The 72,089-nt window shown below is 35.1% G+C and overlaps 2 protein-coding genes across 2 annotated transcripts in view; one reads left to right on the top strand and one right to left on the bottom strand.

Annotated features, from left to right (window-relative positions):
- LOC144430684 (sushi, von Willebrand factor type A, EGF and pentraxin domain-containing protein 1-like) overlaps window positions 1–6,201 on the top strand; it is a 16,002-nt gene extending 9,801 nt beyond the window's left edge. The window contains exons 12-16 of the mRNA XM_078118710.1: window positions 1–171; window positions 565–740; window positions 1,480–1,650; window positions 4,805–5,013; window positions 5,235–6,201. The exon at window positions 1–171 is cut by the window's left edge and continues 3 nt beyond it. Of these exons, the coding sequence (XP_077974836.1) occupies window positions 1–171; window positions 565–740; window positions 1,480–1,494 (362 nt within the window). The 3' untranslated portion in view covers window positions 1,495–1,650; window positions 4,805–5,013; window positions 5,235–6,201. The remainder of the gene's footprint in view (window positions 172–564; window positions 741–1,479; window positions 1,651–4,804; window positions 5,014–5,234) is intronic.
- A 21,748-nt stretch (window positions 6,202–27,949) lies between these two features.
- Window positions 27,950–32,866, bottom strand: LOC120330071 (uncharacterized). The gene is made up of 4 exons (XM_039396890.2): window positions 32,646–32,866; window positions 32,303–32,408; window positions 31,360–31,565; window positions 27,950–29,794 (listed from the first exon to the last, which is right to left on the bottom strand). The coding sequence occupies exons 1-4, from the start codon at window positions 32,805–32,807 to the stop codon at window positions 29,552–29,554; spliced, it is 717 nt and encodes a 238-aa protein (XP_039252824.2). The 5' UTR covers window positions 32,808–32,866; the 3' UTR covers window positions 27,950–29,551.
- Between the last annotated feature and the right edge of the window lie 39,223 nt (window positions 32,867–72,089).

Below are 72,089 nucleotides of genomic sequence, written 5' to 3'. Positions count from 1 at the left end.
TACATTGTGTGAAGCGAAATCTTGATAAGGGAACAATTTCTCCTGAGCAGGAATTGTACAATCGAGATCAGGAGGTCAGTTACTCTTGCAACAACGGTTACACTTTGGAAGGGGAACAGACGGGAAGATGCAAAGCTGACGGTTCATGGTCCACAACATCAGTGTGCACTCGTGAGTTTTTTTCTATAGCAATCAAGCCAATTCAACCATTCCCCATTTCTATCCTGATGCCCATATAGTAGCTCAATAGCAATGTATAGGGGAGGCCATTCAAATAGCGATTGGGACCATATATCCATCTCTATTCCAACCTGCTGTCTGTATGGCAGCCCAATAGCCCTTTAAAGAAGAGGCCATTCATATGGTGATTGGGGTCATTATATACAACAGGTGAGATACAAACGCAGCTGTGTATAATGCTTTTAACGCAAGAACATCGTGACCACCAAATTTTGCATGTTTCTTCATAACAAGGCTTTTAGAGCGCATAGGAGTTGTTAAGCTTAGTGTACCAACTACTCCTCAAGTTAAGTTGAACTTTTTTTATCATTTGTTTTTTTGGAGCTATACAATGTGTGAAGCGGAATCTTGAGAGGGGGACAATTTCTCCTGAGCAGGAATTGTACAGTCAGGATGAGGAGGTCAGTTATACTCTTGCCACAATGGTTACTCTTTGGACGGGGACCAGACGGGAAGATGCAAAGCTGACGGTTCATGGTCCACAACACCAGCGTGCACTCGTGAGCGTTTTTTATAGCAATCAAGACCATTCAACCATCCCCATTTCTAACCTGATGTCCATATGGCAGCCCAAATATCCCTGTGTGGAGGAGGCCATTTAAATGACGATTGGGACCATATATATCCATTCCTATTCTTAATCTTCAATCTGTATGGCAGCGCAATAGCCCTGTATGGAGGAGGCCATTTAAATAGCGACTGGCACTATATATATCCATCCCTATTCTTAACTTTTTATCTGTATGGCAGCGCCTGTACGGCGGAGGCCATTTTAATGACGATTGTGACCATATATCCATCCCTATTCTTAACCTTCTATCTGTATGGCAGCGCAATAGCCCTGTATGGAGGAGGCCATTTAAATAGCGACTGGCACCATATATATCCATCCCTATTCTTAACCTTTTATCTGTATGGCAGCGCCTATACGGCGGAGGCCATTTTAATGAAGATTGTGACCATATATCCATCCCTATTCTTAACCTTCTATCTGTATGGCAGCGCAATAGCCCTGTATGGAGGAGGCCATTTAAATGACGTTTGGGACCATATATCCATAAAAGTGAGATGCCAACACAGCTGTGTTTAACGCTTTAACCGCAAGGCGATCGCGGCCACCAAATTATGCATGTTTTCCTCTGAACACGGCTTTGAGATTGCACAGCAGCCGTTAGGCTTAGTGTACCAAATACTCCTCAAGTTAAAATAAACTTTTTTTTATCATCTGTTTTCTTGTAGCTATACAATGTGTGAAGCAAAATCTTGAGAAGGGAACAATTTCTCCTGAGCAGGAATTGTACAGTCAGGAGCAGGAGGTCAGTTACTCTTGCAGCAGTGGTTACACCTTGGAAGGGGGGCAGACGGGAACATGCAAATCTGATGGTTCATGGTCCACAACACCAGTGTGCAGTAAGTATTTTTTTCTAAAGCGCCGATTCAACCATCCCCATTTCTAATCTTATGTCCATATGGCAGTCCGATAGCTTTGTATAGAGAAAAGGATCATTTAAATGGCGATTGGGGTCATATATATATACATCAATTTTCCTAACACGCTGTATATATGGCAGCCCAATAGTTCTCCATGAAGGTGGCCATTAAAATAGCGATTGGGACCATATATACATCCCTATTCCTAACCTGCTGTCTATATAGAAGCCCAATAGCTCTATATAGAGGAGGCCATTAAAATGATAATTGGGGTCATATATCAATCGCTATTCCTTACCTGCTTTGTATATGGCAGACCAATAGCTCTCTATGACGGAAGCCATTTAAATGGGGATTGGGAATAGGGTTGCACGACCAAAATAAATTCCGTATTACGACGAAATCGCTTACAAAATGACTTCGTAATTGTTATAGTTTCACTCGAATTGAATTTAACCGATTTTTTCAGTCATAAAAGTATGGAATCACGACGATATGTGTTGCAAGCATCGCGGTACATTTTAAGGCACTTCCATAGTACGTAAACCAAGATGGCGGACACCGGAACGTAGTATGCGTACCAGGTTCGGGTTGAGCAATAATTTCAGGTACAAATACTACGGGAGTCACTTTGCTAGTTCTCGAACTCGTAATATAACTAAAATAAGGAAAATTGGAATAATATTATGGCCTAACCCGAACCTGGTACACATACTACGAATCAATAATTCCTGTATAACGGCTTCAAAAAATGGACTGCAGTTACGCCATTCGGTAATACAGCCTTTCAAACGCAATTTTTTCAGCAGATAATGTTTTCCTGTTGTGTAAATTATTCAATTCATGGACGATGCCAGCATTTAAAATGTCTTGACATATTCATTTAATTGTGTTCACCGGACTTTGCAATTTCGTCGACTTACTGTAAATATAATCACTACTGTGATTAAATGACTACGACAATCTGCTGACATAAACTACCCAATTATTAATAGATTAGATTTGGATTTTTGCGACCTAGGGATTTGTCTCAGGGTCTCCATTTAATCCACATACGTGAATATTTAAAATATCTTGCTTTATTAATTCAATTGTGTTCGATGTACCTGCTCTTTCGTTGACCGAAAATATAAAAGGATTTCTACTCCAAAATGCGCGGCCATAAAAATGTGTGGCAATGTGTCCGATTATATTATCTTGTTTAATTCGTATTTCCCGATAAACGCTTTAGCGTTTTTAACATAATGTGAGCATTGATCTGTCGCGAGCCTCCTAAAACGAAACCTATGGCATTTCCCTTCGTTTCATTTTCAATTTTTCACAATGCCGCTTTTCAATAAAAATATTTAGGTGGTGGATTTACTTGGGGGTGGGGGTCGCGACTTTTTTGATACAAGACGGCGCAATCGCGAGTTACGTTGAAGCAATTACCGGTAAATCGATATAGTAAGATTTTTTAAATGCTCGAAACCATCATGAATGAATATTATGAGCAACAATTGTCTCGGCAATTGGCTCTTAACGAGTGGCCCAATGAAATGACTGTTCCAGAAGCCCCTAATTGCAAGCTCGCGATTCTGACGATTTGAAGTGATGAATTACACATAAACCCAATTAGAAATTCGAAAAAAAAAAATAATACCGAGCAGAGTCGCACATTTCACATTAGTGAGTCGTAGAAATAGGATCAAAAATGAAACAGCATATGACCAAGACATAAGATTACATGCTATTTGCGGTACATTGCATAGTACAACAGAAATTCGGTGTTACATGGTAACGCAGAAAATTTTCTTTGAAATTTTTCATTTGGAATACAACGTTTGTTTGCGAGGTTTCGAAATGAATAGTCGGGCAGCACGAAATTCACTCGAGTAAACGCTTTGCGAGACTCTTTTCTACCACTAAGTGCGTTTACTCAATAATTACGACTTTAGGTAATTCAAAATTTGTCGACGTAAGCGAAAGTAAATTCCATAATTTCGTAAATCCGTAAATTACGTCCAAGCCTAGGATTGGAATCATATATCCATCCCAAACGCACTGTCTATGTGCCCTGTATAGAGGAGGCCATTTAAATGGCGATTAGGGTCATGTATCCATCTCTATTTAAAACCTGCTGTCCATTTGACATCCCACTAGCCCTGTATGGGAGAGCCCGTGATGATTGGGAACATATGTACTTCCCTATCGCGACCGTATTTATTCTTTCTGCTAGCGCGCAGATTCGATGCCGAACTCTTTCCAACTCACTCGCCATCACTCAGGGAATTCCTGTTGCCTCCGTTTCCAAAGCTTAAAAATTAAATGCTCTCCCGAACACGGGCCGTATGTGTCTCGCGAGCCATTACCGCTAGCCTGCTGGCATTGCACTCACTCAGAAATGAAGGGAACCTTCCGGATTCCGTGCTTTCACTCTGAACAACATTCTACACAAACAACTATTGCGACGTGAGGAGCTAGACGTTGAAACACATTTATACATTCTGAATGTGTCTTGTACAAGCAATCACTGACATGTAAGCAGATGCTGTTATTACCGGTAGTTTTCAACATTCTCTTAGAACAAGGCTCTACAGAAGCAAACAAACATAGGTGGATAGCTTACTGGCCTCAATTATCCTTTTACTCAGAACTAGGTCATGTACAAATGGCCGCAGATAGGAACGAGCTCTTGTTTTCAAAATGCCCGGGGGATTTTTAAACGTTGAATGAGAATAAGAAATTGAACATACAACCACTGATACTGTTGAATAACCGGGGCATCCACTGGCAGTCGTTTTTAGGCAGTAGCTTTTCCTGATCATAATTAAGTCCCACCGTTTTTCATTATCAAGTGCATGTCTAACTGTTATATTTCTACAGCTTTAAATAGCTCAGTGATTGCCCGTAATTTGCTCAGAGAAACGTTTACTTTATTTCTGAGTGAATTTGCGTGACCTTTCTTGAATCAAATAGGATGACATGTGGTCAAAACTACTAAAGGGCTCACAATCATAATATTGTAAAAAACTTAAATAAAACATCCTGAATACAATTATTAAGAGTTATTAATTAAAATGTAGAAATAAATATTCTTTTTAATAATTGTCTCGTATATATCTGACTCTTTCGACTATTATTTTTAATTCAGAATGTGACGTTGTCTATAATTCGAAATGTTTTCGAGCGATCATTTATGGGAGGAACAGCGTCTCATTAATCGTCGCTGAAACTCTTTGCGGAAACAAACTGGCTAACATTTATGACGTCACACACTACAACCGGGTTCGAGATTATTTACGATCTTTGCTTCCTGATGGATGGCCATGGATTGGTGCTCGTACGGGAATGACTTACAGGGTGGGTCGAGTCTGAATAATGCTGCTTATGTGGTCAAACATGATATCATTACCATGTCCTATTACATTTTATTTCGAGGTTAAATCCAATACAACTGTAGCATAGGAGTAAAGTTCAAATCGAATCCTACCGGATATGGCATATGGCAAAGATAACTGGTTCAACTATATTCTCATACTGCAATTCGTTATATTTCTTATAATATATTTTTATTTCAACAGAACGGTCAGCTGTATTCAACGACAGGCCAAGCTATATCTCTGCCTAATACTTGGTCTCCTAATGATCCGTATCCTGATGCATCGTACACAACTGTTGTTGTGTCTGTCAGGCGAGACAAAGAAGTCAAGGATCAAGGGATTCATAATGATGCTCCTTCCACTTTATATCATGCAGCCATCTGTGAAACTGAATTATAACTCTATCCATTAACTAAAAGATTTTTGCTAGAAATCTTTTAAAATTATAATTTGATTTACCCAAACTTTGGGTTCGAGTTTTCAATTTGTTGATGTGTTGATATAAATTTTACATATTTTTCAATTTTCATTAAATCAAAGTTTTATTGTGAACTGAAGGAAATATAAGGAATTCAACTTTATCAGAAAGTTATCAAAACTGAGATCAATTACAGCATTGTCTTCGCTTTACAATGAGCAAGTTTTATTACTCACACCTCTGTTTGCAATTTATTTTCCTTGTGTGTGAATTATAAAGATTGATGATTATTTTAAATTATATTTGCTATTTTATATGTTTGAATTGGTATGAGATATTTTCCTGGTTAATCAAAAATAAAAAAAATCTAAAAAATAAATTGAAATTTCAGTGTGACTTCAGTGTTGAAATATGAGGAAATGTTATAAATTTAACAAAATTAAAACAAATTACACCATCGTCTTCTCTTTAAAATATTCAAGTTTATCTTTCGTATGCCCCTCCCTCTCGGGCTCTCAAAACATGGCAAAACTTTCATTTTGTTCGCTTTTCAATTTTCTTGTGTGTGAATTAGTGTGATATACAGATGTGTGAATAAGTTTATACAGATATTTTATTTGTTAGATAGGTTTTTGAATCTTATCATTTTTTGGCAAAAGTCATTGTCAGTAGAAATTCAAATTAATTTTCACGAACTGAACTTAACAAATGAAATTCATGAAAAATAATTTGAAAAAAATTATTTGCTACTTTGTGTGAATAAAATTGTCTTGCAAAACGTTATCGAAGTATTTTGAAAACGATGGAGACTAAAGTTAATATTGAGAAAAGTAAGAAATTGACTTAATCGGAGAATCGGATCTTGAAACCAGTTCTATCCAAATTGTCGAAATGGGACAAAATTTACCAGTAGTAATCCCAGAACACTGGAAACCAGTTCTATCCAAAATTAAATTTAGATTTTAAAACCTCTGACCGCAACAACCCCCTACCCATTTCATGGGTATTTTTAAAAATAATTTTTTTGTTAACCATTAAGCCCTAAAGCTTCACTCATGGCTTTTCAAAAAAGGGTCTGCTAGAGTTCTATTCAGCAATATATCTTTAAAACACACTCCTGTAATAATTTTTTTTTTTTTTAAATTCGAAAATTTCTAATAAAAAAGCTTATCCTTGAGATATGCTGTGTACAGTAGAGGGTTGATAACTAATTCCTAATTAATATATTTTTATTGCAACGTTTTCCTAGAGTTTTTCCCAACAGAACAATACCAAAACGACTATTATAGCAGGAATGGTTACTCTGAAATTCACAATTGTATTTACAGAATTTTCATATTCAAGGCTTCAATTGACAATTTTAACTCGAACTCATGAAATATCACATTTTAACTCAAACTCACAAAAAATCTGATTTTAATTTGAACTCCCAGATAATCAAATTTTAATTCGAACTCCCAGAAATCAAATTTCAACTCGAACTCCGGGAAAATCAAATTTTAATTCAAACTCCCAGAAATCAAATGTTAACTAGATTTCGGGAAATCAAATTTTAACTCGAACTAACAGGAAATCAGATTTTAACTCGAACTAACAGGAAATCAGATTTTAACTCGAACTAACAGGAAATCAGATTTTAACTCGTACTAATAGAAAATCAAATTCTAACTCGAACTCCGGAAAAATCCAATTATAATTCGAACTCCCAGAAAATCAAAGTTTAACTCGGAACTACCAGAAAATCGAATTTTAATCCAAATTCCCCAGAATATCAGATTTTAACTCAAACTTATCCTTTTAGTAATGAAAGTAGTTATGTATTCTTCGAAGATTCGTGTAACCCAATTACGATTATATAATGTTACTGTCGTCAGCTACTTTTTCGTGCTATAATATATGTTTTGGCTCGAAAGCACAAATCGTTAGCAACGATTGTTTACTCATAAAGGGTTTTATTTTATTAAACGCTAGTTTGAGTGGTGGGAGAGTCAATCATCATTCATCATAATATCTCTAGACTGCAGCAAACGGGTAACATGCACCACAGCAGAGTTAGCATTAGATTTGGCGTTTCAAAAGTTATATATTAGATTTATGTAAAGCGTGTCGGGGTAATGTAGAATATATTGTGGCACGAATCAGAAAATTTACGTTGACTTTTACTTGCTTTTATCATGTAATCATCTTATGTTCTTATATTGTAATAGAACGGGGATGGTTAACCTTTTATAAATAGAGGAAACGAACTTTCTCGCGGACCGACAAAAAGCCGGACCTGCTTTTGGGAACCACTGACATATTATACGGGGATAAAACTAATTATTGAATTAGAAAATCGAAATTAAATATAACTTATTTTTTTATGTTATATATTTGTCATTACTACATTATTAGATTCAGAAATTAACAAAACTGCTTTTCTGGTAACCTAGGACGCCTTGGCTTTTTAAACTTTTTATTGAATTTTAACGTTGTCTGGCACTAGAGCTCGCTCGCCAGTGCGTTTCTGACACAGATTCAAAAACATTTAGAATTTTTTGTATTCAATTTGTGAATTTATGATTTTGGAAAAACTTGAGGTAATAAATTTGAGGATTTGATATTTTTTGAAAGTTTAAAAATATCTAAAATCTCATATTACAAAATGTTGATTGTCAACTAGGCGGTGTAGCGTTAATCGTCAAGATCAAGCGCGAGGATGCATCTTTGATTATCTGGTACTCTCGTATTATGTGAACCAAAAAGGCGGACATTGGAACGTATCATGTGTACCAGGTTAGGGTCAGGCCAGCGCCGGATTAACCATTAAACAATATAAGCACCAAGCAAAGAGGGGCACCACAGAAATTTTCGAGCAGAATTTGATATAGTTTATCGGTGTTTATTAAAATATTACGAGTTCACCAGACGACTCAAACTTCAAAATGTTCGCTTATTTTTCTTCTTCAAGTATCGTATTAACCTTCTTTATTAAAAATAAACACTGAAACTTATTTATTCGACATAAAATGGGCCTATATATAAGACGTTTTCTTTAATTGTTGTTGTTTTTTCGTTGGACCCATGTACTATTTACACTATGTGGCGGTTCCACGGTCGCATTTCAACGATCTAGTGGTCAGCGAAGTCGGGAGTTTTTTGATAAGGTAGACCAGGGTGGTCTAAACCCTGCCATGCTGATACATTCCGTGCGACCCACGGACCAATTTTAGCGTATATTTGTATCTAATAGCAGAACGTTTTTGCCTTTTTTTTTAGCTATTTCAACTGGGGTTGGGATCCCGAGATTTAAACCCCTTTTTCTAACGCTCCATGCCTTTATTTTGGCGTGGGCCACGTGACAGCAGTGACGGAATGCAGAGCCGACTTAACGCCGCGCAATCCAATTTTCGTTGGCTAGGTCCCCAAATATCAACTTAGACGGACTTGGTTGTTATTTGACGATGGCACTAAGCTTGCTCAAGCGGCAAGTTTTTAAATTACTCAAATATAACAATTCGTAATAAAATGAGTATCGCAAGAAATGTGACATAAGGAAAACACGGCGGAAACGTATTTTCTTGTCCATCACACAGTGTCTGGTTTGATTTCAGATAATATCTGTCACAAAAGAATATAATTTGATGCGACATTAAACGCGAGATGCGGAAAATACAACGATAATTCTCGGGAATTAATTTTGAAATAACTGAAGGCTTTATATATCTTCTTTAAAAGAACGCCACCCATGCAACATAACAATAGTCTGATTAGAACGGTAAACTCGTTTTTTATTACATTTAAAGAAAGTAAACTCGCAACATTTCGATCACTTTTGGGATTTCTCCGACTTGCGGCCCGCGAGACCTCCTCAAAAGTTTTTGCGGTCCTTCAACCTTGAACCACCCTGAGGTAGAGTACTAGGTACCCGTAATATTCCAATCTACAGTTGTGACTTGTATCCGTTGGTATTTCGATTCACGTGGAGACTGAAGGCATGAATCTTCATTGTCACACTCTCTCAGGATTGGAGCTCAACCGAAATATCGACCCGATATTGCGTGTTTGCCGATATATCATATCGACAATAAACGGCCGATATATATATCGGCTATATATAACAGTTGAAACACCTATAATGTTCGTGAAATTTGTTTTATTTACTGTTGGTTGTGATTATTTATGGATAATACACTTATGTGGTTTATTGTTTTTATAATTAAATTACACATAAAGGGGGCACTAAAGTCTTCAGTGCTTGGGGCATCAAAGTGGCCTAATCCGCCCCTGGGTCAGGCCATAATTTCGGATACAAATACTACGGGAGTCAGTTGGCTAGTCCCCGAACTCGTAATAGAACTAAAATGAGGAAAATTAGAATGAAATTATGGCCCAACCCTAACCTGGCATACAGACTATGTTCAGGCGTCGACCAGCTTTGTTCTTTGTTCACATACTACGCGAGCGCCGATTATCCTGCGTAGGTTCGAATGTCGTGGAGAATATTCAATGTGCGAGATTCCAAGCAGAAATCATTCGCAAAGTTTTCATTGTGACTATACATCGAGCTTTCAATAATGTGTGCTGATATATATAGTGCGACTATCATTGAGGTTCCGATAAAATTATATCTGAACAGACTACAAACAGTTTTTCTATTTTATGGAATCTTTTTTTGCGGAAGTTCAGATATCTAGGTGTGGTGAACTATAGTAGATTTCTCAATATTTTGAAGTCTGGCTAATGTAAAGACTTCATATTTTACAGCTGCTTCAGAGAACCCTTGTCGAATCTCAGAAACCGCCCACCCATCGAACCCCATGGGCCTATGTCTACGAAATCGAAATCGGTATTCCAATACTGTGAATTGTTCAATTCAGAGATGAGGAGCTCGGACAAAACATATATCCAACTCTAATTTAAAAAAAAAGTTGGTCTTGGCTGCAAATCTTAAAAAAAAAAAATTTTGCTAACGAAAATTTGGCGTATGAAAGCCTTCTTTAAAGACGGTTGTTCTTTTATAAAGAAACATACCAGGTTGACGCTATGGAAGCATACTTTGTTATCGCTATATCAACTTATTGAATCAACCTCGGGTCGTAGGTCACACGGCCCTTCTCTAAAGTTCACACACAGTAGGTATACTAGAGAGATATATTAAAGATGGCTCTTTCTTAACATACTAGGTCGACGCTTGGGTAACATTATATAATATAGATATAACATCTTCAATCATACAATACATTATATGTACATAAAATATGTAGACAAGGCAGTCTGTCACTGTTTATTTCTGGTTTTTATTTCATTAAATTTATAAATATATTGGCCATTAGTCCAATTTAAATCAACATCAAAATCCAATGTTTACATGAGATATATTGGAGATGGTTGTGTCTCATTAACGAAATATACTTGCCGCTCGAGAAGCATAATATGTTATCGCTATATCAACATATTGAATCAAACCCGGGTCGCAGGTTACACACCCCTGCTCTAAATTCTTTACACAGTAGATATAGAGATCAGAGAAGTTTATTAAAGAATGTTCTTCCTTTATAAAGAAACATACTATGTCGACGTTGGGGGAGCATACTATGGTATCGCTCTATCAACTTATTAAATCAAACAAAATATCCTCTTTAGGGAACATCAAACATGATTCAAAGTAGGATAAGAAGAAGGAAGCCTGTCACTTTTCATTTGTGATTTATAATTTATTGAATTTATAGCTATATTGGCCATTAGTCCAGTTTGAATAAACATCAAAATCTGATATTTACATTAGATATAATATATTAAAGACGGTTGTCCTTAACAAAACATACTAGGTCGACTCTTGGGAAGTATAATATCGCTATATCAACTTATCAAATCAACGCCAACTATGTCGACTATGGCGCTAGCCTACTATGTTGTCGCTATGTCAACTAAATAAATCAAACAATACATCAGCTATAGGGACACATCAAATCAAATCATCAAAAAGGTTTATAATGTTGACCATTAGTTCTAAAAGGTTATCAACTGAAACAGCCAGAATTAATTTTCTAGTATTATATAAGTTGTGTAGATAACTTTTAGGACCAAAAATATTTACAGAAATATGCGTTGGTCAATCCTCAAAATTGTAAGGCCTTTTTTATGTAGTTATGAGTAGTAGTTGAGTCAAATAGTAAAAGAATAGATTAAAGATATCAGATGATTGTGAGAACGGTCGAAATATCTAACCAAAATTGAATATTTTTTTTTACATGTAACATTTTGACGAAGAATTCAGCGCAGTGGTTCTCAAACTTTTTAGGCCGAGCCCTCTTTTAAAAATTTGTCAAGTCTCGTGCCCAAATAGCTAGCTTACAATAGTATAGAAATAGCAGATAGTTAGGCGAAAGTATGCTTTATTCACAAAAATACGTTGGAAACACGTGGATGTGGGGGAAAAAAATTGTCTTGCAAAACGTTATCGAAGTATTTTGAAAACGATGGAGACTAAAGTTAATATTGAGAAAAGTAAGAAATTGACTTAATCGGAGAATCGGATCTTGAAACCAGTTCTATCCAAATTGTCGAAATGGGACAAAATTTACCAGTAGTAATCCCAGAACACTGGAAACCAGTTCTATCCAAAATTAAATTTAGATTTTAAAACCTCTGACCGCAACAACCCCCTACCCATTTCATGGGTATTTTTAAAAATAATTTTTTTGTTAACCATTAAGCCCTAAAGCTTCACTCATGGCTTTTCAAAAAAGGGTCTGCTAGAGTTCTATTCAGCAATATATCTTTAAAACACACTCCTGTAATAATTTTTTTTTTTTTTAAATTCGAAAATTTCTAATAAAAAAGCTTATCCTTGAGATATGCTGTGTACAGTAGAGGGTTGATAACTAATTCCTAATTAATATATTTTTATTGCAACGTTTTCCTAGAGTTTTTCCCAACAGAACAATACCAAAACGACTATTATAGCAGGAATGGTTACTCTGAAATTCACAATTGTATTTACAGAATTTTCATATTCAAGGCTTCAATTGACAATTTTAACTCGAACTCATGAAATATCACATTTTAACTCAAACTCACAAAAAATCTGATTTTAATTTGAACTCCCAGATAATCAAATTTTAATTCGAACTCCCAGAAATCAAATTTCAACTCGAACTCCGGGAAAATCAAATTTTAATTCAAACTCCCAGAAATCAAATGTTAACTAGATTTCGGGAAATCAAATTTTAACTCGAACTAACAGGAAATCAGATTTTAACTCGAACTAACAGGAAATCAGATTTTAACTCGAACTAACAGGAAATCAGATTTTAACTCGTACTAATAGAAAATCAAATTCTAACTCGAACTCCGGAAAAATCCAATTATAATTCGAACTCCCAGAAAATCAAAGTTTAACTCGGAACTACCAGAAAATCGAATTTTAATCCAAATTCCCCAGAATATCAGATTTTAACTCAAACTTATCCTTTTAGTAATGAAAGTAGTTATGTATTCTTCGAAGATTCGTGTAACCCAATTACGATTATATAATGTTACTGTCGTCAGCTACTTTTTCGTGCTATAATATATGTTTTGGCTCGAAAGCACAAATCGTTAGCAACGATTGTTTACTCATAAAGGGTTTTATTTTATTAAACGCTAGTTTGAGTGGTGGGAGAGTCAATCATCATTCATCATAATATCTCTAGACTGCAGCAAACGGGTAACATGCACCACAGCAGAGTTAGCATTAGATTTGGCGTTTCAAAAGTTATATATTAGATTTATGTAAAGCGTGTCGGGGTAATGTAGAATATATTGTGGCACGAATCAGAAAATTTACGTTGACTTTTACTTGCTTTTATCATGTAATCATCTTATGTTCTTATATTGTAATAGAACGGGGATGGTTAACCTTTTATAAATAGAGGAAACGAACTTTCTCGCGGACCGACAAAAAGCCGGACCTGCTTTTGGGAACCACTGACATATTATACGGGGATAAAACTAATTATTGAATTAGAAAATCGAAATTAAATATAACTTATTTTTTTATGTTATATATTTGTCATTACTACATTATTAGATTCAGAAATTAACAAAACTGCTTTTCTGGTAACCTAGGACGCCTTGGCTTTTTAAACTTTTTATTGAATTTTAACGTTGTCTGGCACTAGAGCTCGCTCGCCAGTGCGTTTCTGACACAGATTCAAAAACATTTAGAATTTTTTCTATTCAATTTGTGAATTTATGATTTTGGAAAAACTTGAGGTAATAAATTTGAGGATTTGATATTTTTTGAAAGTTTAAAAATATCTAAAATCTCATATTACAAAATGTTGATTGTCAACTAGGCGGTGTAGCGTTAATCGTCAAGATCAAGCGCGAGGATGCATCTTTGATTATCTGGTACTCTCGTATTATGTGAACCAAAAAGGCGGACATTGGAACGTATCATGTGTACCAGGTTAGGGTCAGGCCAGCGCCGGATTAACCATTAAACAATATAAGCACCAAGCAAAGAGGGGCACCACAGAAATTTTCGAGCAGAATTTGATATAGTTTATCGGTGTTTATTAAAATATTACGAGTTCACCAGACGACTCAAACTTCAAAATGTTCGCTTATTTTTCTTCTTCAAGTATCGTATTAACCTTCTTTATTAAAAATAAACACTGAAACTTATTTATTCGACATAAAATGGGCCTATATATAAGACGTTTTCTTTAATTGTTGTTGTTTTTTCGTTGGACCCATGTACTATTTACACTATGTGGCGGTTCCACGGTCGCATTTCAACGATCTAGTGGTCAGCGAAGTCGGGAGTTTTTTGATAAGGTAGACCAGGGTGGTCTAAACCCTGCCATGCTGATACATTCCGTGCGACCCACGGACCAATTTTAGCGTATATTTGTATCTAATAGCAGAACGTTTTTGCCTTTTTTTTTTAGCTATTTCAACTGGGGTTGGGATCCCGAGATTTAAACCCCTTTTTCTAACGCTCCATGCCTTTATTTTGGCGTGGGCCACGTGACAGCAGTGACGGAATGCAGAGCCGACTTAACGCCGCGCAATCCAATTTTCGTTGGCTAGGTCCCCAAATATCAACTTAGACGGACTTGGTTGTTATTTGACGATGGCACTAAGCTTGCTCAAGCGGCAAGTTTTTAAATTACTCAAATATAACAATTCGTAATAAAATGAGTATCACAAGAAATGTGACATAAGGAAAACACGGCGGAAACGTATTTTCTTGTCCATCACACAGTGTCTGGTTTGATTTCAGATAATATCTGTCACAAAAGAATATAATTTGATGCGACATTAAACGCGAGATGCGGAAAATACAACGATAATTCTCGGGAATTAATTTTGAAATAACTGAAGGCTTTATATATCTTCTTTAAAAGAACGCCACCCATGCAACATAACAATAGTCTGATTAGAACGGTAAACTCGTTTTTTATTACATTTAAAGAAAGTAAACTCGCAACATTTCGATCACTTTTGGGATTTCTCCGACTTGCGGCCCGCGAGACCTCCTCAAAAGTTTTTGCGGTCCTTCAACCTTGAACCACCCTGAGGTAGAGTACTAGGTACCCGTAATATTCCAATCTACAGTTGTGACTTGTATCCGTTGGTATTTCGATTCACGTGGAGACTGAAGGCATGAATCTTCATTGTCACACTCTCTCAGGATTGGAGCTCAACCGAAATATCGACCCGATATTGCGTGTTTGCCGATATATCATATCGACAATAAACGGCCGATATATATATCGGCTATATATAACAGTTGAAACACCTATAATGTTCGTGAAATTTGTTTTATTTACTGTTGGTTGTGATTATTTATGGATAATACACTTATGTGGTTTATTGTTTTTATAATTAAATTACACATAAAGGGGGCACTAAAGTCTTCAGTGCTTGGGGCATCAAAGTGGCCTAATCCGCCCCTGGGTCAGGCCATAATTTCGGATACAAATACTACGGGAGTCAGTTGGCTAGTCCCCGAACTCGTAATAGAACTAAAATGAGGAAAATTAGAATGAAATTATGGCCCAACCCTAACCTGGCATACAGACTATGTTCAGGCGTCGACCAGCTTTGTTCTTTGTTCACATACTACGCGAGCGCCGATTATCCTGCGTAGGTTCGAATGTCGTGGAGAATATTCAATGTGCGAGATTCCAAGCAGAAATCATTCGCAAAGTTTTCATTGTGACTATACATCGAGCTTTCAATAATGTGTGCTGATATATATAGTGCGACCATCATTGAGGATCCAATAAACTTATATATGAACAAACTGCAAACAGTTTTTCTATTTTATGGAATCTTTATTCGCGGAAGTTCAGACCTCTAGGTGTGGTGAACTATAGTAGATTTCTTAATATTTTGAAGCCTGGCTAATGTAAAGACTTCATATTTTACAGCTGCTTCAGAGAACTCTTGTCAAACCCCAGAAACCGCCCACCCATGGGTCTACGTCTACGGAGTCGAAATCGGTATTCCAATACTGTGAATTGTTCAATTCAGAGAGGAGGAGCTCGGATAAAACATATATCCAACTCTAATTTAAAAAAAAGTTGGTCTTGGCTGCAAATCTAAAAAACATAAATTTTGCTAACGAAAATTTGGCGTATGAAATCCTTCTTTAAAGACGGTTGTTCCTTTATAGAGAAACATAATAGGTCGACGCTATGGAAGCATACTTTTTTATCGCTTTATCAACTTATTGAATCAACCTCGGGTCGTAGGTCACACAGCCCTCTAAAGTCCTCACACATTAGGTATACTAGAGAGATTATATTAAAGATGGCTCTTCCTTAACATACTAGGTCGACGCCTGGGTAGCATTATATATTATAGATTTATCAACTTCAATCATACAATACATCATATGTACATAAAATATCGTCACGCTAATAACCGAATTGCGTAAGTCATTTTTGGCGATTTTGAGTTTTTTATATAATAGGTATTTATGTAATGCTGCGCACCTGTCTGTTAACTCAGATTTTATTTTAAGAATTCCGAAACCCATAAAAATGGAGATTTAGTATGACATGCACATTTGTGCAATTGTTTCGTCATAATGAATTAACATTGGTACCGCAGGACTATTGTGACGTCACAAAGGCAAAATAACATCGGCTAAGGATTTTCGAGTTTTTGCATCTCAGATTCTAGCTTAGCGCGTATTAATTTGAATTTATACTACAGTATAGGAAGACGTGCACTTGTGATATTCACTGTCCGAGTTCAATTCACTTTGGTTGGCTTTTATATTGGGTGCATTGCTGTTTTATTCTTTATATTTAATCTTAGTCTTATTTCGGTGGGTGTGCAGAACGTGTTATATTGATGAAATATATATTTTTAAACATAAAAAATAATGTAATTGAAACTGATTAGCTATTTTGGGGATTAGACATTGTAGATACTAAGAATTACATTCGTTTTTGAAATGTTTAGTTTTCAGGACTGGTGCATATAGTATAGTTGCAAAATTGCGTATGTCCCCAAGTCATAGACACATTTCTGCGTAAGTCACAGTGCGCCATTATGACGTCATTTAACTGCGTCATACAAATTAACTTAAATCCGGCTACGATCAAAAAATTGAACCATGGCAAATTATTGACTCTCAATGGCATAACAATATCATTAGGAAGTTTTTTACGTTTTTCTCAAAACTGCTAAAAATGACTTACGCAATTCGGTTATTGGCGTGACGATATGTAGACAATATGTTTATTTCTAGTTTTTAATTCATTAAATTTATATATGTATTGGCCCTTAGTCCCTTTTAAATCAACATCAAAATCCAATGTTTACATGAGATATATTTGAGATGGTTGTGTCTCATTAACGAAATATACTAGGTTGCCGCTTGAGAAGCATAAAATGTTATCGCTATATCAACTTATTGAATCAAGCCCGGGTCGCAGGTTACACACCCCTGCTCTAAATTCTTCACACAGTAGATATAGAGATTAGAGAAGTTTATTAAAGAATGTTCTTCCTTCATAAAGAAACATACTATGTCGACGTTGGGGGAGCATACTATGGTATCGCTATATCAATTTATTAAATCAAACAAAATATCCTCTTTAGGGAACATCAAACATGATTCAAAGTAGGATAAGAAGAAGGGAGCCTGTCAATTTTCATTTGTGATTTATAATTTTGGCCATTAGTCCAGTTTAAACAAACATCAAACTCTAATATTCACATTAGATATAATATATTAAAGACGGTTGTCCTTAACAAAACATACTAGGTCGACTCTTGGGAAGTATAATATCGCTATATCAACTTATCAAATCAACGCCAACTATGTCGACTATGGCGATAGCCTACTATGTTGTCGCTATGTCAACTTAATAAATCAAACAATACATCAGCTATAGGGACACATCAAATCAAATCATCAAAAGGGTTTATAATATTGACCATTAGTTCTAAAAGATTATCAACTGAACAAGCCAGAATTAATTTTCTAGTATTATATAAGTTGTGTAGATAACTTTTAGAACCAAAAATATTTACAGAAATATGCGTTGGTCAGTCCTCAAAATTGTAAGGCCTTTTTTATGTAGTTATGAGTAGTAGTTGAGTCAAATAGTAAAATAATAGATTAAAGATATCAGATGATTGTGAGAACGGTCGAAATATCTAACCAGAATTGAATATTTTTTTTTACATGTAACATTTTGACGAAGAATTCAGCGCAGTGGTTCTCAAACTTTTTAGGCCGAGCCCTCTTTTCAAAATTTGTCAAGTTTCGTGCCCAAATAGCTAGCTAACAATAGTATAGAAATAGCAGATAGTTAGGCGAAAGTATGCTTTATTCACAAAAACACGTTGAAAACACGTGGATGGAACGTAAATATCCAAAATAAAGAAATGTAAATATCCAAAATGAGGAGGGCAGATCACTTCTAACAAATATATATATATATATAACGTGGTCATTTTGACAACCGGGGCAAGCTACTGCGGGACCAAGTCACCCCCATCTACGGGGACAGGATGAGCGCTGTAAGTTCTCCCATCATTTTATGAGTATAAAAACCATTCCATCGGTATCAAGCAATCGGCAAAAGCGACAATTTTTAACGATAAGAAAGTGTCTTTAAAACCGGTCCAAGTCAAGGGATTAATAAATATAGACATAGTTTATTTTGAAACCTCTTTCAAAAGGAAAGGAAATATTTACCCAGATAAATACAATGACATATTAACAGAAACTTCGGGAAAGCAGACAAAACCTAAAATAAGGTTTAAAACGTTACTATGTAGAAAGGAAAGTTAATGCAAAGATAAGGACATGCGTCGCTCACTCATAGATATATATGCTGCTAGACTTCTACTGCTTGAACATATATGCAACACGCCGCGGTTTCTTGGAAGCAAAATGCTCAATAACGCGCTGATTAAAGTCATGCATCCCAGAAATAACGTCTCTGTGAATGGATAAAACAGCCAAGGAATTTAATCTATCTTGCTTCATTGTGTTTCTGAGATACGTTTTAATACACTTCAGCGTGCTGAATGTTTGCTCTGCGTCGGCGGAAGAAATAGGCGTCGTCAAAATGATGTACAGAAATTTTGCAGACGCCGCAAAGGTAGTTACTAGAGTGTTATCTATGAGGAACTCATAGAGCGCGCAAGTTGATGTGATGTTCAAAAAAGTTTGATTGGTGTATATACATCGCAATTCATTTTCCAATTTACCCACGTTTATCATAGGGTAAAATTTGGAGACAGTAGCCAACAAATGGATGGGAAATTGACGTGCAAATTTTGAAAATTTTTTAGGGTTCATCAAAGAGAACGCGGCAAGGTGTTCAGTGCGCAGACGATCGCCTATTTGATTCACCAGAATGTCACAGAATTCCTTTGCAGACAAAATCAAACGCTGCGTTGTTAGCCCGCGGCGTAAAGAAGCACTCCATGTGTCGTCGTATTTTATTGTTTCCCGGATACGAGATACAGCATCGCAGAAGTCTGAAATACACGACTGCACAGACGCTCCATCTATTAGCCTTGACTGCAATGCGCCGTATAATACATCCACGTGATAGAATATTGTGGAGAAAAAAGCGAGAAAAAATGAAAACTCACCATCTTCTAGCAGACGCTTTAGACCTGCCGCCTCCCTCACAGAGCGTTCGTCTCAAACCGGAGAGCTTTGAATGCCATCGAAACACTCAATGAGCTCAGACCTAATTTCGGACACGCCCTGCACCACGCGTGATTGGAAGTTCCAACGTGTTGGTGCACAAGCTGGGAGACGGCGGCTACATATCTGGCGAAGGAAGTCAGAGAGCTTCGGCAAAACGGGAAAAAATGAAGAAAACCCCGAAACATTTGCAAAAAATATACGGACGAGAGGGGTATCAAGACACATATTTTTAATAACGAGGTTAAATTGGTGTGCACAACAATGTAAAAAATGAGCATGAGGAAAATCTTCTTTTATATAAACTTGAACACCATGTTTCGACCCACAAATGACTGCCGCGTCGTCATAAGTTTGAGCTATCAATTTTGACTTCGCGTCGTAAGGCTGTAACACTTCTTTCAGTACAGCCGATATCCCGCAAGCCGTGCGATCAACGATTGGTACAAAGCTGTGAAATCTCTCGGTAGGTTTACCATCTTTCACAAACCGAAAAATCACAGCCAGTTGGGAAACGCACGTGATGTCAGTTGTCTCGTCAGACTGAATCGAAAGGAACTGGCAATTCTCAATTTCCAGAGCCAAATGTTGTAAATAAATTTTATACATTGAGTCGAGCAAATCATTTTGGATATCCTTAGATGTCCCTTTCGAAACAGTTGCGGCATCAAGATGATCTCTCAATACTGTATCTAGGGATGCGGTGTATTCCACCATATCCAAAAATACCCCTCTATTAGAAGAGCCAGCCCGTTCATCGTGCCCACGGAGGGACAGCTCGTGACAACCAATGAACTTCAAAACATCTATCAATCGACCGAGAACATGGCGGTTTTTCTCGACGTTTTGGTTGTGCCGACGAATAGAAACCGCGCGTCCTTCATCCAACTGTGCTGCAATATTAACATTTCCGAATGTTCGGTATTTTACTGCATTGTCCAGATGCTCCATAGAAGATCGATGATCCCTGGCACGCTCGGAAAAATGTTTAAGATCTCTAAAACCAAATTTACACCAACGTGAGTCACGGGCGGTAGCAAAAAGTAGGCAATAAAAACAAAAAAGTGCATTTTTGTCCTCGCTGTAACACAACCATTCGTGTTTTTTATACCAAGTTTTTGCGCAGAATGTACGCCGACGCTTTCCTCCGTCATGGGATTGTTCCAGTGAACAATTTTTTGGTTGATAAGGCTCAAGACGTTGTACCTCTAATTTTTGTTCCAGCGGGAGCTGCGAAAACGGAGTGCGAAGTAGTGCATCAACCTTATTCATTATGAGGTCTAAGGCTAAGAAATGCGAAGCCGGAAAGAAGTGAGGAGCTCAAAAGGAATGTGGAAAATCGAAAGCAAATGGACTAAAGGTCTTTAACTGATTCAAATAGCGAAACAAGCGACAAAAACGAAGGCGAGGAAACTATCAACTCTTCAAGGAACGAGAAGGAATGCGTGAATATGTCAACACGTTGTTGTAAGAAACGTCGGCATTTTGTCGTCATAATTTCGGGGCTAGCCCCCGATCGACCCCGATGATTTAGTAAAAGAAACAGTAAACAAACGAGACAAACGCGGCGAGTGGAAGATAAAAGAGAGAATACGATATACAATGAGCAACCGGGGCAAAATCGGCGTCGCCCCGTCGACGTTCGGCAAAGGCTTTGCGAGCGAAAAATGAACCATGTCGGGAGAATATGGCTAGTGTAGACAGTCTGTGCAACCGATATTGAGGTATTTTTCGAATATTTTTTATTATACCGAAAAAACAACCCGGGGCATTGCCCCGGTTGGCCCTATTGACGCGCCGCCACTGCTAAATACTGACTAATACATTTAACACATAATGCATTTATCTGATGTACTCAATGAGCGTGTATTTGCTCATTGGATGTACTACAGTCATGCAGTGTTTGCATACCGGTACTAGACTATGTCTACATTGAATTTCGATATATCACAGTCTGAAATGCCCTATCCTATAGTATGGACTATAGACTATATTTTAATACATCAACTGTCTGTCTACAACTTGATTTCTCACCTCTTAATCGCTTCCTATGCTACTTTTTTTCCTACTCCGGCAAAACTTATCATTGCTTCCCAGGTTCTTGTCGACTCTATGAATTTAGATTTAGACCAACCGACATTAGTAAAATTCATTATTTCCTCTCTCCCGCACAACCGTGCATTACAGAAACAGCCAATATTTTCTATTTTCAAATATGACGTGGCCTATATAGTAGTATAAGTCTGCTGAATAGTTAAGAATAGTCATTAATAATAAACCTTTCATGCAAGCCAGAAAATATCGTTGTTTGTGACATATTATTCTAGGTCTAGCCTTCCTTGGAGGTACCGCACCGTACCTATTTATCAACGTCTTATGAGCTAGTGCTCAACTAAAATTTCTATTTATGGTAAGGATATACAAGTGTTTAATATCTTACTTATACTTTTTTAACACTTTCTTAGAATAACTGAACTACTAATAACTGAAAAAGACTATGGAAAGGCTACTCAACGCAAAAGCGAGCAGTAGTACATCTGATATTCATCCGACCACGGGGGATCCTCCTACAGCTGACAAATTTGTTGTTACGTCATGCAGAAGTCTGCGTCCATTGTCCCATGATATCAGAAAAGCAGGGAAAATAGGACAGATGGTAATACATATTTATTGTAGCAAAAGCGTCTTTTCCGTAAAACGTGCAACTTTTGGAAGTGGGAACAAGGCAATATTTGTTGCTAAATTTCTAGTGAACATTTTAAAATCATTTTCAGGTAGTTACCTTATGTGCGCTACGAAACTGAAAGATAAACGGCCTCGTCTTGCGGCCTATCATACATATCGACTAATAATTTTGTTTGTGTCAACATAGCCATATCTTTCATAACATGGTGTATATGTTAAAAAAAAGGATTAAAACAAAATATTATCTTTTAATTAACTTGACAAAGGATCTACAATACCAGAAGACACATGCAAAATCTAGTTGACCACTGCTCCAGGTTTAAAGGCAACAATCATTCAGACCAGGGTGGTCCAAACCAGGCAATAGCCTACATAGAAAACTAGGAATCAGCCCAGCATAATATATACTTAGACTTACCATATATATGAAACAAAAAACCGGGACAATGCGGATTGTACAAACCTTGATTCGTTTGCGAGGCTCTCTCTCACTGAACTAGAGGGCTACTTCACAATTGCCGAAATTTAGTAATGGATCAATCTGCAGTGATTTGAAAGGAAAGGTGACCAACACAAACCAAATTTCAACTCGATATGAGTGAAAAAGTATTAGCTTGAGAAAAACAAAGCCTCAATGCTTGATATAGCTGCAAGTTGTGTCGGTGCTAAAAGAAAACATTTTAAACGGCATGCTATCGATGTTCGGGAGCGCCCAATTCATGAAAGTATTTTCTCCGTTGTAAAGAGTTTGGAATCTAATACAACGACCGGTTGGATGGAGTTAAACGTGATATTTTCGCGTAAACTTACAACAAACTCACTTGGAAATGTCAACAGACATATTTGAACAGAGATGGGAACAGCAATATATTGTACTTCGTAGCCGATGTAATTGAAAAGCAACACGGATAATCCAGACAGGAAAATCTGAATAAATTTAGCAACGATATGATTTCTGTAAAACTGATTGGTAAATTCTAGTTTTTCTACACTATAAAATTTTGCAATTAATTACATTATGCAGTAGATTTGGGTACTCCTGTAGTATCTGTACGAGATTAGGGCTAAGCAATAATTTTATTCCGATTTTTCCTATTTTAGTTTAATATGAGTTCTGGGTCTGTTTGTGTTAGCCAATTGAATATATATCCCCTTCCTTTAGGCTTCAGTTCTTTTACACAACTTGATGTAAGGTAGGCGAACAAAATTAGTTACCTTCATATTGGTACATATTGTGAGTATTTAGAGGCATTTCTTGAGCAAACCATTTCAATGTAAAATCAAACAATGGCTGCATATAAATTTGCTATCGATATTTATTTTTATATCTTAGAAAGCTTTACTACAGTAATATTTTATTTTATCAATGTTCTTGACTTGAGTTACCTGTATTCGCCAATTTTTCACAAATATTGCTTTGAATTTCGTAAACAGTATCTTATACAAACATCTGGTGATCATAATACCACTTACCTCCGGGGTGTCATCTAGTTCTAATTCACAAATTTGAAAGTCGAAGCCATCGAATGTCCATTGAAGACAAGAGCACATTTTTCGATGTTGGTTTCCTCAGCTTTTGAATTATTCTAAATTAATTACTTCAAAATTATTATACTTTTGGGAATGATTTCAGTAAAACACATCTCCCAAAAACCTTATACAATTCTAGTCTGTGCCCAGATTTCAGTATTAATATACAAGACTGGGCGCTCCAGAAGTGTGTGTACAAATATAGAGGTAACTAATTTTGTTCGCCGAACTTTACATCGAGTTGTGTAAAGAGACTGAAACCTATGGGCAGAAAATATGTATTTACTCAAGTATGTATTTTAAAATAACAACATCTGAGACCCATAAGGAAGGCCGTGTTGTCCATTGAGAGTATTTTTTTGTGATACTCGATATGAATTGGGTTGGTCTTTTTTATGGAAAAAACTCATACCCGTTACAAGTTCTGCCATGAATTCAATTTTCCAATTATTTGCAGGTAGGAAATTCATTCAAAGCATGGCAAGCCCACTCATAAATGATAGAAATTGATCTTTGAGCAAAGTTCCTTGCGATCATTAGTGTCTTAAAATCTACAAAGGCGACAAGAAATTAAAGTATAGAATTGTGCGTTAGTAATTATCGATAAGTGCAATACTTGAACAATTCACGGCAATACGACCATGAAAGCGCTATAAAGTAGTTATTGTTCCATAACTGAAGTTATTGGATAAAAAACGGTTACTCCCGTAGTGTGAGCACCAGGTTAGGGTTAGGCAATAATTTTTTTCCAATTTTCCTTGTTTTAGTTCTATTACAATTACGGAGACTGTCAGCGCTAGCCAAGTGAATATACCTCCTGCCTATAGAATTCAGTCCCTTTATTCAACTTGATGTAAAATAGGCGAACAAATTAATTTCCTCCATATTGGTACACACACTTGTGAAACGCCCATTTTTGAGGTCTTGTATGTACACTTGTATATACTCTTCAATCTACATACCCAACACCTCTCCCAATAGCAGCATTCAGGCAGTCACGATTTTTAAAGGGGGTCAAACTGTGCCCTGAAGGGTAATGCGCGATGCCACAAGACGTTTGAAGAACAAAAAATTGTGCGTCTTTAGCAGCGAAAGGACATTGTATAAATTCCAGTGTCGCGTGTAGCTGATCTCGCTTTGCCCAAGATGAATTTTGCATTTTGCCAATTCATTACTTACAAACGAGTGTGAATTCATTTTTATATTGATAATACTGTTATAATACTGATGCAATAACTCTGGAATTCGAATGATTTTTCAAATTTTTTGAATGTACACTTTACCACATGATCCTTTATCAGTTACATATTTCAAAAAATAGTGTTCCCTTTGGTGATAATAACTTACGAGCATTGACAGAATTGAGTTTGCAATCAAATTTTGTACAGAATAACGAATGGTGATTTATAAGATATAGAAAAGTGTTTTAGTCGGGGTTCTTCAGCATAGTAGAGTTCCGCCAGGACAGAATGGGTTCTGCAACTTTTCACCCAATTCCGAGAGTCCATGCTAATATATGCATATTCTATCCAATTAATGCGTCCTGCTGCACACCAACACGAACATTGCAGGGCGCTCCCAAAGTATGTGCACCAAGATGGCGCACAACCTAAATCTTAACCTGGTACAAATACTGTGTTCAGGTTGTGCGCCTACTTGGTGCACATACTTCGGGAGCTCTCATTACAGAAATATATTTGTGTTAGTGTGCAGCTGGACACTTGATTTGGATAGAATAGCCAGTTTATTCCTGCCACAGCATCCTTGCAGTACACGTATACGGATCCATCAGCATAAAGGCATACAGAAAGGATAGGGCAATAGGATCAATCTCGCGCAACTCAACTCAAAGTATGTATGTATGTATGTATGTAAAATATGTATGTTGTATAAATATAATCAAATTCATATTTGGTTTATCACTACTTTTAAACTTATGAAGCTAATTTTGTTTTGCAAGTATTAGGTTTGCTTTTATATATATATTTATAGTTTATATATTTACCTATCAATTCAGACAAGAGAAGATATGATGAATGTTGTAAGCCTAGTACAAACGCTGCCATATTCTATAGGGATGGCCAACAAGTCAATCGCGATTGCCACGTCTCGAGCAGTCGATCGCGTCTGATGTTGAGTGAATTTTATTGAAATATTCCCAAAATTTGCCTCTAACCAGTTGCGTATTTTGCAACAGGAAGAATACAGTACTTTACATGCGCAAAATACAGTATACACATACAGTATCTGGGTATGGGCTCGATCGATAAAGCATATTACCACATAACAAATGCAAGTTTCACCGCTGCCAAGGTTTGAAAATGAAACACCAAATATCGCATGTCTAGACTGACAAACGATCCTACAATAACTTGAGTGTGTCTCACTCAAGAGAAGTGTGATATATATATTTTATTTGCAATAATAATGCAATAAAATATGCATTACCGAGACCGCACAAACTATCTCTACAAAATTGAAAATATACGATATTCATTGTAAATTATTTTCAATCAAAAACATTCTCGACGTGTAAGAAGGACTTCAAGTCAGCGCTAATTGAACACCTTGCGTGCCGACTGTAATTTACTGCCGCGCCGCATAAGACTGCCATCGATTACAATAAAAAATGAAATAATTATAAAATGTTTTAAATTCAAACGTTGACGGCGGCGCTAGGATTTGTGCGCCATATTCGGTATTCTTACAAACACGAAAGATGATAATCGAACTTCGCGATATTCGAATTGGACATCTGTGCCTCAAGCACTGCATTAAATTAATCTAAATTAAACAAATGTCACCACACGCGTTTTTTGTTTTTACGTTAGTCAAAGCAATATTTACGAAAAGAGTTCTCGTAAGTTGGATTTTTCGGTTCTAGAGCCTTTCGTAGATAGAGTTTCTACTGTAGTTGCAAGCACAAATTTTTATTTTTTTTTGTTATTGATATTACGGTATTGTTCGGGGTCCTGGCAGAAACGTTGAGTTAAAGAGCAAAAATTTCTGAAAAAAGTGCTATTTAAATTTATTGTCACACCGACGTTAAACGAATTCAGTGAATTCATCAAGGGATTAAAATTGCTCGCTCGTTCCAGATTAATTCAACTAAAAGCTTGTTTTGCGGGAACATCCTGCAAGATTGCCACTTCTCAGCGGGCCGCGCAAAACAAAACAAAAATATACTTTTCAAATCTTAACAGCATGCCTTCTCACATAAGGGACGTGATTATAATATATGTTTGAAAGAATTTATCGTTCTATACAGTACCTTATACGCACGTACTTTTAGGGACATTACTGTGCCAGTTTGAACCTGTGCTTTTAGGGTGATCTGCTCCATGCAGAGGTACCGCTCCTACTTTTTTTTCATTCACCATCTTTAAAAACCCCGAAATGCAAAATTTCACGTAAGTCTTGTTTGCATTGACAATTTCCTTTTTAAACAGTGTTATTTCCAATGCAAAAAAACATCGAATTACAAAAAATAAGGTAAACATAACAACTATATTGTATTTACAACGTTCTAATTTTGCTGGCGTTGACTTGGTCATACGTACTTTGTTTGGGATGGAGCAAATTATGAAATTTTATTCTTGCTATTGTCTCAAAAGACATTTCAAGATGATTACCATGAAATGTTTAATACTTTTACTCTATAATTTTAAGATAGAACAGGTAGGACAGGTGGTGAATTACAGTACCTGATTCACAGTGCCAGCTCGGTTTAGGTTATGAATTTTGGAGTAATAGTCTACATAGGATTTTCTTTTGGTCTTCGTGTTCATACATTTGAGCATTGCATTTTTTTTATAGTTTTACGATATATATTGTGAATTATTCTGTAGCTTCTCGAAAAAAAAAACTTTCTGTTTTATGTACAATAGAATGTTATTTTTACTCTTAAATCTGCAACCCAGATTTTTAACGAAACGGTACCTCTTCATTTCAAGAATTTCCGCTCTATAGAGTGTTACCCATACAGCGCCCCGGGCGATGATGACAATAAGTGTATACCATATAGTCGTTAATATTCAAGCTATCTATTTGTGTACCATACGATGAAATCGGTCACGGTATTGACGTCATCTGATAAACGTGACGATCTCACAAAAGGACGTCTAAACCGATGCATGCGTTAAGAATTACATTTGGTTCAAATTCAATGTCGCACTACTGGCATATACTTCCGGTTGTGATTAGTCATTTGCGTTTCAAGTGAACCACATAATGTTTTTCGAGACAAACGAGGGTTGTTTATCAAACGTCAAATCTTAGTCGAATTTCAAGTCGAATGAATCGATTTTAGCAGTTCTGCCAAACATATAATTCTTGGATATTTTAATAAATGGCACTTTTCTCCACTTTTCATATAACGCAATCGACTGTAAACCACCAATCACAATTCGGTTATAGTCCTTATTTAAAACAAAAAAAAAAATCATGCGAGAGAAAACATGCGTATGATTTCTAATGAAACCGAATAGATAAAATACAAATTAGTAACTAGTTGTTGTTTAAATATTATCATTCTCATTAATACATGATACACTTGAAGAAATGTTTCATTTAAAATCTTTGTTCTGACAATTGTGCAGAGTAAATCTATTCTGATAGTCTTTTATAATTACGATGATACAGAAACTATCTGAACATGGAATCTGTGTCGTCGAGTGTCGTATTTAACTTAATGTCTTTCTTGATGTTCTGTGTAAGTATTTCAAAAGAAAAAATGGCTGGCTTTTCTTTCATCCTATTAACGTATTCACCAGAGTATTCTTTAAGCCAGGGATTCCCAAACTTTGTTGGCCGCGGGCCAAAATTAGAATCGGAAAGATGTTCGCGGGCCGGAAGAATGTAGCGCCCAAAAGTGGATTCACTTTCATTTGACATTTTTTTGAAACATGTTTGTTTGACTCATAATGGCACTTAATGTTGTATTCCTTCACAACCGGAATAGTTCGTTGGCAAAGAAGACTAATCTCTAAAGTTTGATACTTTTCAATGGAGAAATAGAACACTGCCATTTATCCAAGAAACGTTAGTTTACTGAATCTAGTTTTCGTTTGATCTCTGTCATCTTTAAGCTTTCCTGTATGGCTGATAACTAAATTACTGCCCTATGTAATCCTAACACCGGTACCCATAATTGATATATATACTGGTATAATTGAATTGTTACGATAAACACGTGCTTGAACTCTGATAATGACATAAATTAGCGGTATCTAGATCGCAAAAAGGTAGAAATAAAATCTGTTGAAAAATATTTCACGTAAGCTTGGCGGGCCATTTTAAATCGTTACGCGGGCCGTATTTGACCCGCGGGCCGCGGTTTGGGAACCCCTACTTTAACCCATTGATTAGATGAATTTTGTATTCGATTATAAATTGGTCGATTTCCATCAATTGCTTCGAAATTGCCCGGATTATGTTGATATTTACAAAATTATGTACAACAGGGCTCAGTACATCACTAAAATTGTAAGTGTAAATCGTATTTTAGCAATCGGTTTGTAAAACAACACATTTTCGTAGGGGATCCTAATCACTCTACATCTTTTTGTAAGCATTTCGTGGCAAATGTTCACAGAACGATTTAGAAACATTGTGTGATAATAAGATTTAGCAATTAAGGGCGAATGTAATTTATTGTATCAAATGAAAAATCATTAAAATCGTCAATTACACACTTTGTAAGGGTTTTTCACATTAATCTTGCTTTCATGGGAGTTTTCTAGCCATGACGTAGACATGTACTCCAGAGAGTAGAGAAAAACATGTCGCGTTTATCTTATCGACTATTTCAAAGCCATTCTTTTTATACATAGACATGGCTTCTGGTTGCTCCTCGGTAATATGAAGAACAATGGTGTTATACTTCATCAAAATAGCATGACTGAGAGCGTGCTTCAACATCATCGTTCCAATTTTTTTGCATCTCCATGTGGGAGATACTGATACATTCTGTAACAAATTACAACAAATATAATCTAGAATCTCAACCCAAATATATCGAAAGACAAAATCATACAGTTCTGCTTTCTTACATCTGAGCTTTGGTTTAAATTCAACGTTAACCAGCTTAACGTTAACCATATGCTTTGGAGCTACTTGCAGTTCACTTTATGTTACTTGTTGAGTACCACAAAAATTGCTTATTTTTGAATTTTACATTAGTTTTCTAGCTGCTTGGAAGGTGATACATTTTGTAAATAATTACTGTATACCTACTTTTGTGCCACGCTGTATATAGCCTTCTCAGGCCTTCGATGTAAAAAGGTTCGAATTTTTTGCACTTGAAATAAATTTTCAGTAAACAAATTTTTAATGTTCAATGCAACTGTCCGCTCTCCGACAGGATTTTAGAAATAAAATACATCAGTGATGTTATTTCCAAGTATATGCGTCACGAGCGTACATGCCATATATATTCCCTGTACAACCGAGCTTCTTTAGGTCATTTGTACGGTCTCTTCCAAATTTATCATTATCGTCAACCATTAGGCCCTAAAATGGCACCCATGGCTTTTTGAAAGCGTATGCTAGTGTTCTTTTCAGCGAGATGGCGCAAAAAAGCGCGCGCCAATATTATTTTACGTATGCGACCTTATGTCCAAATATTTGAAGAAAGCAACTTAGAAATTGAGTGTTATTGCGTCTGATAGAAGGTGATTAAGGAACTAATTATAAGTAATTAATTTTAACCTGATCGTTTTCTAGAGGTATTTTCCAACAAAACAATACCAAAACCATTATCAAGCTATAAAATTCCCGAGAAATTCATAATTGTATTTACGGAATTAGCAAATTTGATAATTCACTTGACGATTTTATTATTATTTCATAAAGGCTTTAAAAATCAGCGAATAATTGTCGAACATATTTGGCGTTTCAAGTCATAAACAACCCAGTGTGTGCTGTCGAAGCGACATTGACGAATGCTTTTACGTTCTATAATTATTTACATTTTCACCCCACCACCATGCATGGTAGAGGTGGATCTTCTTATTTCTGAAAACATTACGTTGCCAAGGATGAAATGCAAAGTCGTTATAAGGAAGTTATCCGCTGTGATTCTTATTTGGGTTATAAGTTATTCATACCAGCTGTTCAGGGTGCTCCCGAAGTACGTGCACCAAGTAAGAGCACCTTCGTTCACATACTTCGGGAGCTCACTTTACAGAGCTCTGACTCAACATTTTCAAATCGATGCTTTATATATTTCGGACAGTTTCTGACGATACTAATAAGCGTTTATTGCTTGTGTTTACTACAGACATTTACAATAAGACATAAAACGTATGAAATATTAACTCTTTTTAACCCTCAAAATGAGGGTTGACAAATCGTAACATAGTTCAAAAATAAACTTGTAGTTAGAAATAAAGGTAATCGCGAATGGTCTATTTGGAAAATTTACATCTTAATTCTAGTGTATTGAATCGTTTTTAAATTATTTGAAAATTCGAAAATATTACAGATATGTTTGAAAGTTATAAGGAATTCTATACAATATGCATTGCACTTACCCTCAGGAAAATTATAGTTTCAGTTTGAGATCCACGCTTTTGTCGTTTATCTGCGTCTTGCAGAGCTGCTGTTCCAACTTTTTCCCATTGACCATCTTTGAAAACTTCGGAAACCCAAAAGTTCACGTATGTCTTGTCTGCGTTGACAATTTCCTTTTTGAACTTTGTTATTCCCGGCGCAAAGAAGCGGTAGAACGAAACTGCATCTAATTGCAAAAATAACGTAATGGCAACTATTATATTTATCGAGCAATAATTTTGTTCGTGTTAGCATAGTCATATCTATATAACTTTTTATAGCATGGTATATAGATGAAATAAAACCAGTACAAAAACAAATCTAAAAAATCATCTTTTGATTAAATTGTCAGAGGATCTACGATATCAATAAGACGCAAGCAAAACCTAGTTCACCGCTGCTCCCGGTTTAGTCAACAATCGTTCGACAATCAAATTAATAATTCAACTATACATGAATCGAGTTATATGTGATATTATATCATAGAAGGTATATTTCAGGCTAATTTGTTAATTGGGGAGAGACGTTTCCTCTGCCGTCAACCAGGCTGGGAGACACTTTAACGAGGCAAAGTTTCGATCCGAAAGGATGCGATCGCAAAACAACAGAATGATCTAACCGGATAATTAGACAGTGAATAATGATCTTATATAGTAAATAAGCATGTACGGAATAAATATAATCGATTATGTGACAGAAATGAATTATATTAAAACTAATTAGTCATTGTGATATGGCTTGGGGCTATTTAAATCAATTCTGTCCAGTAGCAAAACAAGTTAAAGAGGTTTATAATTCTGAAAAGTCTTAACTAACTGGTTTTACTTCCTTTAATATTGTTAATTTAAAACACAACAGTGAAATATCACAAAAATAACAACATTATCCCTATAATATTACCGCGTAAACTTGAAACAAACTTACTTGGTAAAGTCAAAAGAAACATTTGAAAAAAGACGAAAACAGCTATATATTGCAGATCGTAGCCGATGTAATTGAGAAGAAACACGGATAATCCTGACAGAACAATCTGAATATGAACGATGCAATTTTAGAAAACTGTTTGCTAACTTGTAGCTTATACTTTTAATTCATAATTTATCATTTATTAATGCATTTGTTAGACAGTAATTGCGAGGCATGCTATGGAACCACGTTTAAAACGAAACCATTCCAAAGTAAAATCCTATAAATTTGCAATCGGTATTCAGTCTTTACACGGTAAAATATCTAAAACTTCATCACAGTACTACAATCATTTTATTACCTGTATTCGCCAGTTTTTCACAATTATTGCTTCGAATGCCGTAAACAGTAGCTTATACAGACATTCGGTGATTATACCATGTACTTCCGGGATGTCATCACGTTCCAATGCACGAATTCGAATATCGAAGCCATCGACTGTCCATTGAAAACCCGAGCACATATTTCGAAGTTTGTTCCTTCAACTTTTAAATTAGTCTAAATAAATCTAGAAAGAACTTTCATGATAAATGGGAAGTATTGCTCAGAATATCAACAGTGATAAATTATTTTATGAACGAGAGAAATCATTGCACCATCGGAGGAGTCGAATCTTAGTTCTAACAACTAACTCCAATTTAAATTCAACAACCTCATGTTAACTTCTTTACGTTGTTGCTAGTTAAATAATTTCGTATCACAATTTCCTTGAGTGGTACGCAGAAGCGCAAGGAGTCGAGTTTCAGAGATCAAACTGAGACGATGAAAAGTTATTGTACGTTGGAGCAAGCACTGGTGACCAAAGTGTGAGTCGCAACCCCAAATAGGCCCAAGTTGGTAAATATTTCTGGGTTGCCGTCATAGGGCTGGGCATTTCGAATCGAATATTTGAATTGAATAGTAAATTATTCGAATCGGTCCAGAGCAAAATTTCGAATCCCTGCCATCTTTTTTTTTTCTTTTCGCCAATGGTCGAAGTGAATTCCCCAATTTTTTTTACACTGAAGTCATACTTTTCCAACGTAATTCTCACATAAGACTTTTTTCTGTAGTAAGTTATTGATAAAACGTGTTTGTAATTGTGTGTGAACGCTCAGTAATTTATCTCAGTGATGTATTCTATGTCTTCAGTAATTCATTTGTTAAGAAGACCAATTACAATGAAAAAGTCGATTACATTTATATATTTCCAAGTATTCGAGATTCGATTCGAAAAAAATATTCGATTCTGAAATTACATGATATTCGAAATGCCAAGCCTTAGGCCACTCGCCGAGTGTCCGGCGTTGTCTTTTCCTTTTATTAATCTATTGTATGCGATTTATACTGTTGAGCTGACTAGCGCTATACATAAAGTTTGGATACATTGAATTGGAGTGATATATTTTATAATGAGGCTATGGTGTAACGGCAATAATTCAATTTTTAAAGTAAACCGTTGTTGTGTTTTCACTGTAATGTATTATGACTGTTGATTTTACTGCAAAACTTCATTTTCCAGGATACCTTTATATTGATAAATGGCTAATAAACATAAAAAAAATGATTATATAATAAACCTTTTTTCAATTTCAATAGGTTTTACCGAAATAACGAGCCAGCCAAAATGTGTTATTTGCCTAAAAGTTTTATTGGAAGAATTAATAAATAAAAACAAACTAGAACGTGATTTAATCAAAAACCATCCAGGAAGATTTTAGACATGTAATATAAAATGTGTCAATTACACAAAAGCAAGACCACTTAACCAGCGTTTGTTTTCGTCGTTGTGTAATGAAGATGTCAATCATACTATGGGATTTTGAGTCGAGGATAAATTAAGACGTCATCTGATACACCTGTTGACGTCATCTGAGAAGTGCGATGGCGTCATCAATAAATCACAAACATTTTTTTTTCAACTCCATGTACTTCCGGTTGTGATCAATCATTTGCGACTCAAGCGTCACTGTTTTAGCTGTCTTGCGTTAACTTTAGAACGCACGATTTCGTAAGAGAATGATCTGTGACAATGTAATCCCTGGTGAGCATTTTTATGGGTGTTTTAGTAGTGACCACCGCACAGTATCACTCTATAGCCCTTTTAGGGGAACCAATGACACAGTTTCAAAAACCCTGTCATTGTCAACTATGTTCAAAATATTACATCCTGAATGAAAAATAAGAAAGTATTTTTCTATAAACTGTCTGTCTGTCTCGATCACTAATTATTTATTAGAGCTTGAGCCATATTTAAACCATCTATGATCATCATCACTAACATCACAAACAAAGTGAAATATCTCAATCAGAAAATTTGTTTATTACAACACTAATATATCCCTAAATTTGCCCCATGTTCAGTGCATTTAACCATTCCACGTCATCTTTTACATAAGTTACGTCTCGACTTTTCTCCCATATTCAGTGCAGCTAACCATCTTACGCCATTTTGTACTCAAGTCGTTATCTCGATTATCTGCAACCCACATTAGTCGCGTAAGCTTATGTAGGCCGAAAGCAGGATGTCAGACTATTAAGAGTTAGTCACAGGAAACTACACTATTTTGATTCGATTCCGAACCTTTCCTGAACGCAATGCCAACCTTACTCCACCGTTCGCTCTGGGACCATTTTACGTAGGTTATTTTCAAAATATTTTTTTTGTCAACCATTGAGGCCTAAAGCTTCACTCATGACTTTTTAATAGCGTGTGCTAGAGTTCTATTTAGCAATATATGTTTAAAACACACTCTTCTAATAATATTTTTTCTACGCGACAAAATTTCTAAAATTTTTGATAAAAAACCTTGATTTTGAAAGATTTTGTGTCCAGTAAAGGGTTAATAATTATTCCTAATTAATTAATTTTATTTCACCGTTTTCTTGAAGTTTTTACCAACAGAACAATACCAAAACGACTATTATAGCATAAATGTTTATTCTGAAATTCACAATTGTATTTACAGAACTTTCAAGTTCAACGCTTCAATTGGCAATTTTGATGACGTCACACCTCATTATTACTGCACAAATCCTCCTCAATGTAAAAAATGTTACTTCTATTGACGGAAATCCGCGTAGAAAGACGTAAACAATCCAATGCTCGCCGTTACGCGTGAAAATTACTATTAATTTTACGTTTTTACACATTTGAAAATTCTCTATACCTACACCAAGTATGGTATACCTATACAAGTATGGTGCAGTCGAAATTATATTTTTCAAAATATCACAAGGTCAGAGATGGAATTTATGACTGAAAATACATGATAAACCAATACTAAGCCATTATAAAGGAGGTATTGTAGTTCATTTCCCGTCTGAGTCACATCAGTGATTTTACATGTCTGACTAGCGATTTTGAAATTGATGCTATTTATAGAACTGGCATTTTAGGCGAAGCTGGAGTGCCTTTTTCGTGAAGTATATTACTAAACTATGGAACAATAAATGTAAAAGGCCAATAATACCTTTTAAAGATGGATGTGCATGAATCATACATTGTACTACCGGATGTAGGCCATCCGGCATTGTAGGGTTCGATCGTATTTTATAATGAAAAAGATCACAAGTTCGATACCTCGTCAATACAAAAAAAACTTTCATTTCAAAATATTGCCAAATGTGTAACACGGTAAGTGGTATATCTGCAAAAGGATTGGGAGTTAACTATTGTATGTCATTATTGACTGGCGCTTTACGTAAATAACACTTTATTCACCGTTGGTTAATGGTAAACTTTTATTTTAAATGCATTTCCAGCGTTACTCAGATGACAAAATCCATCGATCTTCTGGAAACGACTGACTCCCCATACTTTGCGACGGTTTATATAGTGGCAATAATTTCCCTGAGAGTAAGTAAAACTCTATTCACCTTTGATTCACACACACATATGTTGTACTATACCTATCTTTACCAATTGTAACATAGCTTTGCTAAGTCTGTGTCGTAATGAAACTATTATTCAGAATTTACGAATATTTTAAAAAATTCGTTTCCCATACACCAAGCAAAATTAAAGTCTATGTAATGCAATAATTATTAGTCAAAGTATTCTGATTCAACATGTGATTTAAATTGCACGTTATAGGTGTTATACATGCCACAAGCTTGAAGCCTTTGAAATTGAAGGCCTGAGTACACTATAGGAAATATTGAATGAAATAATTCACACAATTATTAGCTGGAGCGGTGGGCGTACGTTGAAATACCCAAAATCGACACTTTATTCTCTGCCCCATGTAAATTTATGGAAACACTTGTATCACAAATATATATTTGCAACGTCGTATGCAGAAACCGCTTTGAAGAAACCCATCCAAAATAACGCATTACTCGGGCTGTCAGAGTGCTTTAATCATTTGTCTTTGTCGTAGAAGGTTATATGTATTAATCGATTGAAGATCGATAAAAATAGGAGCAAGGGTAGGGAGCACGCACTCGATCACGCTGCTTCAATGAGGTAAAAAGCCATTTCTATCCAGGGTAATGAAACACAGCCAGTCGCCGTGTCTTTGTATAAAATTAAGGGATTTGAAAAAGTGAAGTTGATAAATACCGCATGCTTTTCTCTGCCATATGGGGTAGATGTCTACGTCATGACAAGAAAACTTTCGCAAAACAAGAGTCGGTGAGCAGCGTCCTTTCATCGTTTATACTTTTCGACTGTAATTATTTTTGCTTTTGATACGATAAACGGCACTCCAGATGTGTCGGAAGTACCCTCTCAGTCGTAGTTCATAATTATCACCAGCACACAAAGTTTCTCGGGTGGGTGATTCCCAATTTGAATTATATGCTCCGAATCGATTAAGGAATCACGTGTGATTTTGATTTCATATTGTTGAATACGTGATTTGTATTTTCTAATAAATGAGAATGTATTTAAAAGCTGAAACATTTCGTTGATGTTTTTTTCTCTATCTCGCGTTACGGGTCTTCAAAACTTACTTGACATCACCAACTTATATTAACAATAAATATAAGAAACACTTTGCACAGTAAAACAGTTTTACGATCAATACTACGTTTTACAAGGACAACCAAGGACAAACTCTCTTCCAGCCCTAATAGTCCGGAAGATAAGGGGCTTTTTGGGCCCAACCTTGTTTTAACACATAAAGTTTTTTTTTATTTGTGATTATTCATCTTGAGGTTATTGCCCATCATTTCTGCATGGGTGGGGAGTTTGCAGCCTTGAGCAATTTTTTTTACGGCTTGATATTTGTATTAGTGTTTTTCATCAAATTTGTGCACCATGATGGCGCACAACCTGAAACCAAACGTGTTACAATACTATGTTCAGGTTGTGCGCCATTTTGTTGCACAAACTACGGAAGAACCAAATTTACTAGGAAATAAAAATCAATAACTTTTAGGTATTTTTGAACCCAGCTTTCGGTCGCGACCCATATATATGGAAATACTGTTGAGATACGCGTAAAATAAAGAGTACTATTTTAAAATACCCGCTTTTGTTGCAATTAACAATACAAGCCTGCTAATGCAGTCGGCAGTAGTTCAAGTGGATATACACCTGGTGGAGAACAGTCAATTATTTGTTAGCAAGGATTCTTATGCAGCGGGATGATAACGGCAATGTAGTGAAAGATAATGCTATCACGTGAACAAGAATGAGAAAATTGAAACATTTTATAGTATATTCCTGGGAAAGAATGTAGTTCATTCTTATGTCCCATATCAATGCTTTTCAAACTACCAAAGACTTTCAACACTTTTGCTTCTTCTCTTCTATAAAAATACATCGTTATTATATATTCGCATTTCAATCTGTTTGTTCGTGCTCCCTGATAACCGATCAGTGGCCTCCAAGGAGGCCGGGGTCCTTTTTTTAGGGAACCCTGTCATAAACTATAAGAGGCTACCGTGCTTCACTTGCCTGTTGTCATGCTGTCCCTCGAATTCAGCTACAACAAAAAATTCGCGAAAACGGGTTTTAGATTTATGATTTCATTATTATTCTCGACAATGAATGATATATATACGAGTGGTAAAATGCTGAGTTATTCCAAAAGCATGATCATGTTTTGCAATTTACAACCAATATTTTATATGTAACTTTGTTTGACAGAGCCCCAAGGCCAAGAGATCTGAATACAAATATCAAAAATGTGAGGCCAAAATTTTTTTATTTGTTTGTTTCGGAAGTTTAATGACAGAATTAATTGTGGTTGTTGGGGATGTTTCAAAAAAAAGGTTGAATGGAAAAAAGGTCTGACAAAATGTCAAGGTTTGAGAGTAGTAGAGAAGTGAAAAAAATACTCCCGTGTGTTCTTCATTTGATAACCCCGCCACAGAACTTCTCCGATAAATATACGCAGCAATTGCAAGAGGTAGAAATGCCAAGATGGGATTTCATCGCATTGCAAACCAATATTAGCGATTCTCAGATATATTCGCGCATTCCCATCTGAACAGCGTGGAAAAGATTATACCTATCTACACACTTGAAAAACTATGTCAGATGAGCGTCATATTATTGAATATAAGAAAAGGAATAGTGCAATGGGAAAAGACATATAAGGCGTAACTTTCAGTAATATGCATCAAATAATCTTATTGTGGAATATATATTTAAAAACATTTCGTCACGCCAACCGCAGTCCGAAGCTTTTTGTCTGTGGCTGAGCTTAGATACCAATTGGCACTCATGTTAACTAAGTTAGAGGCACGCGATGGAGCAGATAATATGAGTACCCGTCCCACAGATGTCACTTGCGTAGGTACTACTGTTTTTATTGCAGATGATACTGATTTTTTTGTATTAAAGATTTACTGGCATCACCGATTTAAGGATGTCAAGTGATAGATATAAATAAACCATTTGAAAACCAACACGCAGTATTACAAAACTTACTTCCAACACGCGGTTTGAAGGAATAAAAAAGCTGAAACTAATATTCTTTAAAACAGCATACAAATTCTATGGAATAAAATCATACACAAAAGATCTTCGAAAACCTATAGCTCAATTTACAAGTGGAATTTGATGCATGTTCGCAAAATGTGCGCGTTACTACGTACAACCGAAGAGCGGGAAAATGTGTGTGATGTACTAGTGATCAAAATGTTTGACTCAACTATGTTGGCATAACAGGTGCCTTCTATCTCCACAAGAATATATCAATTTGGCCAAAGTCAATGCTGCACCTGAAAGGTTCCGGTTCTTCCAAAAGAAAACACGTTACACACCGTTAGATACAAGCGGATGGTTTACATGGCCTTGTTCGGAGTGAAAGGCGAGGTCGAATATTCCAATTCGTTTCAACTAATAAAATATTTCCCAAGTCCCTAAGCTTTAAGAAGGAAAACGAAATGCCCGCAGCAACACAAATGTAGTTTGACGAGCGCAAAAGAAAGTGGCTAGATGCTGTCGATGGATCTTGGCTTATATTAGTGAAATAAACTACCATTTATTCTACTAAAATTGAATTTCTGACATTGTAAGGAGATGCAATGTTACTATGTATTCAAAACTAACCCATGTAGTTATGAAATAATTGTTTTTAACGAAAAGGTGCTTCCGAAGTATTCGTACCAAGATGGCGCACAACCTGAACATTTCATGTGTACCCGGTTAGGATTCAGGTTGTGCGTCATCTTGGTACGAATACTTGAAATTCATTTAAAAAAATTGCTCAACATTATATACTCCACACCCACCAGGGTATCATTATTTATGTCATCGACATTATATCTGAACAATAAAAAAAAACTTTATGTCCCAAAACAATGTTAAGGCCAGATTCTACCTGGCTATAACCCCATGCAATTTGACATGGGTATTTTTAAAGTTATTTTTTTTGTCAACCATTAAGCCCTAAAGCTTCACTCATGGCTTTTTAAAAGCGTGTGCTAGAGTTCTATTCAGCAATATATCTTTAAAACACACTCCACTGAAAAAAAAATTATGCAAAAAAAATTTCAAAAATTTCTAAAAAAAAAATTGGATCTTGAGAAATTCTGAGTTCAGTAGGGAGTTAATAATTAATTCCTAATTAATTAAAATTTTTTTCAACGTTTTCGTCAAGTTGTTCCCAACATAACAATACCAAAACGACTATTATAGCATAAATGATTATTACTCTGAAATTCATAATCGTATTTACAGTATTATCATGTTCAACGCTTCAATTACCGATTTTGATGACGTCACAGCTCTATTATTATTACTGTACACACCACTCCCAATGCAAAAAAATTAAATTTTTCCTGCGGAAATGCGCGTCGAACGACGTAAACAATTCCTTACGCGCATTTACGCGTTAAAATTACCATTAATTTTACGTTTTTTTTACATACAAAAATCTTCATACCTCTGCCAACTGTGGAGCAGTCGAAATCATATTTATCAAAAAAACACAGCGCCAAGGATGGTATGTATGACTGAAAATACATGCTAAACCAATAATAAATTATTATAGAGGAGTATTTCCTGTCTGAGCTGAGTCGACATTTTCAGACGTCTGACAGGCGATTTTGAAATCCACGCTATTTATACGATTCGCACTTTGCGTCACGGCTGGAAGGTTTTATCGCTTCTCTCATATCAGGCCATTACGTCAATAAACAGCTAAGAGCGATATTAACAGTAGTTTACCGATCGCAAACGTAAATATAAATTTTATCTCATATGAGCTTACCCGCTGGAAGATGGATTTATTAACCCAGACCAACACTCTCTTTTTCTTCACTCTTCCATTCTTATCTCCTCCCGTCACAACACACCCCAACACTCTCCTCTCTTTCCCATTTTTATTCTTACTTCCTCTCGTCACTACCCACACTGACAGTCTCCTCTTCTTCCCATTTTTATTCTTACCTCCTCCCGTCACTAACCCACACCAACACTCTCCTCTCCTTCCCACTTCCATCCTCACCTCCTTCTGCCACTAACCCACTCCAATACTCTCCTCTCCTTCCAACTATCATTCTTACCTTCTCCCGTCACTAACCCACCCCAACACTCTCCTCTCCTTCCCTCTTCCTTTCCTACCTCCTCCCGTCACTAACCCACACCAACACTCCTTCCCACTTCCATCCTCACCTCCTTCTGCCACTAACCCAATCCAACACTTTCCTCTCCTTCCCATTTTTATTCTTACTTCCTCCCGTCCCACTAACCCACACCAACGCAGTCCTCTCCTTCTTCCCACTTCCATCTTTACCTCCTAATACACCCCAACACTATCCTCCCCATTTTTATTCTTACCTCCTACCGTCACCAACCCACCCTAACACTCACTCTTTTCAATTTCCATTGAGACTTCCTCCAGTCGCTCCCATTTTCTCCTCCACCGCTCCTTCACCAAACCCCACTCTCGCACTTTCCATGCCGAGAAGATGGGATAAGATAAGGGGAGACTTCACGGCTTCACGAATTTTTAATAAATGATTACCAATGGCGGCTATATTGGGGGTGAAACTCGTTCGCTAAAGGGGTAAATGATTTAAAAAAAGTGTTAAGAACCACTGGTTAGGTAAATAGCAGACTAATACCATCGCAGTAAATTTGAGGAGAGGATATCTTAAGCGTTCAATAAGCATATCATGGTAGCCAAACCAGAGTATTCCACTGTATAAAGTATCAGTCTATTGTTAAAAAAGCTTCATTACGCCGCAACTTCATTACAATAAAAAAGGCGTCAGGCTTTAAATAGCACTTTACCGAATCTTTAATACAGTCAACAGGATGCAAACGTATATGAATATGTTCAGGGATGCGTCGTGGTTGTGAAGGTCTGGTGGCACAATAGTATTACTGTGCAAATATTCTGGATGCACATGCTGGGGCGCTTAGATGTATAGTATAGGGAACGGGACAAACAATCATTGATGTGATAAGTTTAATAATATAGTGCAATGTTGGGTAGTAAAGTTTTTAGGCGCTTGTGGAGTCCTCTGACAGGCAGAAAATCGGCTGTCACGGTTCAGGCGTTTAATTAAATAGAGCATCACTGCCGTGCAAATTTTCCCAGTCAAATTCACTCTGCACTCCTGGAAGTACAACATAATTTGATTAAAACCGTACTTGATCTGACATTCAAAATTTAGATTCACATTAAAAGACACAACTGCCACAACAAATACATATCGCAAAATAAAAGTATTAGTTCAATTGCATGTTTAACAATCACTTAAGCAAAATTTTTTTTCTTTAAATATATTACCGAGCTTCCATGTGGACCCAGGGGGTGTCGGTTTACCCACTCGTTAGGACTTGTGGATGGGGTCCTATCGCGCCCCAGAAATCTCTGGAACGCCCTATGCCCATTTTACAGAAAAGGCATCAATCTGAGTGCAAAGGAAATGTACCCATTTTTAACAGTTTGGGAAATAGGTCTATGCCAATAAACCAACAATAGATACTGCCACCAAACAGGGGCTTGTGAAACACACCCTCCAAATTCTGATATTTTCACAAAAATAAAAAACAGTTCTAAAATACATCAGAATAATGTCACATTTCATACAATATCAGTAAAACATAAAACGGTGCATTATATATATTAGAAAATAGAAGAGTGTGCATTATATAAATTAGCACCTCAACCATTTCATTTCTAAATTTAAAAAGAAGGCACCGACAACAGTAATTTAATTTCAAAAAGGTAAATGGGAGATTACTTCAATTGATTACCTCATTAGCGGATTCTGCCAACAATTTTATACGGTATTGGCCAAATAAATATTGTCTAATTATGATCGCGATGCTGCTGTGTTCTCCCTCCCGTCCAGGGCCCACCACCAATCTCCAGAACCCCCAACCCCCTCCCAACCGCCATATATTCATGTGTATAGTGTGTTTTTTGTTTTGTTTTTAAGAAAGCTGTAACAGCAAAGTATGAAGATTCTTTTGCAGAAGAAAGAAAACCATGCCGGCCTGGTTTGTCATAAGATGATTTCAGGATGATGTCATAAGATAAGAAGTAAGTGTTGATGTAATATATATGAAGTCATAAATTAGGTTTGTATTATGGCAGCATCAACAACCACGAAAAGACTGGTTTTACTAGTGAAAATCTAATCAATGATTTCTATTTGTTGTAGGCAGAATCCTTAATTTAGAAGAAATGGATATCAAAAATAAGTAAATAAGACAATAATGAGGTATTTTATTATGTTCAAAATGACGATTCGTCATATTCCCAATAGGAATTGACATCATATGACAAAAATGATGATTAAAATGGCGTTGCCTTCTTCATGCCAAATTATAATATAAATACAGAAATACATGATAAAAATAGAATAATGGGAAAGAATAGAAATTTAAAATACAAATAAATACAAAACAATACTTTGCTATTATATATTCATTACACAATTTGATGATATACAAAAATATAACGAAAGAAATATTATTTTAGACATCAAGTCTATGATTATATTGTAGTACGAATACAAACAGGAATGGTAATTTAGGCGTTCTTATATCGTTGGCATTCATGATATTAACAAGTAATTGAGGACTAATAAACACAAATCATATTACATTCAGTCTCCTTTTATATATATACTAATATCTTTGGTCTCAAAAGTGTCAGATTCCGATGCATTTGTTCTTAATCACATAATTACTTCCATAGTTTCATACTTGAAGTCGATAAGTAGGTGTGGTGGAGTTCGATTCCATAATTGAGAAAACCTATGAATATCAATTGAAAAACTAGTCCCGACGCAGATAGTACGACATTTAGCTTCTATATATAATAGAATATAGGCAAAAATAAATTATTAATTGCTACCGCTACCATTTAATCTCAAAAGAATGTTAACAATGGCCTTACTACATAAGATTAGTTACCAAATACAAACCACAACAGGGCTTTAAAGTAAATATGCCACGATTTTACATAAAACACGAAAATACCCTATATTAGCAAATCCATTACATGACTACAAACTTATATATGTATAAATACATGTTAAACCTAGTTTTAAATATAATCGACGCGATTGTGATAATTCACTTAGAATCCCCAACTAGCAACGTGTTACCATAATATATTGATTTATAACTCACTGCATATTTAATTTGGAAGATTAATTAAAAATAGTTACATTACATACTTGCTGGTTAGAATAGATATGCTTCCATCTCGCTCATCAAGCATGCTAAACAATTGGAACGAAAATTTCTTATGATGCAATGATAACTGTATTGTAGTGTTATGGAGAGCTGAAAATAAATTATGTTGAGTTGTAATCTTTAGGTTAATTTAATGTAGTTATGCCAACTATGTCAATTTTTTGAATTTCAGAAGTGACACTTAACAAAAGTTTTGCAACTCTAATTAGTTATCGGTAATAATTGTTGCTGTATTCCTTTTACCTTAGCATATAAGCACTCAGGCAAAATTCTCCCGGTTTCTCCTTTTTTTTCCAGATCTTGGAGACTTTCTTACTAAAAATATATTACACTTTAGTCAGTTTCAAAATTTAGTCAGTTTTTTTGGACTTCATTGAATAAAACACTTAATAGGTAATCACTTTATAGCATAATTATATTCACCTTGCAGTTAAAAGTCCTTTTTTTGGTTTTTGAAAAATTCATTTAAAATTCTACTTCAATGAAATAGTCATCCGCTGATTTCTTAATTTTCAATTTACAAGGATTACAGTAAAATATCTGTAATATTTTTTACACGGTTTAGGATAGGGTTAGCGAGGGAATATACCCCGCAGGCTTCCGTTTGTCTTAAACTTACAAATTTTAAATATAAAATTTTTTAATGCAATGAAATTATTTGTGGTGTTTCAATCAAATGTGTTTTACGCCAAAAGTATGGTATTGACAAAAGTTGTTGGAATATAATATTTCACCTTATTGTGGATGTCTTCGCAGATATTCTTCGGCCTAATTCTCTTGCTTCTTTTTTTGAATTTCTTCTAAGAATAAACCATTCTTAGTTTTTCTAAATTTGACTAGCCACCTAAAAATTCGATTGCTGCAAACTAGGCTCTCCCAAATTACCAAATTATAGATAACTGAAAATAATAGATGATGTTCACCTAATTGCGTTCAGACAATCTTCACAATTCTACCTCTGCAAAATGTCTTCGTTATTTCATGTTTATAATTCGGCTGTTGAAGAGTATCTCCATATCTTCACAATCTTTATAGTTCTGCCTCTAAAACTTGTCTTTGCACCTTCAATTTCTGAAAAGCTAATATAAAATTAAAAATAACTAGGCCTAATTTACAACCCTCAGTTCTGCATCTCCAAGGTGTCTTCTTGTCTTCAATGTTCAATTCTCCTTCTGAAAAGTGTCTTCGTAACTTGAATCTTCAAATTTCGGCTTTCAAAAGAAGTCTTCGTATCTTCATCTTGAAAGTTCTGCTTTTGGAAAGTCTCTTCATATCTTTAACTTTATTGTTCTGTTTCTAAAAACTCTCTTCGTATCTTCAACCTTTATAGTTCTGTCTGTGAAATATTCTCCGCGTCTTGCATCTTTATGGTTCTGCGTCTGAAAAGCTAATAAAACTTTAAAATTACCTAGGCCTAATTTACAACCCTCAGCTCTGCATCTCCAAGTTGTCTTCTGGTCTTCAATGTTCAATTCTCCTTCTGAAAAGTATCTTCGTAACTTGAATCTTCATAATTCGGCTTTCAAAAACAGTCTTCGTATCCTAATCTTGAAAGTTCTGCTTTTGAAAAGTCCCTTCGTATCTTCAATCTTAATCGTTCTGTTTCTGAAAAGTGAACCTTTATAGTCCTGTCTCTTTAATCTTCTCCTCATCTTGAATCTTTATAGTTCTGCGTCTGAAAAGTTAATAAAACTTTAAAATTAACTAGGCCTAATTTACAACCTTCAGTTCTGCACCTCCAAGGTGTCTTCTTGTCTTCAATGTTCTTCTGAAAAATTTTCTTCGTAATTTCAATCTTCGTAAGAAGTCTTCGTAATTTCATCTTGAAAGTTCTGCTTTTGAAAAGTCTCTTCGTATCTTCAATCTTAATCGTTCTGTTTCTGAAAAGTGTCTTTGTATCTTCAATCTAAATCGTTCTGTTTCTGAGAAATGTCTTCGTATGTTCAACCTTTATAGTTCTGTCTCTGAAATCTTCTCCGCATCTTGAATTTTTATAGTTCTGCGTCTGAAAAGCTAATAAAACTTTAAAATTAACTAGGCCTAATTTACAACCTTCAGTTCTGCATCTCCAAGGTGTCTTGTCTTCAATGTTCGATTCTCCTTCTGAAAAATGTCTTCGTAATTTCAATCTTCCTAGTTCGACTTTTAAAAGAAGTCTTCGTATCTTCATCTTGAAAGTTCTGCGTTTCAAAAGTCTCTTCGTATCTTCAATCTCAATCGTTCTGTTTCTGAAAAGTGTCTTCGTATCTTCAATCCTAATCATTCTTTTCCTGAGAAGTGTCTTCGTATGTTCAACCTTTATAGTTCTGTTTCTGAAATCTTCTCCGCATCTTGAATCTTTATAGTTCTGCGTCTGAAAAGCTAATAAAACTTTAAAATTAACTAGGCCTAATATACCACTTTCAGTTTTGCATCTCCAAGATGTCTTCTTGTCTTCATTGTTCAATTCTCCTTCTGAAAAGTATCTTCGTAACTTGAATCTTCCTAATTCGGCTTTTAAAAAAAATCTTCATATCTTCATCTTGAAAATTCCGCTTCTGAAAGTCTTCTCGTATCTTTAATCTTTATCGTTCTGTTTCTGAAAAGTGTCTTCGTATCTTCAATCTTAATCGTTCTGTTTCTGAGACGTGTCTTCGTATGTTCAACCTTTATAGTTCTTTCTCTGAAATCTTCTCCGCATCTTGAATTTTTATAGTTCTGCATCTGAAAAGCTAGTAAAACTTTAAAATTAACTAGGCCTAATTTACAACCTTCAGTTCTGCGTCTTCAAGTTGTCTTGTCTTCAATGTTCAGTTCTCCTTCTGAAAAGTGTCTTCGTAACTTGAATCTTCATAATTCGGCTTTCAAAAACAGTCTTCTTATCTTAATCTTGAATGTTCTGCTTTTAAAAAGTCTCTTCGTATCTTCAATATTAATCGTTGTTTCTGAAAAGTGTCTTCGTATCTTCATACTTTATAGTTCAGTCTCCGAAATCTTCTCCGCATCTTGAAGCTTCATAGTGCTACGTCTGAAAAGCTAATAAAACTTTAAAATTAACTAGGCCTAATTTAAAACCTTCAGTTTGCATCTCCAACATGTCTTCTTGTCTTCAATGTTCGATTCTCCTTCTGAAAAATGTCTTCGTAATTTCAATCTTCCAAATTTGACTTTTGAAAGAAGTCTTCGTATCTTTATCTTGAATGTTCTGCTTTTGAAAAGTTACTCCGTATCTTCAATCTTAATTGTTCTGTTTCTGAAAACTGTCTTGGAATCTTCAATCTTAATCGTTCTGTTTCTGAGAAGTGTCTTCGTATGTTCAACCTTTACAGTTCTGTCTCTGAAATCTTCTCCGCATCTTGAATCTTTATAGTTCTGCGTCTGAAAAGCTAATAAAACTTTAAAATTAACTAGGCCTAATTTACAACCTTAAGTTCTAGGTCTTCTAGGTGTCTTCTCGTCTTCAATGTTCAATTCTCCTTCTGAAAAGTGTCTTCGTAACTTGAATCTTCATAATTCGGCTCTCAAAAACAGTCTTCGTATCTTAATCTTGAATGTTCTGCTTTTAAAAAGTCTCTTCGTATCTTCAATCTTAATCGTTGTTTCTGAAAAGTGTCTTCGTATCTTCATCCTTTGTAGTTCAGTCTCCAAAATCTTCTTCGCATCTTGAAGCTTCATAGTTCTACGTCTGAAAAGCTAATAAAACTTTAAAATTAACTAGGCCTAATTTACAACCTTCAGTTTGCATCTCCAAGGTGTCTTCTTGTCTTCAATGTTCGATTCTCCTTCTGAAAAATGTCTTCGTAATTTCAATCTTCCTAATTTGACTTTTAAAAGAAGTCTTCGTATCTTTATCTTGAAAGTTCTGCTTTTGAAAAGTTTCTCCGTATCTTCAATCTTAATCGTTCTGTTTCTGAAAACTGTCTTCGAATCTTCAACCTTAATCGTTCTGTTTCTGAGAAGTGTCTTCGTATGTTCAACCTTTATAGTTCTGTCTCTGAAATCTTCTCCGCATCTTGAATCTTTATAGTTCTGCGTCTAAAAAGCTAATAAAACTTTAAAATTAACTAGGCCTAATTTACCACTTTCAGTTTTGCATCTCCAAGATGTCTTCTTGTCTTCATTGTTCAAATCTCCTTCTGAAAAGTGTCTTCGTAACTTGAATCTTCATAATTCGGCTTCTAAAAGAAGTCTTCGTATCTTCATCTTGAAAGTTCTGCTTTTAAAAAGAGTCTTCGTATCTTCAATCTTAATCGTTCTGTTTCTGAAAAGTGTCTTCGTATCTTCAATCTTAATCGTTCTGTTTCTGAGAAGTGTCTTCGTAAGTTCAACCGTTATAGTTCTTTCTCTGGAATCTTTTCCGCATCTTGAATCTTTATAGTTCTGCATCTGAAAAGCTAATAGAACTTTAATTTAACTAGGCCTAATTTACAACCTTCAGTTCTGCGTCTTCTAGGTGTCTTCTCGTCTTCAATGTTCAATTCTCGTTCTGAAAAGTGTCTTCGTAACTTGAATCTTCATAATTCGGCTTTCAAAAACAGTCTTCATATCTTAATCTTGAATGTTCTGCTTTTGAAAAGTTTCTTCGTATCTTCAATCTTATTCGTTGTTTCTGAAAAGTGTCTTCGTATCTTCATCCTTTATAGTTCTTTCTCTGAAATCTTTTCCGCATCTTGAATCTTTATAGTTCTGCGTCTGAAAAGCTAATAAAAGTTTAAAATTAACTAGGCCTAATTTACAACTTTCAGTTCTGCATCTCCAAGGTGTCTTCTTGTCTTCAATGTTCGATTCTCCTTCTGAAAAATGTCTTCGTAATTTCAATCTTCCTAATTCGACTTTTAAAAGAAGTCTTCATATCTTCATCTTGAAAGTTCTGTTTTTGAAAAGTCTCTTCGTATCTTCAATATTAATCTATCTGTTTCTGAAAAGTGTCTTCGTATCTTCAATCTTAATCGTTCTGTTTCTGAGAAGTGTCTTCGTATGTTCAACCTTTATAGTTCTGTCTCTGAAATCTTCTCCGCATCTTGAATCATGGTTTTGCGTCTGAAAAGCTAATAAAATTTTAAAATTAACTTGGCCTAATTTACCACTTTCAGTTTTGCATCTCCAAGATGTCTTCTCGTCTTCATTGTTCAATTCTCCTTCTGAAAAGTGTCTTCGTAACTTGAATCTCCATAATTCGGCTTTCAGAAGAAGTCTTCCTATCTTCATCTTGAAAGTTCTGCTTTTGAAAAGTCTCTTCGTAACTTCAATCTTAATCGTTATGTTTCTGAAACGTGTCTTCGTGTTTTCAATCTTAATCTTTCCGTTTCTGAGAAGTGTCTTCGTATGTTCAACCTTTATAGTTCTTTCTCTGAAATCTTTTCCGCATCTTGAATCTTTATAGTTCTGCGTCTGAAAAGCTAATAGAACTTTAATTTAACTAGGCCTAATTTACCACCTTCAGTTCTGCATCTCCAAGGTGTCTTTTTGTCTTCAATGTTAGATTCTCCTTCTGAAAAGTGTCTTCGTAGTTTCAATCTTCCTAATTCCACTTTTAAAAGAAGTCTTCGTATCTTCATCTTGAAAGTTCTGCTTTTGAAAAGTCTCTTCGTATCTCCAATCTTAATCGTTCTGTTCCTGAAAAGTGTCTTCGGATTTTCAATCTTAATCGTTCTGTTTCTGAGAAGTGTCTTCGTATGTTCAATCTTTATAATTCTGTCTCTGACATGTTCTCCGCATCTTGAATCCTAGTTCTATGTCTGAAAAGCTAATAAAACTTTAAAATTATCTAGGCCTAATTTACCGCTTTCAGTTTTGTATCTCCAAGATATCTTCTTGTCTTCATTGTTCAATTCTCCTTCTGAAAAGTATCTTCGTAACTTGAATCTTCCTAATTCGACTTTTAAAAGAAGTCTTCGTATCTTCATCTTGAAAGTTCTGCGTTTCAAAAGTCTCTTCGTATCTTCAATCTCAATCGTTCTGTTTCTGAAAAGTGTCTTCGTATCTTCAATCTTAATCATTCTTTTCCTGAGAAGTGTCTTCGTATGTTCAACCTTTATAGTTCTGTTTCTGAAATCTTCTCCGCATCTTGAATCTTTATAGTTCTGCGTCTGAAAAGCTAATAAAACTTTAAAATTAACTAGGCCTAATATACCACTTTCAGTTCTGCATCTCCAAGATGTCTTCTTGTCTTCATTGTTCAATTCTCCTTCTGAAAAGTTTCTTCGTAACTTGAATCTTCCTAATTCGGCTTTTAAAAAAAGTCTTCATATCTTCATCTTGAAAATTCCGCTTCTGAAAGTCTTCTCGTATCTTTAATCTTTATCGTTCTGTTTCTGAAAAGTGTCTTTGTATCTTCAATCTTAATCGTTCTGTTTCTGAGACGTGTCTTCGTATGTTCAACCTTTATAGTTCTTTCTCTGGAATCTTCTCCGCATCTTGAATCTTTATAGTTCTGCATCTGAAAAACTAATAAAACTTTAAAATTAACTAGGCCTAATTTACAACCTTCAGTTCTGCGTCTTCAAGTTGTCTTGTCTTCAATGTTCAGTTCTCCTTCTGAAAAGTGTCTTCGTAACTTGAATCTTCATAATTCGGCTTTCAAAAACAGTCTTCGTATCTTAATCTTGAATGTTCTGCTTTTAAAAAGTCTCTTCGTATCTTCAATCTTAATCGTAGTTTCTGAAAAGTGTCTTTGTATCTTCATCCTTTATAGTTCAGTCTCCAAAATCTTCTTCGCATCTTGAAGCTTCATAGTTCTACGTCTGAAAAGCTAATAAAACTTTAAAATTAACTAGGCCTAATTTACAACCTTCAGTTTGCATCTCCAAGGTGTCTTCTTGTCTTCAATGTTCGATTCTCCTTCTGAAAAATGTCTTCGTAATTTCAATCTTCCTAACTTGACTTTTAAAAGAAGTCTTCGTATCTTTATCTTGAAAGTTCTGCTTTTGAAAAGTTTCTCCGTAACTTCAATCTTAATCGTTCTGTTTCTGAAAACTGTCTTCGAATCTTCAATCTTAATCGTTCTGTTTCTGAGAAGTGTCTTCGTATCTTCATCCTTTATAGTTCAGTCTCCAAAATCTTCTTCGCATCTTGAAGCTTCATAGTTCTACGTCTGAAAAGCTAATAAAACTTTAAAATTAACTAGGCCTAATTTACAACCTTGAGTTCTGCATCTCCAAGGTGTCCTGTCTTCAATGTTCGATTCTCCTTCCGAAAAATGTCTTCGTAATTTCAATCTTCCTAATTCGACTTTTAAAAGAAGTCTTCGTATCTTCATCTTGAAAGTTCTGCGTTTCAAAAGTCTCTTCGTATCTTCAATCTCAATCGTTCTGTTTCTGAAAAGTGTCTTCGTATCTTCAATCTTAATCATTCTTTCCCTGAGAAGTGTCTTCGTATGTTCAACCTTTTTAGTTCTGTTTCTGAAATCTTCTCCGCATCTTGAATCTTTATAGTTCTGCGTCTGAAAAGCTAATAAAACTTTAAAATTAACTAGGCCTAATATACCACTTTCAGTTTTGCATCTCCAAGATGTCTTCTTGTCTTCATTGTTCAATTCTCCTTCTGAAAAGTTTCTTCGTAACTTGAATCTTCCTAATTCGGCTTTTAAAAAAAGTCTTCATATCTTCATCTTGAAAATTCCGCTACTGAAAGTCTTCTCGTATCTTTAATCTTTATCGTTCTGTTTCTGAAAAGTGTCTTTGTATCTTCAATCTTAATCGTTCTGTTTCTGAGACGTGTCTTCGAATGTTCAACCTTTATAGTTCTTTCTATGGAATCTTTTCCGCATCTTGAATCTTTATAGTTCTGCATCTGAAAAGCTAGTAAAACTTTAAAAATTAACTAGGCCTAATTTACAACCTTAAGTTCTGCGTCTTCAAGTTGTCTTGTCTTCAATGTTCAGTTCTCCTTCTGAAAAGTGTTTTCGTAACTTGAATCTTCATAATTCGGCTTTCAAAAACAGTCTTCGTATCTTAATCTTGAATGTTCTGCTTTTAAAAAGTCTCTTCGTTTCTTCAATCTTAATCGTTGTTTCTGAAAAGTGTCTTCGTATCTTCATCCTTTATAGTTCAGTCTCCGAAATCTTCTTCGCATCTTGAAGCTTCATAGTTCTACGTCTGAAAAGCTAATAAAACTTTAAAATTAACTAGGCCTAATTTACAACCTTCAGTTTGCATCTCCAAGGTGTCTTCTTGTCCTCAATGTTCGATTCTCCTTCTGAAAAATGTCTTCGTAATTTCAATCTTCCTAATTTGACTTTTAAAAGAAGTCTTCGTATCTTTATCTTGAAAGTTCTGCTTTTGAAAAGTTTCTCCGTATCTTCAATCTTAATCGTTCTGTTTCTGAAAACTGTCTTCGAATCTTCAATCTTAATCGTTCTGTTTCTGAGAAGTGTCTTCGTATGTTCAACCTTTATAGTTCTGTCTCTGAAATCTTCTCCGCATCTTGAATCTTTATAGTTCTGCGTCTGAAAAGCTAATAAAACTTTAAAATTAACTAGGCCTAATTTACCACTTTCAGTTTTGCATCTCCAAGATGTCTTCTTGTCTTCATTGTTCAAATCTCCTTCTGAAAAGTGTCTTCGTAACTTGAATCTTCATAATTCGGCTTCTAAAAGAAGTCTTCGTATCTTTATCTTGAAAGTTCTGCTTTTAAAAAGAGTCTTCGTATCTTCAATCTTAATCGTTCTGTTTCTGAGAAGTGTCTTCATAAGTTCAACCGTTATAGTTCTCTCTCTGGAATTTTTCCGCATCTTGAATCTTTATAGTTCTGCATCTGAAAAGCTAATAGAACTTTAATTTAACTAGGCCTAATTTACAACCTTCAGTTCTGCGTCTTCTAGGTGTCTTCTCGTCTTCAAAGTTCAATTGTCGTTCTGAAAAGTGTCTTCGTAACTTGAATCTTCATAATTCGGCTTTCAAAAACAGTCTTCATATCTTAATCTTGAATGTTCTGCTTTTGAAAAGTTTCTTCGTATCTTCAATCTTAATCGTTGTTTCTGAAAAGTGTCTTCGTATCTTCATCCTTTATAGTTCTTTCTCTGAAATCTTTTCCGCATCTTGAATCTTTATAGTTCTGCGTCTGAAAAGCTAATAGAACTTTAATTTAACTAGGCCTAATTTACCACCTTCAGTTCTGCATCTCCAAGGTGTCTTTTTGTCTTCAATGTTCGATTCTCCTTCTGAAAAGCGTCTTCGTAGTTTCAATCTTCCTAATTCCACTTTTAAAAGAAGTCTTCGTATCTCCAATCTTAATCGTTCTGTTCCTGAAAAGTGTCTTCGGATCTTCAATCTTAATCGTTCTGTTTCTGAGAAGTGTCTTCGTATGTTCAATCTTTATAATTCTGTCTCTGACATGTTCTCCGCATCTTGAATCCTAGTTCTATGTCTGAAAAGCTAATAAAACTTTAAAATTATCTAGGCCTAATTTACCGCTTTCAGTTTTGTATCTCCAAGATGTCTTCTTGTCTTCATTGTTCAATTCTCCTTCTGAAAAGTATCTTCGTAACTTGAATCTTCCTAATTCGACTTTTAAAAGAAGTGTTCGTATCTTCATCTAGAAAGTTCTGCGTTTCAAAAGTCTCTTTGTATCTTCAATCTCAATCGTTCTGTTTCTGAAAAGTGTCTTCGTATCTTCAATCTTAATCATTCTTTTCCTGAGAAGTGTCTTCGTATGTTCAACCTTTATAGTTCTGTTTCTGAAATCTTCTCCGCATCTTGAATCTTTATAGTTCTGCGTCTGAAAAGCTAATAAAACTTTAAAATTAACTAGGCCTAATATACCACTTTCAGTTCTGCATCTCCAAGATGTTTTCATGTCTTCATTGTTCAATTCTCCTTCTGAAAAGTTTCTTCGTAACTTGAATCTTCCTAATTCGGCTTTTAAAAAAGTCTTCATATCTTCATCTTGAAAATTCCGCTTCTGAAAATCTTCTCGTATCTTTAATCTTTATCGTTCTGTTTCTGAAAAGTGTCTTTGTATCTTCAATCTTAATCGTTCTGTTTCTGAGACGTGTCTTCGAATGTTCAACCTTTATAGTTCTTTCTATGGAATCTTTTCCGCATCTTGAATCTTTATAGTTCTGCATCTGAAAAGCTAGTAAAACTTTAAAAATTAACTAGGCCTAATTTACAACCTTAAGTTCTGCGTCTTCAAGTTGTCTTGTCTTCAATGTTCAGTTCTCCTTCTGAAAAGTGTCTTCGTAACTTGAATCTTCATAATTCGGCTTTCAAAAACAGTCTTCGTATCTTAATCTTGGATGTTCTGCTTTTAAAAAGTCTCTTCGTATCTTCAATCTTAATCGTTGTTTCTGAAAAGTGTCTTCGTATCTTCATCCTTTATAGTTCAGTCTCCGAAATCTTCTTCGCATCTTGAAGCTTCATAGTTCTACGTCTGAAAAGCTAATAAAACTTTAAAATTAACTAGGCCTAATTTACAACCTTCAGTTTGCATCTCCAAGGTGTCTTCTTGTCTTCAATGTTCGATTCTCCTTCTGAAAAATGTCTTCGTAATTTCAATCTTCCTAATTTGACTTTTAAAAGAAGTCTTCGTATCTTTATCTTGAAAGTTCTGCTTTTGAAAAGTTTCTCCGTATCTTCAATCTTAATCGTTCTGTTTCTGAAAACTGTCTTCGAATCTTCAATCTTAATCGTTCTGTTTCTGAGAAGTGTCTTCGTATGTTCAACCTTTATAGTTCTGTCTCTGAAATCTTCTCCGCATCTTGAATCTTTATAGTTCTGCGTCTGAAAAGCTAATAAAACTTTAAAATTAACTAGGCCTAATTTACCACTTTCAGTTTTGCATCTCCAAGATGTCTTCTTGTCTTCATTGTTCAAATCTCCTTCTGAAAAGTGTCTTCGTAACTTGGATCTTCATAATTCGGCTTCTTAAAGAAGTCTTCGTATCTTCATCTTGAAAGTTCTGCTTTTAAAAAGAGTCTTCGTATCTTGAATCTTAATCGTTCTGTTTCTGAAAAGTGTCTTCGTATCTTCAATCTTAATCGTTCTGTTTCTGAGAAGTGTCTTCGTAAGTTCAACCGTTATAGTTCTTTCTCTGGAATCTTTTCCGCATCTTGAATCTTTATAGTTCTGCATCTGAAAAGCTAATAGAACTTTAATTTAACTAGGCCTAATTTACAACCTTCAGTTCTGCGTCTTCTAGGTGTCTTCTCGTCTTCAATGTTCAATTCTCGTTCTGAAAAGTGTCTTCGTAACTTGAATCTTCATAATTCGGCTTTCAAAAACAGTCTTCATATCTTAATCTTGAATGTTCTGCTTTTGAAAAGTTTCTTCGTATCTTCAATCTTAATCGTTGTTTCTGAAAAGTGTCTTCGTATCTTCATCCTTTATAGTTCTTTCTCTGAAATCTTTTCCGCATCTTTAATCTTTATAGTTCTGCGTCTGAAAAGCTAATAGAACTTTAATTTAACTAGGCCTAATTTACCACCTTCAGTTCTGCATCTCCAAGGTGTCTTTCTGTCTTCAATGTTCGATTCTCCTTCTGAAAAGCGTCTTCGTAGTTTCAATCTTCCTAATTCCACTTTTAAAAGAAGTCTTCGTATCTTCATCTTGAAAGTTCTGCTTTTGAAAAGTCTCTTCGTATCTCCAATCTTAATCGTTCTGTTCCTGAAAAGTGTCTTCGGATCTTCAATCTTAATCGTTCTGTTTCTGAGAAGTGTCTTCGTATGTTCAATCTTTATAATTCTGTCTCTGACATGTTCTCCGCATCTTGAATCCTAGTTCTATGTCTGAAAAGCTAATAAAACTTTAAAATTATCTAGGCCTAATTTACCGCTTTCAGTTTTGTATCTCCAAGATGTCTTCTTGTCTTCATTGTTCAATTCTCCTTCTGAAAAGTATCTTCGTAACTTGAATCTTCCTAATTCGACTTTTAAAAGAAGTCTTCGTATCTTCATCTTGAAAGTTCTGCGTTTCAAAAGTCTCTTCGTATCTTCAATCTTAATCGTTCTGTTTCTGAAAAGTGTCTTCGTATCTTCAATCTTAATCATTCTTTTCCTGAGAAGTGTATTCGTATGTTCAACCTTTATAGTTCTGTTTCTGAAATCTTCTCCGCATCTTGAATCTTTATAGTTCTGCGTCTGAAAAGCTAATAAAACTTTAAAATTAACTAGGCCTAATATACCTCTTTCAGTTCTGCATCTCCAAGATGTTTTCATGTCTTCATTGTTCAATTCTCCTTCTGAAAAGTTTCTTCGTAACTTGAATCTTCCTAATTCGGCTTTTAAAAAAGTCTTCATATCTTCATCTTGAAAATTCCGCTTCTGAAAATCTTCTCGTATCTTTAATCTTTATCGTTCTGTTTCTGAAAAGTGTCTTTGTATCTTCAATCTTAATCGTTCTGTTTCTGAGACGTGTCTTCGAATGTTCAACCTTTATAGTTCTTTCTATGGAATCTTTTCCGCATCTTGAATCTTTATAGTTCTGCATCTGAAAAGCTAGTAAAACTTTAAAAATTAACTAGGCCTAATTTACAACCTTAAGTTCTGCGTCTTCAAGTTGTCTTGTCTTCAATGTTCAGTTCTCCTTCTGAAAAGTGTCTTCGTAACTTGAATCTTCATAATTCGGCTTTCAAAAACAGTCTTCGTATCTTAATCTTGGATGTTCTGCTTTTAAAAAGTCTCTTCGTATCTTCAATCTTAATCGTTGTTTCTGAAAAGTGTCTTCGTATCTTCATCCTTTATAGTTCAGTCTCCGAAATCTTCTTCGCATCTTGAAGCTTCATAGTTCTACGTCTGAAAAGCTAATAAAACTTTAAAATTAACTAGGCCTAATTTACAACCTTCAGTTTGCATCTCCAAGGTGTCTTCTTGTCTTCAATGTTCGATTCTCCTTCTGAAAAATGTCTTCGTAATTTCAATCTTCCTAATTTGACTTTTAAAAGAAGTCTTCGTATCTTTATCTTGAAAGTTCTGCTTTTGAAAAGTTTCTCCGTATCTTCAATCTTAATCGTTCTGTTTCTGAAAACTGTCTTCGAATCTTCAATCTTAATCGTTCTGTTTCTGAGAAGTGTCTTCGTATGTTCAACCTTTATAGTTCTGTCTCTGAAATCTTCTCCGCATCTTGAATCTTTATAGTTCTGCGTCTGAAAAGCTAATAAAACTTTAAAATTAACTAGGCCTAATTTACCACTTTCAGTTTTGCATCTCCAAGATGTCTTCTTGTCTTCATTGTTCAAATCTCCTTCTGAAAAGTGTCTTCGTAAGTTGGATCTTCATAATTCGGCTTCTTAAAGAAGTCTTCGTATCTTCATCTTGAAAGTTCTGCTTTTAAAAAGAGTCTTCGTATCTTCAATCTTAATCGTTCTGTTTCTGAAAAGTGTCTTCGTATCTTCAATCTTAATCGTTCTGTTTCTGAGAAGTGTCTTCGTAAGTTCAAACGTTATAGTTCTTTCTCTGGAATCTTTTCCGCATCTTGAATCTTTATAGTTCTGCATCTGAAAAGCTAATAGAACTTTAATTTAACTAGGCCTAATTTACAACCTTCAGTTCTGCGTCTTCTAGGTGTCTTCTCGTCTTCAATGTTCAATTCTCGTTCTGAAAAGTGTCTTCGTAACTTGAATCTTCATAATTCGGCTTTCAAAAACAGTCTTCATATCTTAATCTTGAATGTTCTGCTTTTGAAAAGTTTCTTCGTATCTTCAATCTTAATCGTTGTTTCTGAAAAGTGTCTTCGTATCTTCATCCTTCATAGTTCTTTCTCTGAAATCTTTTCCGCATCTTGAATCTTTATAGTTCTGCGTCTGAAAAGCTAATAAAAGTTTAAAATTAACTAGGCCTAATTTACAACTTTCAGTTCTGCATCTCCAAGGTGTCTTTCTGTCTTCAATGTTCGATTCTCCTTCTGAAAAGCGTCTTCGTAGTTTCAATCTTCCTAATTCCACTTTTAAAAGAAGTCTTCGTATCTTCATCTTGAAAGTTCTGCTTTTGAAAAGTCTCTTCGTATCTCCAATCTTAATCGTTCTGTTCCTGAAAAGTGTCTTCGGATCTTCAATCTTAATCGTTCTGTTTCTGAGAAGTGTCTTCGTATGTTCAATCTTTATAATTCTGTCTCTGACATGTTCTCCGCATCTTGAATCCTAGTTCTATGTCTGAAAAGCTAATAAAACTTTAAAATTATCTAGGCCTAATTTACCGCTTTCAGTTTTGTATCTCCAAGATGTCTTCTTGTCTTCATTGTTCAATTCTCCTTCTGAAAAGTATCTTCGTAACTTGAATCTTCCTAATTCGACTTTTAAAAGAAGTCTTCGTATCTTCATCTTGAAAGTTCTGCGTTTCAAAAGTCTCTTCGTATCTTCAATCTTAATCGTTCTGTTTCTGAAAAGTGTCTTCGTATCTTCAATCTTAATCATTCTTTTCCTGAGAAGTGTATTCGTATGTTCAACCTTTATAGTTCTGTTTCTGAAATCTTCTCCGCATCTTGAATCTTTATAGTTCTGCGTCTGAAAAGCTAATAAAACTTTAAAATTAACTAGGCCTAATATACCTCTTTCAGTTCTGCATCTCCAAGATGTTTTCATGTCTTCATTGTTCAATTCTCCTTCTGAAAAGTTTCTTCGTAACTTGAATCTTCCTAATTCGGCTTTTAAAAAAGTCTTCATATCTTCATCTTGAAAATTCCGCTTCTGAAAATCTTCTCGTATCTTTAATCTTTATCGTTCTGTTTCTGAAAAGTGTCTTTGTATCTTCAATCTTAATCGTTCTGTTTCTGAGACGTGTCTTCGAATGTTCAACCTTTATAGTTCTTTCTATGGAATCTTTTCCGCATCTTGAATCTTTATAGTTCTGCATCTGAAAAGCTAGTAAAACTTTAAAAATTAACTAGGCCTAATTTACAACCTTAAGTTCTGCGTCTTCAAGTTGTCTTGTCTTCAATGTTCAGTTCTCCTTCTGAAAAGTGTCTTCGTAACTTGAATCTTCATAATTCGGCTTTCAAAAACAGTCTTCGTATCTTAATCTTGGATGTTCTGCTTTTAAAAAGTCTCTTCGTATCTTCAATCTTAATCGTTGTTTCTGAAAAGTGTCTTCGTATCTTCATCCTTTATAGTTCAGTCTCCGAAATCTTCTTCGCATCTTGAAGCTTCATAGTTCTACGTCTGAAAAGCTAATAAAACTTTAAAATTAACTAGGCCTAATTTACAACCTTCAGTTTGCATCTCCAAGGTGTCTTCTTGTCTTCAATGTTCGATTCTCCTTCTGAAAAATGTCTTCGTAATTTCAATCTTCCTAATTTGACTTTTAAAAGAAGTCTTCGTATCTTTATCTTGAAAGTTCTGCTTTTGAAAAGTTTCTCCGTATCTTCAATCTTAATCGTTCTGTTTCTGAAAACTGTCTTCGAATCTTCAATCTTAATCGTTCTGTTTCTGAGAAGTGTCTTCGTATGTTCAACCTTTATAGTTCTGTCTCTGAAATCTTCTCCGCATCTTGAATCTTTATAGTTCTGCGTCTGAAAAGCTAATAAAACTTTAAAATTAACTAGGCCTAATTTACCACTTTCAGTTTTGCATCTCCAAGATGTCTTCTTGTCTTCATTGTTCAAATCTCCTTCTGAAAAGTGTCTTCGTAAGTTGGATCTTCATAATTCGGCTTCTTAAAGAAGTCTTCGTATCTTCATCTTGAAAGTTCTGCTTTTAAAAAGAGTCTTCGTATCTTCAATCTTAATCGTTCTGTTTCTGAAAAGTGTCTTCGTATCTTCAATCTTAATCGTTCTGTTTCTGAGAAGTGTCTTCGTAAGTTCAAACGTTATAGTTCTTTCTCTGGAATCTTTTCCGCATCTTGAATCTTTATAGTTCTGCATCTGAAAAGCTAATAGAACTTTAATTTAACTAGGCCTAATTTACAACCTTCAGTTCTGCGTCTTCTAGGTGTCTTCTCGTCTTCAATGTTCAATTCTCGTTCTGAAAAGTGTCTTCGTAACTTGAATCTTCATAATTCGGCTTTCAAAAACAGTCTTCATATCTTAATCTTGAATGTTCTGCTTTTGAAAAGTTTCTTCGTATCTTCAATCTTAATCGTTGTTTCTGAAAAGTGTCTTCGTATCTTCATCCTTCATAGTTCTTTCTCTGAAATCTTTTCCGCATCTTGAATCTTTATAGTTCTGCGTCTGAAAAGCTAATAAAAGTTTAAAATTAACTAGGCCTAATTTACAACTTTCAGTTCTGCATCTCCAAGGTGTCTTCTTGTCTTCAATGTTCGATTCTCCTTCTGAAAAATGTCTTCGTAATTTCAATCTTCCTAATTCGACTTTTAAAAGAAGTCTTCATATCTTCATCTTGAAAGTTCTGTTTTTGAAAAGTCTCTTCGTATCTTCAATCTTAATCGTTCTGTTTCTGAAAAGTGTCTTCGTATCTTCAATCTTAATCGTTCTGTTTCTGAGAAGTGTCTTCGTATGTTCAATCTTTATAATTCTGTCTCTGACATGTTCTCCGCATCTTGAATCATGGTTTTGCGTCTGAAAAGCTAATAAAATTTTAAAATTAACTAGGCCTAATTTACCACTTTCAGTTTTGCATCTCCAAGATGTCTTCTCGTCTTCATTGTTCAATTCTCCTTCTGAAAAGTGTCTTCGTAACTTGAATCTCCATAATTCGGCTTTCAGAAGAAGTCTTCCTATCTTCATCTTGAAAGTTCTGCTTTTGAAAAGTCTCTTCGTAACTTCAATCTTAATCGTTATGTTTCTGAAACGTGTCTTCGTGTTTTCAATCTTAATCTTTCCGTTTCTGAGAAGTGTCTTCGTATGTTCAACCTTTATAGTTCTTTCTCTGAAATCTTTTCCGCATCTTGAATCTTTATAGTTCTGCGTCTGAAAAGCTAATAGAACTTTAATTTAACTAGGCCTAATTTACCACCTTCAGTTCTGCATCTCCAAGGTGTCTTTTTGTCTTCAATGTTCGATTCTCCTTCTGAAAAGTGTCTTCGTAGTTTCAATCTTCCTAATTCCACTTTTAAAAGAAGTCTTCGTATCTTCATCTTGAAAGTTCTGCTTTTGAAAAGTCTCTTCGTATCTCCAATCTTAATCGTTCTGTTCCTGAAAAGTGTCTTCGGATCTTCAATCTTAATCGTTCTGTTTCTGAGAAGTGTCTTCGTATGTTCAATCTTTATAATTCTGTCTCTGACATGTTCTCCGCATCTTGAATCCTAGTTCTATGTCTGAAAAGCTAATAAAACTTTAAAATTATCTAGGCCTAATTTACCGCTTTCAGTTTTGTATCTCCAAGATGTCTTCTTGTCTTCATTGTTCAATTCTCCTTCTGAAAAGTATCTTCGTAACTTGAATCTTCCTAATTCGACTTTTAAAAGAAGTCTTCGTATCTTCATCTTGAAAGTTCTGCGTTTCAAAAGTCTCTTCGTATCTTCAATCTCAATCGTTCTGTTTCTGAAAAGTGTCTTCGTATCTTCAATCTTAATCATTCTTTTCCTGAGAAGTGTCTTCGTATGTTCAACCTTTATAGTTCTGTTTCTGAAATCTTCTCCGCATCTTGAATCTTTATAGTTCTGCGTCTGAAAAGCTAATAAAACTTTGAAATTAACTAGGCCTAATATACCACTTTCAGTTCTGCATCTCCAAGATGTCTTCTTGTCTTCATTGTTCAATTCTCCTTCTGAAAAGTTTCTTCGTAACTTGAATCTTCCTAATTCGGCTTTTAAAAAAAGTCTTCATATCTTCATCTTGAAAATTCCGCTTCTGAAAGTCTTCTCGTATCTTTAATCTTTATCGTTCTGTTTCTGAAAAGTGTCTTTGTATCTCCAATCTTAATCGTTCTGTTTCTGAGACGTGTCTTCGTATGTTCAACCTTTATAGTTCTTTCTCTGGAATCTTCTCCGCATCTTGAATCTTTATAGTTCTGCATCTGAAAAACTAATAAAACTTTAAAATTAACTAGGCCTAATTTACAACCTTCAGTTCTGCGTCTTCAAGTTATCTTGTCTTCAATGTTCAGTTCTCTTTCTGAAAAGTGTCTTCGTAACTTGAATCTTCATAATTCGGCTTTCAAAAACAGTCTTCGTATCTTAATCTTGAATGTTCTGCTTTTAAAAAGTCTCTTCGTATCTTCAATCTTAATCGTAGTTTCTGAAAAGTGTCTCCGTATCTTCATCCTTTATAGTTCAGTCTCCAAAATCTTCTTCGCATCTTGAAGCTTCATAGTTCTACGTCTGAAAAGCTAATAAAACTTTAAAATTAACTAGGCCTAATTTACAACCTTCAGTTTGCATCTCCAAGGTGTCTTCTTGTCTTCAATGTTCGATTCTCCTTCTGAAAAATGTCTTCGTAATTTCAATCTTCCTAACTTGACTTTTAAAAGAAGTCTTCGTATCTTTATCTTGAAAGTTCTGCTTTTGAAAAGTTTCTCCGTAACTTCAATCTTAATCGTTCTGTTTCTAAAAACTGTCTTCGAATCTTCAATCTTAATCGTTCTGTTTCTGAGAAGTGTCTTCGTATCTTCATCCTTTATAGTTCAGTCTCCAAAATCTTCTTCGCATCTTGAAGCTTCATAGTTCTACGTCTGAAAAGCTAATAAAACTTTAAAATTAACTAGGCCTAATTTACAACCTTGAGTTCTGCATCTCCAAGGTGTCCTGTCTTCAATGTTCGATTCTCCTTCCGAAAAATGTCTTCGTAATTTCAATCTTCCTAATTCGACTTTTAAAAGAAGTCTTCGTATCTTCATCTTGAAAGTTCTGCGTTTCAAAAGTCTCTTCGTATCTTCAATCTCAATCGTTCATTTTCTGAAAAGTGTCTTCGTATCTTCAATCTTAATCATTCTTTCCCTGAGAAGTGTCTTCGTATGTTCAACCTTTTTAGTTCTGTTTCTGAAATCTTCTCCGCATCTTGAATTTTTATAGTTCTGCGTCTGAAAAGCTAATAAAACTTTAAAATTAACTAGGCCTAATATACCACTTTCAGTTTTGCATCTCCAAGATGTCTTCTTGTCTTCATTGTTCAATTCTCCTTCTGAAAAGTTTCTTCGTAACTTGAATCTTCCTAATTCGGCTTTTCAAAAAAAGTCTTCATATCTTCATCTTGAAAATTCCGCTTCTGAAAGTCTTCTCGTATCTTTAATCTTTATCGTTCTGTTTCTGAAAAGTGTCTTTGTATCTTCAATCTTAATCGTTCTGTTTCTGAGACGTGTCTTCGAATGTTCAACCTTTATAGTTCTTTCTATGGAATCTTTTCCGCATCTTGAATCTTTATAGTTCTGCATCTGAAAAGCTAGTAAAACTTTAAAAATTAACTAGGCCTAATTTACAACCTTAAGTTCTGCGTCTTCAAGTTGTCTTGTCTTCAATGTTCAGTTCTCCTTCTGAAAAGTGTCTTCGTAACTTGAATCTTCATAATTCGCCTTTCAAAAACAGTCTTCGTATCTTAATCTTGAATGTTCTGCTTTTAAAAAGTCTCTTCGTATCTTCAATCTTAATCGTTGTTTCTGAAAAGTGTCTTCGTATCTTCATCCTTTATAGTTCAGTCTCCGAAATCTTCTTCGCATCTTGAAGCTTCATAGTTCTACGTCTGAAAAGCTAATAAAACTTTAAAATTAACTAGGCCTAATTTACAACCTTCAGTTTGCATCTCCAAGGTGTCTTCTTGTCCTCAATGTTCGATTCTCCTTCTGAAAAATGTCTTCGTAATTTCAATCTTCCTAATTTGACTTTTAAAAGAAATCTTCGTATCTTTATCTTGAAAGTTCTGCTTTTGAAAAGTTTCTCCGTATCTTCAATCTTAATCGTTCTGTTTCTGAAAACTGTCTTCGAATCTTCAATCTTAATCGTTCTGTTTCTGAGAAGTGTCTTCGTATGTTCAACCTTTATAGTTCTGTCTCTGACATCTTCTCCGCATCTTGAATCTTTATAGTTCTGCGTCTGAAAAGCTAATAAAACTTTAAAATTAACTAGGCCTAATTTACCACTTTCAGTTTTGCATCTCCAAGATGTCTTCTTGTCTTCATTGTTCAAATCTCCTTCTGAAAAGTGTCTTCGTAACTTGAATCTTCATAATTCGGCTTCTAAAAGAAGTCTTCGTATCTTCTGCTTTTAAAAAGAGTCTTCGTATCTTCAATCTTAATCGTTCTGTTTCTGAGAAGTGTCTTCATAAGTTCAACCGTTATAGTTCTCTCTGGAATTTTTCCGCATCTTGAATCTTTATAGTTCTGCATCTGAAAAGCTAATAGAACTTTAATTTAACTAGGCCTAATTTACAACCTTCAGTTCTGCGTCTTCTAGGTGTCTTCTCGTCTTCAATGTTCAATTCTCGTTCTGAAAAGTGTCTTCGTAACTTGAATCTTCATAATTCGGCTTTCAAAAACAGTCTTCATATCTTAATCTTGAATGTTCTGCTTTTGAAAAGTTTCTTCGTATCTTCAATCTTAATCGTTGTTTCTGAAAAGTGTCTTCGTATCTTCATCCTTTATAGTTCTTTCTCTGAAATCTTTTCCGCATCTTGAATCTTTATAGTTCTGCGTCTGAAAAGCTAATAGAACTTTAATTTAACTAGGCCTAATTTACCACCTTCAGTTCTGCATCTCCAAGGTGTCTTTTTGTCTTCAATGTTCGATTCTCCTTCTGAAAAGCGTCTTCGTAGTTTCAATCTTCCTAATTCCACTTTTAAAAGAAGTCTTCGTATCTTCATCTTGAAAGTTCTGCTTTTGAAAAGTCTCTTCGTATCTCCAACCTTAATCGTTCTGTTCCTGAAAAGTGTCTTCGGATCTTCAATCTTAATCGTTCTGTTTCTGAGAAGTGTCTTCGTATGTTCAATCTTTATAATTCTGTCTCTGACATGTTCTCCGCATCTTGAATCCTAGTTCTATGTCTGAAAAGCTAATAAAACTTTAAAATTATCTAGGCCTAATTTACCGCTTTCAGTTTTGTATCTCCAAGATGTCTTCTTGTCTTCATTGTTCAATTCTCCTTCTGAAAAGTATCTTCGTAACTTGAATCTTCCTAATTCGACTTTTAAAAGAAGTCTTCGTATCTTCATCTTGAAAGTTCTGCGTTTCAAAAGTCTCTTCGTATCTTCAATCTCAATCGTTCTGTTTCTGAAAAGTGTCTTCGTATCTTCAATCTTAATCATTCTTTTCCTGAGAAGTGTCTTCGTATGTTCAACCTTTATAGTTCTGTTTCTGAAATCTTCTCCGCATCTTGAATCTTTATAGTTCTGCGTCTGAAAAGCTAATAAAACTTTAAAATTAACTAGGCCTAATATACCACTTTCAGTTCTGCATCTCCAAGATGTTTTCATGTCTTCATTGTTCAATTCTCCTTCTGAAAAGTTTCTTCGTAACTTGAATCTTCCTAATTCGGCTTTTAAAAAAGTCTTCATATCTTCATCTTGAAAATTCCGCTTCTGAAAATCTTCTCGTATCTTTAATCTTTATCGTTCTGTTTCTGAAAAGTGTCTTGTATCTTCAATCTTAATCGTTCTGTTTCTGAGACGTGTCTTCGAATGTTCAACCTTTATAGTTCTTTCTATGGAATCTTTTCCGCATCTTGAATCTTTATAGTTCTGCATCTGAAAAGCTAGTAAAACTTTAAAAATTAACTAGGCCTAATTTACAACCTTAAGTTCTGCGTCTTCAAGTTGTCTTGTCTTCAATGTTCAGTTCTCCTTCTGAAAAGTGTCTTCGTAACTTGAATCTTCATAATTCGGCTTTCAAAAACAGTCTTCGTATCTTAATCTTGGATGTTCTGCTTTTAAAAAGTCCCTTCGTATCTTCAATCTTAATCGTTGTTTCTGAAAAGTGTCTTCGTATCTTCATCCTTTATAGTTCAGTCTCCGAAATCTTCTTCGCATCTTGAAGCTTCATAGTTCTACGTCTGAAAAGCTAATAAAACTTTAAAATTAACTAGGCCTAATTTACAACCTTCAGTTTGCATCTCCAAGGTGTCTTCTTGTCTTCAATGTTCGATTCTCCTTCTGAAAAATGTCTTCGTAATTTCAATCTTCCTAATTTGACTTTTAAAAGAAGTCTTCGTATCTTTATCTTGAAAGTTCTGCTTTTGAAAAGTTTCTCCGTATCTTCAATCTTAATCGTTCTGTTTCTGAAAACTGTCTTCGAATCTTCAATCTTAATCGTTCTGTTTCTGAGAAGTGTCTTCGTATGTTCAACCTTTATAGTTCTGTCTCTGAAATCTTCTCCGCATCTTGAATCTTTATAGTTCTGCGTCTGAAAAGCTAATAAAACTTTAAAATTAACTAGGCCTAATTTACCACTTTCAGTTTTGCATCTCCAAGATGTCTTCTTGTCTTCATTGTTCAAATCTCCTTCTGAAAAGTGTCTTCGTAACTTTAAACTTTCATAATTCGGCTTCTTAAAGAAGTCTTCGTATCTTCATCTTGAAAGTTCTGCTTTTAAAAAGAGTCTTCGTATCTTCAATCTTAATCGTTCTGTTTCTGAAAAGTGTCTTCGTATCTTCAATCTTAATCGTTCTGTTTCTGAGAAGTGTCTTCGTAAGTTCAACCGTTATAGTTCTTTCTCTGGAATGTTTTCCGCATCTTGAATCTTTATAGTTCTGCATCTGAAAAGCTAATAGAACTTTAATTTAACTAGGCCTAATTTACAACCTTCAGTTCTGCGTCTTCTAGGTGTCTTCTCGTCTTCAATGTTCAATTCTCGTTCTGAAAAGTGTCTTCGTAACTTGAATCTTCATAATTCGGCTTTCAAAAACAGTCTTCATATCTTAATCTTGAATGTTCTGCTTTTGAAAAGTTTCTTCGTATCTTCAATCTTAATCGTTGTTTCTGAAAAGTGTCTTCGTATCTTCATCCTTTATAGTTCTTTCTCTGAAATCTTTTCCGCATCTTGAATCTTTATAGTTCTGCGTCTGAAAAGCTAATAGAACTTTAATTTAACTAGGCCTAATTTACCACCTTCAGTTCTGCATCTCCAAGGTGTCTTTTTGTCTTCAATGTTCGATTCTCCTTCTGAAAAGTGTCTTCGTAGTTTCAATCTTCCTAATTCCACTTTTAAAAGAAGTCTTCGTATCTTCATCTTGAAAGTTCTGCTTTTGAAAAGTCTCTTCGTATCTCCAATTTTAATCGTTCTGTTCCTGAAAAGTGTCTTCAGATCTTCAATCTTAATCGTTCTGTTTCTGAGAAGTGTCTTCGTATGTTCAATCTTTATAATTCTGTCTCTGACATGTTCTCCGCATCTTGAATCCTAGTTCTATGTCTGAAAAGCTAATAAAACTTTAAAATTATCTAGGCCTAATTTACCGTCTTCAGTTTTGTATCTCCAAGATGTCTTCTTGTCTTCATTGTTCAATTCTCCTTCTGAAAAGTATCTTCGTAACTTGAATCTTCCTAATTCGACTTTTAAAAGAAGTCTTCGTATCTTCATCTTGAAAGTTCTGCGTTTCAAAAGTCTCTTCGTATCTTCAATCTCAATCGTTCTGTTTCTGAAAAGTGTCTTCGTATCTTCAATCTTAATCATTCTTTTCCTGAGAAGTGTCTTCGTATGTTCAATCTTTATAGTTCTGTTTCTGAAATCTTCTCCGCATCTTGAATCTTTATAGTTCTGCGTCTGAAAAGCTAATAAAACTTTAAAATTAACTAGGCCTAATATACCACTTTCAGTTCTGCATCTCCAAGATGTCTTCTTGTCTTCATTGTTCAATTCTCCTTCTGAAAAGTTTCTTCGTAACTTGAATCTTCCTAATTCGGCTTTTAAAAAAAGTCTTCATATCTTCATCTTGAAAATTCCGCTTCTGAAAATCTTCTCGTATCTTTAATCTTTATCGTTCTGTTTCTGAAAAGTGTCTTTGTATCTTCAATCTTAATCGTTCTGTTTCTGAGACGTGTCTTCGAATGTTCAACCTTTATAGTTCTTTCTATGGAATCTTTTCCGCATCTTGAATCTTTATAGTTCTGCATCTGAAAAGCTAGTAAAACTTTAAAAATTAACTAGGCCTAATTTACAACCTTAAGTTCTGCGTCTTCAAGTTGTCTTGTCTTCAATGTTCAGTTCTCCTTCTGAAAAGTGTCTTCGTAACTTGAATCTTCATAATTCGGCTTTCAAAAACAGTCTTCGTATCTTAATCTTGGATGTTCTGCTTTTAAAAAGTCTCTTCGTATCTTCAATCTTAATCGTTGTTTCTGAAAAGTGTCTTCGTATCTTCATCCTTTATAGTTCAGTCTCCGAAATCTTCTTCGCATCTTGAAGCTTCATAGTTCTACGTCTGAAAAGCTAATAAAACTTTAAAATTAACTAGGCCTAATTTACAACCTTCAGTTTGCATCTCCAAGGTGTCTTCTTGTCTTCAATGTTCGATTCTCCTTCTGAAAAATGTCTTCGTAATTTCAATCTTCCTAATTTGACTTTTAAAAGAAGTCTTCGTATCTTTATCTTGAAAGTTCTGCTTTTGAAAAGTTTCTCCGTATCTTCAATCTTAATCGTTCTGTTTCTGAAAACTGTCTTCGAATCTTCAATCTTAATCGTTCTGTTTCTGAGAAGTGTCTTCGTATGTTCAACCTTTATAGTTCTGTCTCTGAAATCTTCTCCGCATCTTGAATCTTTATAGTTCTGCGTCTGAAAAGCTAATAAAACTTTAAAATTAACTAGGCCTAATTTACCACTTTCAGTTTTGCATCTCCAAGATGTCTTCTTGTCTTCATTGTTCAAATCTCATTCTGAAAAGTGTCTTCGTAACTTGAATCTTCATAATTCGGCTTCTTAAAGAAGTCTTCGTATCTTCATCTTGAAAGTTCTGCTTTTAAAAAGAGTCTTCGTATCTTCAATCTTAATCGTTCTGTTTCTGAAAACTGTCTTCGAATCTTCAATCTTAATCGTTCTGTTTCTGAGAAGTGTCTTCGTATCTTCATCCTTTATAGTTCTTTCTCTAAAATCTTTTCCGCATCTTGAATCTTTATAGTTCTGCGTCTGAAAAGCTAATAGAACTTTAATTTAACTAGGCCTAATTTACCACCTTCAGTTTTGCATCTTCAAGGTGTCTTTTTGTCTTCAATGTTCGATTCTCCTTCTGAAAAGTGTCTTCGTAGTTTCAATCTTCCTAATTCCACTTTTAAAAGAAGTCTTCGTATCTTCATCTTGAAAGTTCTGCTTTTAAAAAGAGTCTTCGTATCTTCAATCTTAATCGTTCTGTTTCTGAAAAGTGTCTTCGTATCTTCAATCTTAATCGTTCTGTTTCTGAGAAGTGTCTTCGTAAGTTCAACCGTTATAGTTCTTTCTCTGGAATCTTTTCCGCATCTTGAATCTTTATAGTTCTGCATCTGAAAAGCTAATAGAACTTTAATTTAACTAGGCCTAATTTACAACCTTCAGTTCTGCGTCTTCTAGGTGTCTTCTCGTCTTCAATGTTCAATTCTCGTTCTGAAAAGTGTCTTCGTAACTTGAATCTTCATAATTCGGCTTTCAAAAACAGTCTTCATATCTTAATCTTGAATGTTCTGCTTTTGAAAAGTTTCTTCGTATCTTCAATCTTAATCGTTGTTTCTGAAAAGTGTCTTCGTATCTTCATCCTTTATAGTTCTTTCTCTGAAATCTTTTCCGCATCTTGAATCTTTATAGTTCTGCGTCTGAAAAGCTAATAGAACTTTAATTTAACTAGGCCTAATTTACCACCTTCAGTTCTGCATCTCCAAGGTGTCTTTTTGTCTTCAATGTTCGATTCTCCTTCTGAAAAGTGTCTTCGTAGTTTCAATCTTCCTAATTCCACTTTTAAAAGAAGTCTTCGTATCTTCATCTTGAAAGTTCTGCTTTTGAAAAGTCTCTTCGTATCTCCAATTTTAATCGTTCTGTTCCTGAAAAGTGTCTTCGGATCTTCAATCTTAATCGTTCTGTTTCTGAGAAGTGTCTTCGTATGTTCAATCTTTATAATTCTGTCTCTGACATGTTCTCCGCATCTTGAATCCTAGTTCTATGTCTGAAAAGCTAATAAAACTTTAAAATTATCTAGGCCTAATTTACCGTCTTCAGTTTTGTATCTCCAAGATGTCTTCTTGTCTTCATTGTTCAATTCTCCTTCTGAAAAGTATCTTCGTAACTTGAATCTTCCTAATTCGACTTTTAAAAGAAGTCTTCGTATCTTCATCTTGAAAGTTCTGCGTTTCAAAAGTCTCATCGTATTTTCAATCTCAATCGTTCTGTTTCTGAAAAGTGTCTTCGTATCTTCAATCTTAATCATTCTTTTCCTGAGAAGTGTCTTCGTATGTTCAATCTTTATAGTTCTGTTTCTGAAATCTTCTCCGCATCTTGAATCTTTATAGTTCTGCGTCTGAAAAGCTAATAAAACTTTAAAATTAACTAGGCCTAATATACCTCTTTCAGTTCTGCATCTCCAAGATGTCTTCTTGTCTTCATTGTTCAATTCTCCTTCTGAAAAGTTTCTTCGTAACTTGAATCTTCCTAATTCGGCTTTTAAAAAAAGTCTTCATATCTTCATCTTGAAAATTCCGCTTCTGAAAATCTTCTCGTATCTTTAATCTTTATCGTTCTGTTTCTGAAAAGTGTCTTTGTATCTTCAATCTTAATCGTTCTGTTTCTGAGACGTGTCTTCGAATGTTCAACCTCTATAGTTCTTTCTATGGAATCTTTTCCGCATCTTGAATCTTTATAGTTCTGCATCTGAAAAGCTAGTAAAACTTTAAAAATTAACTAGGCCTAATTTACAACCTTAAGTTCTGCGTCTTCAAGTTGTCTTGTCTTCAATGTTCAGTTCTCCTTCTGAAAAGTGTCTTCGTAACTTGAATCTTCATAATTCGGCTTTCAAAAACAGTCTTCGTATCTTAATCTTGGATGTTCTGCTTTTAAAAAGTCTCTTCGTATCTTCAATCTTAATCGTTGTTTCTGAAAAGTGTCTTCGTATCTTCATCCTTTATAGTTCAGTCTCCGAAATCTTCTTCGCATCTTGAAGCTTCATAGTTCTACGTCTGGAAAGCTAATAAAACTTTAAAATTAACTAGGCCTAATTTACAACCTTCAGTTTGCATCTCCAAGGTGTCTTCTTGTCTTCAATGTTCGATTCTCCTTCTGAAAAATGTCTTCGTAATTTCAATCTTCCTAATTTGACTTTTAAAAGAAGTCTTCGTATCTTTATCTTGAAAGTTCTGCTTTTGAAAAGTTTCTCCGTATCTTCAATCTTAATCGTTCTGTTTCTGAAAACTGTCTTCGAATCTTCAATCTTAATCGTTCTGTTTCTGAGAAGTGTCTTCGTATGTTCAACCTTTATAGTTCTGTCTCTGAAATCTTCTCCGCATCTTGAATCTTTATAGTTCTGCGTCTGAAAAGCTAATAAAACTTTAAAATTAACTAGGCCTAATTTACCACTTTCAGTTTTGCATCTCCAAGATGTCTTCTTGTCTTCATTGTTCAAATCTCATTCTGAAAAGTGTCTTCGTAACTTGAATCTTCATAATTCGGCTTCTTAAAGAAGTCTTCGTATCTTCATCTTGAAAGTTCTGCTTTTAAAAAGAGTCTTCGTATCTTCAATCTTAATCGTTCTGTTTCTGAAAACTGTCTTCGAATCTTCAATCTTAATCGTTCTGTTTCTGAGAAGTGTCTTCGTATCTTCATCCTTTATAGTTCTTTCTCTAAAATCTTTTCCGCATCTTGAATCTTTATAGTTCTGCGTCTGAAAAGCTAATAGAACTTTAATTTAACTAGGCCTAATTTACCACCTTCAGTTCTGCATCTTCAAGGTGTCTTTTTGTCTTCAATGTTCGATTC

This window comes from Styela clava, chromosome 12 (assembly GCF_964204865.1).
Source record: "Styela clava chromosome 12, kaStyClav1.hap1.2, whole genome shotgun sequence".
Classification (NCBI taxonomy): domain Eukaryota; kingdom Metazoa; phylum Chordata; class Ascidiacea; order Stolidobranchia; family Styelidae; genus Styela; species Styela clava.
The sequence above is the reverse complement of the archived record's forward strand: the minus strand, read 5'-3'. Positions and strand labels throughout refer to the sequence as shown.

Excerpts from the sequence above, each read along its gene's own strand:
- LOC120330071 (XM_039396890.2), bottom strand. The coding sequence starts at position 32,807 with ATGTGCTCGGGTTTTCAATGGACAGTCGATGGCTTCGATATTCGAATT. Across the intron at positions 31,566-32,302 it reads GTTTCTTTTGACTTTACCAA|ATGCAGTTTCGTTCTACCGC; the intron begins GTAAGTTTGTTT and ends TTTTGCAATTAG. Across the intron at positions 29,795-31,359 it reads AAACTATAATTTTCCTGAGG|AATGTATCAGTATCTCCCAC; the intron begins GTAAGTGCAATG and ends AATTTGTTACAG.